The sequence below is a fragment of the Thermobia domestica genome, chromosome 10, assembly GCF_964235325.1.
Source record: "Thermobia domestica chromosome 10, izTheDome1.hap1.1, whole genome shotgun sequence".
Lineage (NCBI taxonomy): Eukaryota > Metazoa > Arthropoda > Insecta > Zygentoma > Lepismatidae > Thermobia > Thermobia domestica.
In genome coordinates, this window is record NC_137463.1 from 162109925 (window position 1) to 162182013 (window position 72089).

The 72089-nt window shown below is 35.6% G+C and overlaps 1 protein-coding gene across 1 annotated transcript; it reads right to left on the reverse strand.

Annotated features, from left to right (window-relative positions):
- Positions 1 to 20648: 20648 nt before the first annotated feature.
- On the reverse strand, positions 20649 to 49484 carry LOC145662806 (nanos homolog 2-like). Its single transcript, XM_081728696.1, has 2 exons — positions 48988 to 49484; positions 20649 to 21764 (listed from the first exon to the last, which is right to left on the reverse strand). Exons 1-2 carry the CDS (start codon positions 49157 to 49159, stop codon positions 21376 to 21378), a joined length of 561 nt encoding a protein of 186 aa, XP_081584822.1. The 5' UTR covers positions 49160 to 49484; the 3' UTR covers positions 20649 to 21375.
- Positions 49485 to 72089: the final 22605 nt, after the last annotated feature.

The following is a 72089-nucleotide window of genomic DNA, read 5'->3' on the forward strand; positions in this document are numbered from 1 at the left end:
CTGTATTACCGTCACTTATGATAAAAGCGGTTTAGATGTGTCAAATTGGCAGACTACTGCTACTACCACCACTTGTAATATCTACGCTTTAGCCTCTTTATATGGCGTAATAGTGGTAAAAAAGTTGTGTACGATATGAAGTGATGTCTAGTAGGAAACAATCCGCGTATTATATGGGAATCTTAATCCACGTTACTAGTCCTGGATCCATTTACATATGAAATAGATATATATCTTAGATCTGTAATCTGTATACGAATGCCCATAATATGTGATGTAAGAGGTGAGTGAAACGGAAGCCCTGCTTATAGAAAATGGGGATCGATATTCAGCTATGTCTGTACAAATGGGAAGTTATCCTAAATATACGTTTAATTTTTTTAAGAAAAAATAAAGAAGGATATTGTATTATTTAATTAGTGAACCCAATTGTTCATAACAAGATTTGCTTAATTCTCAAAAATAAAATTTTTGTTCACTGATGTCCGTGTTAGAATAACATTTCAATAAAATTATTTAAAATATTATATATATATATATATATATATATATATATATATATATATATATATATATATATATATATATATATATATATATTTGTTAAACGCAATATTAGTGATTTAAACGTAAATATATTCAACATTTTCGAATTACCATCCGTAATATTCCTCTTTGATTGCCGTGCTTAAGAAATACATTACATAAATTTCTCCATTACGAGAAAATAATAAACTCCAAACTTTCACCTTGAAACTTATAATGAAATCGCTTTAGATTCACAAGTCTATACACAATGTTTCATTGACTTATATTCATATTAAATGTCTCGTTTCTTGTGTGCGTTATAGTTTTTTTTTTTGTCATTAAATATTAATATGTGCCTAAAGTATTAGAGAAAAATAACAAGTTGTTGTTAATCAAATTATACAACTCATTCTCGTTTCAAATTGAAAAATAATTTTAATATGCCAAACACATATGTACTACGACTACTTGCGTAACTGCCTCGCATCTGGTTTTACGAATTTAATAAAAATCGGTTGCTTTATGTTGAATGATACAAAGTCCAGTGATGCCAACCTGTGAGAAAAATCCCATTTTGTGGGATTTTTAACATTAACTTCTCGGATAGGAATAAAGGAAATTTCCATTGTAATTGGGAGCAAATACAGGATTCTTTTTTATCGACAGCAACAAAATTCTCAATAGGCGAAAAGTATACCAATGACTCCTCAATAATCTTGAAATCATTGTTCACTGACAAATTTTGTTACCAAAAAATGTATGCTAGCGCAGAAGTAACTTGTGACGATCAAAAAGCAAGCGCCAATATATGTAAATTGTGCTCTGGCTATTTTAAATACGAAGCTTATAACGAAAAAAAAAAGTAAAATTCAAAATCAGAAACAACCAACTTCGAAAACGTTCTACAAAAATTACTGCAGAACAAAGTTCTTCTATATGATAATATTTCTTCGCGATAATTTGATTAGTAAAGTGAAATTTTGTGTTTCTTACACAATTTCCTTTTCTTGTATGACTAGATAATTAAAAAAAAACTTGTTGTGATGGAAATAAAAGATACATTTTCAGCGGGTATCAATCTGAGGACCTCATGATCTTGAGCCCACGGTGTTACCGTTTACGCTATCAAGACCTGCTTACAAGGAAAGTAATACATTGAGCGATTTGTCGAAAGAGTCAAAGCACTTTACAACGCATTGTATTTTTCCTTGTTTCGTTTTTATTGCGCTCACTCTTTGTGTTTTTTGTACTCTGAATGAAAATATAAATACAATTTTCACTACGATGTCCAGGAATACTGTTTTAACTGATCAGCAAATAGGACGCTGCTGTCGAAATGATATTAGGTAATGTGCAATATTTTTTCATAGCAGCAAGGAGCAAGATACTATCCCACAGAAAACAAGCATATAATTGTTTGACACACAGTACATATATCAAAATGAACGAACGGACAGACGGACATTCTTAAAAGCAATTTTTCGGTATGTAGGGACCTTGAAGCGTGTAAATCTCTTAAAATCTCGATCGCCATAGATTTCTCTCTCCTATTGTTCCTCGAAAGTAATGCGTAATTTATTTCTTGCAAAAAGAAATGTAATTTAATCCAGAAGACGCTAAAAGCTTCAAATTTAATATGGAAACAAAGAAAAGAGGAAATGTAAAATATCTTGTCCTACTTCTTACATTGTGTTATTACGTGGAGAAATTTTAAGAAAAAAATTGATATTTTAAAATACCGAGATGATCTTTATATTTTAAAAAATGATCAATTCCACCAACTAAACAAATAGCACTTGGAATAGATGCACTTTCCTTCGCCTCGAGCTATTTCTAGCACTAACCTCCCTAACCTGCATCATTTGTTTAATGACAAAATATTTAGATCAAAAAACAGGAAACTTCCAAAGGGACGATTACATTAGTTTGTGAAAATAATAATATCCGCTGTTGAGCATGAAATTGAGCGTGTGAATATTTCGAGTTAAACTCAACGCTCACATTTCCAAAACGAGTTAGCTCATGATAAAGCTCACGAAAAACGACCGCGCTCACGTAAGCTAGCTCAATTGAGCACGCTCATTTAAAACCCTGATTCCATTGGTATGTTTCTGGGCTTTTATTCACAATTGTAATTGTATTTGTAATGACTTATAGAGTTATAATTTGAGAAAAAACATGTCTGAAACAAACAATTCGTTATACTTATTTTTCTCGTTTTTTTTTTTTTTCCTGATGAGGATTATGTATGTTCATCATACTCCCTACATGTAACGTTTACATATGTAGTAATCTTCTATTTGTATATTTCAGGATTTATTGCTTCGTTCCCATTTTCGTAAAAAAAAAAAAAAGAAAAAAAAAAAGTTGTCATGACTTTTGTGGTGAACCTCGTTTATCTGTTCGTAGATCTGTACATTCATTAATGATCAAAACGAATATATGGAAGAAGAATGAGAGAGAGAGAGATCTATTACTTGTTGAAACTAGATACCATGAATAGATATCCTGTTTCCACTTGAGTTGGTATAATCAGATTCAAAAGAATACCCCTTCCAACAGGCTTGAATCCGAGACCACTGCCAAAAACTGGGGCGTACTACCTTATATCAATAGACTGACAACTGAATTCAGTAGATTTTTACTCAGTATGGTTATCGCGCAATACTAAAACCTCCTGAAATTTTGGAAAAGAATATTACTCAATTTAAGAACGTTTGGTCTCCACATATTGATCCTGAAAATGAGAACAATATATGTTTTTCGCTATGCAGATAATTAGTTATAGCGTAGAAGAGTGATGACTAACTTCACTTTCTTTTGAACAAATTAGAACATACTAATTCAGAAACAAAATTCACGCACAAATTAATAAAAAACATTACCATTAACCCTTTAGATGTTACTTTCTATAGAAGCTTTAATAAGTTCAAATCAAAGGTCTACAGAAAACCATCAGTTAGTGATTACTTTGTTCACAAAACATCTGGACATACAGGACTTGTTAAAGCTAACATATGGATAAATATGTATATTAGAGCGTATAGAGGGGGCTGGGGTGACTCAGTGGTAGATTGTTCACTTCTAGTTCATGCGATGCCTGGTTCGATCCCAGCTCGTGTCAACTGGCCTTTGAGGTTGACAAACATATGGGTTTCCTCGAGAATCTTTCATTTCCTTCTACTTTTTTCTCATCAAAGTCTCCTTTAGTCTACACAGAGTATGTAAGGAAGTATTTCCTCTCCTTCAAAATTCATTGAAGAACTTAGGCATATTACCAACTTAGATCTCGCTAAAAGTTATAGTTTAGAGACTCAGGAAATGTGGAAACATCATGCCCTTAATATTTTTAGAAGTTTAAATAATGGAGATTAAAAAACAAAAAGCACCTGAAAAAACAAAAAGTTAAGATCGTCCAGTACGTTTCCTTCCCGTTTTTTCCAAATTTGTCATTCGGCCTCTGAAATACAGTATATATATATATATATATATATATATATATATATATATAAGCTTGAAATATCAAAAGACATTAAGCCAAGACAAGAATTATTTTTTGACAAAATATATTTAACGACATTTACGAGATTTCTTAAATTTACATGTGAAGCTTAGTACATAGAAATTACTAAAAGAAATATTAGCACTAGGATCAAACAACACAAAGGAGTCCAGAGAAGACAAAGAAGCTATCTTATGTTAAGAGTTTCATTAAACTCGATGCAGGGTATGCAGGGTATGAGTTCTTCACAGTGATACTATAGGCCTAAATATTGAAAAAAGTGTATTTGAAGCATAGTACATTAGGGAAAAATCTAAAACTGAATACCGATAAAGGAAGTCTAGCTAGATACAGATTGGGACAGCATAATTTCCAATAACAACAAAAATAAATATTAGTTCAAAAACTTTATTACATACTTTATATTATATATATATATATATATATATATATATATATATATATATATATATATAGGATGTTCCAAAACAACACCGACAGCGTTTGGGAGGTGATTCCTGACATCAAGAAAAGACAAAACGTCTAGACCAACCTGGGTACACTAGTGCTTCCTTTCGGCTGCCGGAAACATGAAAATATGAACTTTAAAATTCCATAAGTCCAAAACTATGGTACCTACGGTAGTCGGGTCAAAACTTCACTTAGGAACTAATGTGCCCTATCAAAATATACATGTTTCAGAATCTTAAGGTACTGACGCAACAATTTTTGTAGAGGAAGTTTGGCTACGGGCATATAATTTGAAGTACTCACCAACTACCTCTATAAAAATTGTTGTGGAAGTACCGCAGGCAGGTTTGGCTTTAGATGTTTACCAATTCAACTTTCTACCTCATAAAAATACACACTGAATAGAGTTGTCTAGTTTCCACTTTACATTGTATTGAATTGATGCAATTGTAATCTCGGAGTTTGGTGGGAAACTCTCTGTAATGCAACCAAAGCAAGGACTGATGTCACGTGTATAAATTCTGATGTTTTACATGTTCAGAAAGCAGGTTAATATGCACAGTAACTCAGGAAGCAGTGTGTTGAACAATCTCTAAGGTGTACCATAGAGACCACACAATTGCTAGTCAGTTTCTTTACGAGTTCAAATTGGAATTCTGCACCTCTAGTATGGGGGTGAACGGTGAATGAACACACTATACGCCATTGGCTTGTGAAATTTAGTTCAACACTGATAAATGAGCTTCGTGGTCACCGACCAACACACTGTTGTAATGAGCTTCTCTAAAACAAGACCTTTGGAAGCAGACCTTTGGAAAATTGTTGTTGCAGCCATTGACGAGTTAGATATATATTATACCATTGTCATTGTCCTGCTTAGCGTAATCGCTAAAGCTCTCGCCCTTGGTGCGAGTGGTCCCAGGTTCGATTCCCGCTGGAGTACACTTAGTCGAAAAGGTATAAAAGCTTTTTCAGGCCAGATATCCAGATTAAGATTTTTGAGTTCTTCCCATTTACTGTGGGTAAGTGCAAGGATATTATTGACATGATTGCCTCAGACGTTTCCTTTCTTCTTCCTTCCTCACTTCCCCTGGTAATGTGATTGCCGAGGGTCGACATCCCTTACACGTGACGGGCTTAGATAGGGTATACATTCCAATAATGCCCAAAAGATAACTACTAATTCCTAACCATACCACTGTTGTTGAGCGACTCTGTGCAATCGATAAAGTAAAACAGACTCATGGTCACCACATGAGTTACACCAGTCACGTCGTTCGGAGATACGCGGTTTTCTGCGTATACGCAATAACCAGAATTCCCGCATCGTACTATCATTTCTGAGGAAAAAATGACTAGATTACGACAATCGTAACTGATTAGGGTAATGACTGATAGTGATTAATGAGCACGACGTTTTCCAGAACCATATTTCTAATCGAAAATGATGATGATGCTGGTGCAGAAGTTTATACTACTTAACTCCATGAAATGAACCTCAAAATGTTCGCAATTATCCATCATCGATCTGCAACAATGGTTCTTTTGAAGAAAATATAACAAATTTCCTCCTGTTTGAGGTTAATCCTTGCGCCTTAACTATTCTACATCCACTGATTAACTAGTAAAAAATAGGGATGAATATAATTGCTCATCTTTTTCACTCGTGCTTGATCCGACACTTCGATCTCGAACTATGGTCCTTTTAAGCATCGTTTCCCCGAATTTTCGGCACGCTACAGCTATGAATTGATTCATTTCAGTACCCACGATTCTCTACTATTTTATTATTATCACTACTAATAACAATATTATTTCATATTATTCATTATTATTATTATTATTTCTGAACAATCTCTCCTGTTTGTGCGGTCTAGTAAATGTGGAGACTCTTTTGCATTCAGCACTTGGGCCTCATGTGGTCAATCTTGGATGTAGGTACCAAATTTCTCAAAAGTAAATCCCCACGTTAAGCGGGTTTGCATATCCAGGCTCCTAACTATGAAAACATTTACGATCACTCTAACCCCAATCATTTCACAGATTTAACCTGTTGTATATAAGTTATTAGGACGCAAAATTGAATATAATTTATACGAAAAAGACTTTTATGCATTACAAGACCTGTAACTGCCAAATATTCACCACAAACTTATAGTCGTATCGACATAAACAAAAAGAAGTGTGGAGCAGGAAACTACTTTACCCAAAAGTCAAAAGAGACTCACTGAAGACACAAGAACTGGTCGAGCGGTTTGGATCACTAGTCTATCAATTAGAAGTGTATGTGTTCAAACCCTGAAGGGAGTATTCGTTTTTTTTTTTTTAAAGTGTGTTCCTATTTTCATCAGAGGACTGAGAACATTTCTTTAAATAAATCTTTGGCAACTACTTTTCTCTCAAATTCCATTAGAAGAGAACATTATATGAATTGCAAATCTAAAATCCACAGCTGAGAACAAAATATTATGCTCAATATTTCATTATTATCCTTTGATTTGTAATGAAAAACTAATTATAAGCATTGACGATTTCAGAAGATTCTCCCCCCGGTAATGGTCAATATATGAATGAGAGAAAACTGATAAAACATTATTAGTCCACTTTGAGCATGATCGAAGATAACTTATGGCCACGAAGGGGGAAATTTATGTCGACAGAGTCTCAAATTCTCCCACAGGTCATGCCCTGAAATCATCAGTTTGAAAGGTTTCCTTAACAAATAGAATATTACATTTATTTCTCGTTCTACGTTTTGAAATGGAAAAATCATAATTTTAAAGTGAATTATAATACAATAAGCATAAAGATTTATAGAACTAATGAAGTAAATATTCTTGTGTAAGTTATCGATTTCTAATCAGATTAAAACTTGAATATTCGTTTGCATCGCACTTTAAAGTAAATCCTCTCTCTATACAATTCTTACTGGAAAGTATGTTTAACTCCAATTACTTAATCAATATTTTTAATAATATATTTTTATTGTAATACTTTTACTATTCAATGTTGTATACACTTCATTTCCCAAAGCAAAACCTCGCAAATGTATAGTGGACTATTGAATATTATCAAATAAATTATCATTTTTTTACGTAAATACTCCATCGCCTCATTTGAAACTTCGTACTCTAAATAATAATAATAATAATAATAAAATCATAGCCATACCTTTATCAGAATTTCAGGCTTAGTCAATAAATAAATTCAACGTGGTCTCTATTCGAAGTTATATTTAATCGAATCCGATAGAAATACAAAGAGAAACTTCGAGAACAAGTAAAAGAAAAATGTTACTTTGGTGGGATTGGAAGTAACTTTTAGGAGTTCTTTACAATTTACAAACAAATGCCTTAGACAGTTTTTTTCTTTTCTTTAAGTTAACTTATTCACCGAACGTATCTGAGTAACTTGTCTCTATTTTCTACTCGGTTATATACGTTTTACAATCATTTCCGTTAATCTTGAACGACAGGAACACGAATACAAAAACATCTAAGAGAATTAAAATTCCAAACTCCCCCACCGGAAATCGAACCCGGGACCCAATACACCTTAGGCACACGTGCTAGCCACTAGACCAGCGGGGAAAGCAAGTGAAATGCATTTTGTAGTATCTGAAGTTTACACCTATTTCATCCTGCTGTAATAATGTTTACCGTATTCGTTACTTTGAGGAATGATATATGTTATTCATATAGATTCTATTACATATTCGTTCATAAATATTATATAAATTATCAGAATTATTCATGATCTTCCATGGAAATTCACTGGCGCATGCACAGTAGACAGACAGTGTAATAGAAAGGTGAGTTCAACAGATATTATATATTTCGCCGACATTATTTAATAGCTATGTAGAAGAGATAGCAAAAATGAGTTTTCATAATGAAGATGGAATTTCGGTAGGAGATAGAATGATGAGGTGTATACGGTTTGGGGTTGATATGATTGTTGTTGCAGAATCTAAAAAGAAAATTAATAAGATGTAGAAAACTTGAGAAAGGCTTCTGAAGAATATGGGGTGAAAATAAATGTTAGAAAGACAAAATCCATGGTGATTGAAACGAAGCGATCGGTGTCAAATATAGAAGTAGGAGCGGAAAAAAACACAGGTGACTAGTTTTTGATGTCTGAGTAGTATTATTAGTGATATGATATGGAACGTGAAATAAAAGCAAGGATAGAAATGGCGAAAGAAGCCTTTAGGATGAAGAAAATACTATTTTGTGGGGCCTTAGAGTTGAAAAAAAAAAGACTCATAAAATTCTTTGTGTACTGTATTTTACTGTATTTATAGGACAGAAACATGGACATTACGCAGAAATGATTAGAAACAATTGGAGGCTTTCGAAATATGTGCGTGGAGAAGAATAAAGAGAAATAGCTGGGTCGAGAGGAAAACAAATGAGAGGGTTGGAAATAGGAGAAAAATATTATTAAGAAAAGGAAGAAAAACTGGTTGGAATATTGGTTACGAAGGAACTGTATCATGAGGGATGTGCTAGAGGGTATGGTGGCAGGAAAGAGAGGGAGGGGACGACTATATAGAAACATAATTAGGCTATTGGCGATATCAAAACAGACAAATCGTATGTGAAGATGGAGAGGTTAACAGAAGATTGTGGAGCATGGCAGCTTCTCAGCTGCGGTAAGTGACCCGCTGGTAATGGCGGAATACTTCTGATATAATGATGCTGATGATTCACAGTAGAAACAGAAAGATCCACTTTACTATCACTGCTAATACGAATCACAATGCAAATTTCTACAAGTTGTCAAAATGCCTAGCTCTAAAGGTTGTAGAGAACTATCTGTTAGTCTGCGAGGAGAAATTATAGTCGAATAAAAGTGGAACAAACTCTCATTCAGATCGCTTGGGTTTGGGGCTGTGACGAGAAAGCAGTGAAGAAATTGATTTAGCGGTATGAAAAATAATAATAATAATAATAATAATTTATTTCACAACTAATTTCTGCCAGTAGCTTTCGCCCCCTTACTCCCACTTCATGCTTACTCAGGGGGAAGCTGCGCGTCCCCAGGTTGGGAACCACTACTTTCCATTAAGGCATTCTGATAGCCTGTTAGAAATTAGCATTCTGACTAATATCAGTAAACTGCATTCTTCTGTTTCTACTGCGCATGCACCAGTGAATTTCCATGGAAGATCATGAATAATTCTGATAATTTATATAATATTTATGAACGAATATGTAATAGAATCTATATGAATAACATATATCATTCCTCAAAGTAACGAATACGGTAAACATTATTACAGCAGGATGAAATAGGTGTAAACTTCAGATACTACAAAATGCATTTCACTTGCTTTCCCCGCTGGTCTAGTGGCTAGCACGTGTGCCTAAGGTGTATTGGGTCCCGGGTTCGATTTCCGGTGGGGGAGTTTGGAATTTTAATTCTCTTAGATGTTTTTGTATTCGTGTTCCTGTCGTTCAAGATTAACGGAAATGATTGTAAAACGTATATAACCGAGTAGAAAATAGAGACAAGTTACTTAGATACGTTCGGTGAATAAGGTAACTTAAAGAAAAGAAAAAAAACTGTCTAAGGCAATTGTTTGTAAATTGTAAAGAACTCCTAAAAGTTACTTCCAATCCCACCAAAGTAACATTTTTTCTTTTACTTGTTCTCGAAGTTTCTCTTTGTATTTCTATCGGATTCGATTAAATATAACTTCGAATAGAGACCACATTGAATTTATTTATTGACTAAGCCTGAAATTCTGATAAAGGTATGGCTGAGATTTTATTATTATTATTATTATTATTATTATTATTATTATTATTATTATTATTTAGAGTACGAAGTTTCAAATGAGGCGATGGAGTATTTACGTAAACAAAATGATAATTTGTTTGATAATATTTACTAGTCCACTATACATTTGCGAGGTTTTGCTTTGGGAAATGAAGTGTATACAACATTGAATAGTAAAAGTATTACAATAAAAATATATTATTAAAAATATTAAGTAATTGGAGTTAAACATACTTTCCAGTAAGAATTATATACCGGTATAGAGAGGATTTACATTAAAGTGCGATGCAAACGAATATTCGAGTTTTAATCTGATTAGAAATCGATAACTTACACAAGAATATTTACTTCATTAGTTCTATAAATCTTTATGCTTATTGTATTATAATTCACTTTAAAATTATGATTTTTCCGTTTCAAAACGTAGAACGAGAAATAAATGTAATATTCTATTTGTTAAGGAAACCTTTCAAACTGATGATTTCAGGGCATGACCTGTGGGAGAATTTGAGACTCTGTCGACATAAATTTCCCCCTTCGTGGCCATAAGTTATCTTCGATCATGCTCAAAGTGGACTAATAATGTTTTATCAGTTTTCTCTCATTCATATATTGACCATTACCGGGGGAGAATCTTCTGAAATCGTCAATGCTTATAATTAGTTTTTCATTACAAATCAAAGGATAATAATGAAATATTGAGCATAATATTTTGTTCTCAGCTGTGGATTTTAGATTTGCAATTCATATAATGTTTCCTTCTAATGGAAATTGAGAGAAAATTAGTTGCCAAAGATTTATTTAAAGAAATGTTCTCAGTCCTCTGATGAAAATAGGAACACACTTTAAAAAAAAAAAACGAATACTCCCTTCAGGGTTTGAACACATACACTTCTAATTGATAGACTAGTGATCCAAACCGCTCGACCAGTTCTTGTGTCTTCAGTGAGTCTCTTTTGACTTTTGGGTAAAGTAGTTTCCTGCTCCACACTTCTTTTTGTTTATGTCGATACGACTATAAGTTTGTGGTGAATATTTGGCAGTTACAGGTCTTGTAATGCATAAAAGTCTTTTTCGTATAAATTATATTCAATTTTACGTCCTAATAACTTATATACAACAGGTTGAATCTGTGAAATGATTGGGGTTGGAGTAATCGTAAATGTTTTTATAGTTAGGAGCCTGGATATGCAAACCCGCTTAACGTGGGGATTTACTTTTGAGAAATTTGTGTACGTGCTCTTTGCTTTTTTCGTTTACTTTTGGTAGAATAACCAAGGTTTTTTTTTGTTTTTTTTAGGTATCCTTTCGCCGCCCTTACCCTACATCGAATTGTGTATTAATGGTAAAAGTAATGAATGTTCACAACTAAAAGTAATGAATGTTCCCTCTTTTCTGACTTTAATCAGAAAAAAAAATCAATAATAAACTAATAATAACTAGCTGAACCTGCGCTCTTTACACAGCGCATCATTCACATACGAGGATGAATCTCTGTCATTCCACACAACATCTGTACATGACCCTTTAGAGACACAAGTGACAAACGTCTTGATAAAAATTGGCAAGGGATATAAAGGGGAGATTTTTCGATTATCTTTTCAATATCTCGCATCGTTTGCAAGATTTGAGCCTACTTCCGGTTGGAGTTTGTAATTCATGTATGATCAGTGTTTTCTTTCTTACATGCAGTACGTAATAAGCAAATGCATTACACACACAATCAACTATAAAGTCAATGATATATGGTGTTCATTGGGCAAAACACTCCAAACAATAAAGATTCATCTTACAGGTGTTAGACTGGAACAATGGTTATCCTTCGTTTTTTATTATCGTTTGGCCATGAAACAAATGCCTGGTTGATATACAACCCTTGTATGCAAATATGTTGTGTTGGAATGTATAACTCGTAGGATATGTTGCTTTACTTTTTTAAAAAAACTGAACACTTCCAGAGTACCCGTAAAAAATGTAATAAATAACAAACACATATTTTTTAAAATATTCAATTAGAAGTTAACGATCTACACAAAATTTGTAATAGATCAGTGAAAACTGAATCTTTCCAGAGCCTATAGTCCCCGAGAACTCTCTGTTGAAAGGTTTGGCCACAAATATATAAACGTTCAGAAACATACAAACTTTTCTAGCATTTTAATATATAGATGGTTCTTAAACCACCACTATTGATACAAAAATTATTTAAAGATCTTATTGTGAAAAAGGGCTTGAGTCATTATATATTCCTGAAGAAGAGTGAATGTAACACTCGAAATATAGGAAGACAAATTGACTGATTAACATTAGTAGATGCATAATCAGTTATAATATATAGTCTCTCCACTTTCTTTCTTTTATCTAATCTATTTAAAGAAATCGATAAATCTAGAAATTATGTAAAGAATTTCATAACGAATATCTGGTTTCAAATTCGTATGGACGTGTACCAAATGTAGATCATCCTGTTAATTACAAGTGTTTAATGGGTAATACATTTTTCATTTTTAACTTTTTAATTAATTACTTCTCGGTATCCAATTAGTCTACTTGTAAACTCTGAAACAGTATTTGCAGTAGAAAACTTGAGAAAGTGGTATGTTTCAGCGCAAATCAGATTAAACATACCCCCTTGTTATCACGGAAATTTTCATATCTAATGACGAACGCGAAAATAAAAACAAAGGATATACTGATCATTATTCTCTTAAAGTATTGGTATACTATGCCCTCGCATTCTGCTTCCCCCCCCCCCCACACACACCCCAAGCGCTGCACAGTGGTTCAGAAACCCCGAAAACCTGGCCAAATTCAGACAAGCTACATGGACTGCATGTGTGGTTTGAAATCGTTAGAAATACTGAAAAGGAGATAAAAAAAGTGCCTGAAAGAATATTAGGACCGTATACATAGAAGTGACGTATAATATGTATGTAAGAAAAATACAGTATAACCTCAGTTTGAGTCATCTTCATTGGCATCTGTGACATGGATCATGAATGGCTGTGGAGCATCCAGCAAGCATAATGCTTCACATGATAGTGGCTTTTTTGTCTGGGTATCACTTTATGCCGCAAGGTCGAAATGATAGGATCAGAGGTAACGAGAAGGCGCTGCATCACATCTTTCATGGTAAGATCCCTTGAGCTGTTCCTATCGTGATGCTCCCGAAATTACTTCAGATGTTTGTAGTGAGCTTCCTGCACTACTTCTAACATCTGTTCAACAGGCAAATGGGGTAAGAGATGACGGCCGCATCTTGAACAAGTACCTTGTGCACAGACAAAGGCATGAAGTATCAAGGGTATTGCCATGTGTAGAGTTGCCCTGTCTCTAATACGTATGTTTGAAACTTCTGTATGTTGATGGTGTAACCACTTGACATGGCTTGTAAGATGCACGTGTTTCTCTTGATGAGATCTACACACAGGTCGGTTATGTTTGCAACCTGATCAGGGTGGTCAATGAATCGTCTCGCCGTTTCCGTTATTTGTTGTCCCCGAACTTCTGGGCTATGGCTGATCCACGATGAGACCGAGTGCTTCCTTTAGTTGGCATTGAACTTGTTTCTTCCGTTGTTCCACCATAGATTTATTCTTTTCTCCTCTGACCTGCCGTGATTGTATATCGAGACGATATGATACATGCAGAAGCCATTCCATAATTCGAATACAAGCGTGGACGTGGAGAGTCCAAATTTATAGGTATCAAGATTTGCCTCTGTCTTAATGTTCTAGTCATTCATATCTTTTTTGAGTAGCACCACATACAAAACACTTTTGACTCGATGTGTTAGTGAATGCATTACAAATCTTCCCATTTACTATAGTTAGTTCAAGCTGATAGTGGACATCTGTAACCTGATCAGCTATTGTAATTGTTGCTGGCTTGAGCCGCATTTGTTATTGTTGTATATATATTCAACCTCATCTGTGGCAACGTGTTTCGTTTCCTTCTTCAGCTGTATTCATACTGGTCGACAAAATCAGGTAGATGATGCACATGGATTGTGCCAAATAATGACTTTTGGTTGATCTTACATGATCGCGAGCAACGGAAGTCGAGCGATGGGTGTAAGGAACATATCAGAGCTGGATAAAGTTTATCGGTTAAAACTTGTTTGTATTGAGAATGCACGCTGCTACCGTCAGAACCACACTTTGTTAAAAATGCATATTTTTTCTTGAATTTCCGAATGAGGATCTCTTCCTAAACGATAGCCAAGCGTTGAGTCGTGTGTTCCAAGAGTTCCTGAAGCGGAATCTCTGCAACTGGTTCAGACACTTGTAGTCCGTGTGGATAACATTGCTTTTTTGACTCTAATAGTTTTATAGGCTGAGTAAATATCATGCTGTAAATTCTTTCCGCCAGACCGAATAGGCTGATACTGATGTTTAGTCATTTCACCCTCCAGGAAGAGTGTTCGTTCTGCATCAACGTGCATATTTGAGTTCCCGATTCCGAAACCTCATGTTGTTTAGAGTCCATGCTACTCTTATTTTCTTTGCCCTACTCGGAGAACTCAGACCTTTTTTTTTTCCAGTTTGTTCCACATTTCCTTCTCTTAATTTCATAGTGGTAGCTTCTGCCAGAATACAGCTTATGTGGGACTTCCTTAGATTCTCTGTCTTTCTTCTACGTGATCGTTCACTGCCGTCCCCAAAAGAAACACTTGGTATCCCCTTAGGTGGTAACGCACGTTCCTCCTCCTCCACGAGAATAACAACGTTTTCGTCCAGCCATGTTTCATATTTTTGCAAGAAGCGGTGCGTCATGCAATGTACCTTGTCCAATCGTCGAAATGCATGAGAAAAAATATAGTAATGCCGTGCTGAATAGTTTGTCTTTGTTTGCCTTTACTTCTTCCAGAGCGTGGTTTACAAGCTGGCTCCTTGCTCTCCCCGTCCTCGCCTCATGGACTGCAGCAACAAGAATAGATCTCTCCTTTTGAGTCGAAACACCATTTTGGACCTGAAATGACAGAATAACAATGTTCGTCATGATACTTTTTGTTGCAATTACATTTGTTTCCAAACATTCTACTAATGCAGCTTTTACTATTTTTCGCTTTATAGTACACCTATTCATATATAACCTTACTTTTCTCGGAAAGGGGCAAAAACGGTCAAGTTCTTTCTTTCTTCCCATTTCAAGGGAATATTCTCTAGATTCGGAACAAGAAATGAGCGTGTAACGAGGTATAACAAATTTTGCACATTAAACCACAGTTTTCAGTTTATAATGAATTTCTAACGGACGCAGTGGTACAATTACCTACCATCTATCACGTGGTACATGCATATAACCAAAAAATACCTTTGTTATTCAAAAGATGAATGTCTATGTAAATATTAGAAATAAAAATATCATGTCCCTATTCAGTGCATGCAGATACACAAATTCCGAAACAATGCCACCTTTTCCTCAATGCAAAATGCAACAAATCACTAGCATATATTGGTACAATTTAGATGGTTCTGGATGTCTATGGGAGGGTGCAAGATGTCCATGGCAGGTATTTTGTACTCCCCCGAGATTTGACTTCTCAAAACTATATAGCACACATTCCGACTATGTGTTTTAAAAAAAAAATCATTTTTGGCCTGGTGTGTCGGGTTCCTGGACCACTGTGCGCTATATTGAAACAAAACAAGAATAGGTTTTTCATTCAATAGTTTTGAATTTTTTGTTTTGAAACGAAACAAAGCATAATACTATCAGCTAATTTCATATACATTTTCAGGTTGTTTCTTCGGATATTTAAAAATATATTTTCTATTCTTCTTCATTTTTCATTGATAGCTTGTCACTTCTTACTGGCGTACATCATACAAAATCTGTCTTTACAAAATGGCCTGTGTAGGTAGTTTTAGTAAACTGTATATCAAGTAGACTCGCGTGAAATATTTTTCATTTAAGATAACTTGTAAGTTTATATCACAGTTAAATACCAAGTAAAAAAGAAATAAAAAACAGGAAAAGAAAAAGGAGGTTAATACTCAACATATATAACCATAATGACTTACTTACAAATGATCGTAGTTTTTACCGAAAATACAAGCAGTGGCTATACCTACTACAATGACCAACTGGTAAAATCTGCGGCCTTCATGCAAACATCGCTTCATATGCATACACATAGTTCGTTTAAATTTTTCAGTCCTAATTTCATTTTTAGCCATAGGTCACAAATACAGTATAGGATACAAAATTCAAATTAAAATGAAAAAAATGCGACCTGCCTTTACCAAAATATGTAAACTATACAGATTTGTAGATTGCTGAGTATTCGGAGCACATATTAATAATTACAACACTGGTAGCACATTTATATGACCAAGTTAGTAGATAGACAAAGAAGTGAACGTAGTGCAACTTCACATTTTCCTCCTTTACTGGATTTTCCCATGTGAATTAGATATTCCAGCTGTCAAACATAAAAGCAGTTCATCTTAATTATTTATTGGCGATTAGTTTGCTTCGACTTAATGCTGTTTTCTAGCTAAAAACATACGACACATCGACCTACCTCCCAAGATGTAAACCAAGTTGCTTTGGTCCCATAGGTGACTGAATCTCAATTCTTACCAAGGAAGTTAGACACTTGTAATTTGAAAATTTTCTGTGAAAGCAAATTTAAGTAACTAATGTAAGAATTAAAATAATTTGTTTATTAACTTTAGAGTTCTAGTCTAACGATTATGCCACGGAACCATACAGCTTAGGGGTAAAGAAAGATAAGAATCACATGAAAATGAATCACATGAAAATCACAAGTCGAAAATTAAATAAACTTCTCTTTCTTGAGGAAGAAATCAAACTTGTGCGAAAAGTGACTAAAAATTTCCAGTCACTTTACGACAGTAGTTTATAAATTTTTTCTTTTCTTTTGTGTGGGCTTTGCTTGCACAGTATAATTCATAGGGCCAGAAAATTGGGACTTCTTACAGTCACAAAGACAATACAAAATCACTGAAGCCACTGTACTTTACCTAACCGTACAATTACGCAAGTATCCGTTAATTCCTAGCTAATGGAATAATCATCATTTTCCCAATTATCCATTCGCATCGAAGAATGAACGGTGAAGCAATAGCTTCCTAGCTACAACCGGAAATACCGTTGAAGGTTTTGCATTTCAAATGTTGTTATATTCATATGAACTAAAACCACACTCGTCAAGCAGGGTAAAAAAAAAATTCACGAGTTCGACTTCTGCCTAGGACATAGATGTTTATTTCTGACATTTTCACCGTCCTTCAGCTTAAATAATATTATTGTAGAACGTAAGATTATAAAGTAATAATAATAATAATTTTAGTAGAACATCCATGTAAACGATGCTTATTGTGAATATTTCATAATTTGTGACAACACCACATGAAATTGTTGCATAACTCCAGCTTAGAGGAAACTACCGTTATATTTTTCCGTTTTAGAACGCTTAATTCCATACCACAACACGCTTTTCCTAGTTTCCTTGAATTTCAGTAATTGTCTGCTGCGGGAAGGGGGGCACGGTGGCTCAGTAGTAAAGCACTTACTTCTGATGCGTGGTTGTCTTGTTCGATCTCCGGTCAAATAAGTTTGCGGTGGACAACATCGTGTCCGTGGGTTTTCTCGGGATACTCCCGCTTTCTCATTACAGCAATTCTTCCATCATCATTCACTGCCTTAATCATAGTCTCCCTTAGCCTAAAGAGCATAATCGTGGGACGTTAAACTGAAATATTTCATTTCATTTCATTTATGGTATTTTGATGGATTGAATGATTTCTATTTACACTCTGTCTTGTATAGTCTTGATACTAACAAGATTTACAGTTAAAAGCGAAATATGAAATTCTCTAGTGTGTTTGATGCTCTCCCACTACGAATCGAAACCAGAGTTTTGTGTTCCAAACAGTAGCGGTTTCTGACGTAGGGCTACCGGGCTACAGCACGCTTTCTATGTTTGTGTATTTGTGTTAGACTAATTTTAGTTCAAAAATTTTTCATCTATTCATTTGTTTAAACTGTTCATCAATTAACAAAATACAGAACTTTCCCATGACGATCTTCTTTTTCGAGCGTGGAGCGCGATTATCAGCGCCTTCAGCAGTGTGGAAGTTGTACTAACGAACCGAGCAGGCTGTAATGAACGGAGCCCGCTTGAACTATACAAGCCTACTCAACAAATATATCTATAGCATGGAGCAAAGATCTCAATATGCCTTGTCCACTTGCCTTTTTTTTTCTTCTTTTTTTTACACACCCAGAATAGCTTCCACCGTGCTGTGTTAGGTTGAGCCCGAAGACATTCTGCGCAAGCGCCAAGTATTCCTCTTTCTCGCTTTCTTCTGCTTACTGGCGGCGCTCGCCGCTCGGTTCTGTCTTTTCTCCTCTTTTTTATTTTCTAAAGGTCCGGGAGCCCAGAATTGTCGGGAGTGTATATTAAATGAATTGAACATTTTTGACACAGTTTCAGATCGTAGCAAAATTATAGCGTACACATTTAATGGGGCATCGGTAATAAGGGATCAATTAATGGCGTACAATCTAAAATTAAAGAACACTTTCCTTTGGCACACTACGTCCATTGTTAACAAATTAAATTTGATAATGGAAAGAACTGCATCTCAAAATCAATCGACAAGGGCTTTTTTCCTGTAGTCTTTCAGGATTTTCTACATTTTTCCTCCTGCTCCCCACAGCGTGTATCTGTTTTGGAAAAAGTGACTGTACGACGTATTCCGAATGGGTCAGCTACTCGATGGAATTTCAAGTCACGAACCGTCAATTCCATCTATGAAAATTAAAATGTTTCGAAAGAGTGTTTTTCAGAACTAGAGAAATCCAACACAGGGAATTCATATTTTGGTTAGAATTCTTTCACAAAATAATGCCGCATGTGAATATTTTCTATAATCAAATTCAGTGCAGGCCTACCATTAAAGTACAAACAGCACTTAAATATTTCATTGAAGCCATTGAGAAAATTCGGAATGACACAGACAATATTAGGACAAGTGATATGTTTCTTCCAACAGTTGGTAAAACAAGTATGGGCGGATTATATCTTGCAGAGTACCCAATGCTAAAGAAGTATATGATCGCATTTCTGCGGATGCGCGAAATCGATTTGAGAAAACAAGCCATTTGGATGCCGCCAAACTTCTGGATTCTGCAAATTTTAGTGATTTTTTCGGAACATTTCTGGACACTGCGGTTGAAAGCTACCCAATGTTAGGTAAGCAGTGACTTCGCCCTGAGCTTTTGGTTCTGCCAGCTTATCTTTAAAAACAATTTACAGGACAATTTTAGCGAAATAACAACCCTTTTGCAAATAATAGTGACCATACCAATGTCCACAGCAGAGCCTGAGAGATGCTTTTCGTCTCTAAAGAGACTTAAGACATTCGTAAGGAATTTCCGTAGGTCAGGAAGGTTAACTGCCCTTGCCATGCTCTCGATAGAAAAAAGTTTGATCAACAACATGCTAGATTTCAACTCCAGGGTGATAGAAAAGTTTGCCAGCATTAAGAATCGAAGGATGGATATCAACTTCCGCCTTCAGTGGGTAAATTCACGTTATATATATATATAGTGTGTAGCACGCTTTGTTAATGACAGTACGAGCCGCCACTGGTTCCAAAGCACGCGTTCTAGCCACTAGGCTACGTAGAGAAGCTTCTGTAGAATACAAAAGATTCTCGGGAATTCGTTACATAAGAAATGTCTTGAAAAATAAATAAAATAGAAATATATAAATAAATAAAACTATCAATTTAGAATCGAATTATTTATTACGTTCGTTTTCAGCTCATAAAATGAAACATAAAAGCCTGCACTGAAAGTGATTATTTACGTCAGTAATGCGGTGAATAACTATTCTGGAGTTTTTCACAAAATAACATGACAATGTGAAAAAGTTCTGGTAAAATAAAATAATAAGTCATATTATATTAAATAATATGGTAGAGAAATGTTATATTTAACTTATTCTGAGCTTAACTGCTAATTGATTTCTTCATACGCATGAAACACATAAGGAAGCAGTTTTCAATTATAAATCAACCGAAATGTTTACGAATCTTGTAGTGATAAATCTTGAGAATGTACCTGTCCAGCGTAAGCAAAAAACAATTTAAGGAGTTTTTAATATAACATAAACTACGTAATCTTCACTTATAGAAAATGTAATTCAATTTGGCGTTTTCGCTCCAAAGTTATAATGAAAGTACATATATGTGATGGAATATTCAATTGCCATGGGCAGTAAGATTCTACTCTAACATTACATTTAGGACACAATTCAGGTTTTCAAAGCACATCCTGTAGTATTTGGAGAGGATAATGTTGCAAGCAAGTACAGAAATCAGAATCGGAACATAAAATACGTTTTATTAACATAAAAAAAACATGTACAGACGTTACCATCTTAACTCATGTAATTACTACTTTAAGTGTGTACTTGTTTATTGCAAACAAAAATAATTCAACAAACTAAATATTATAATCGTCCTTGAAATGCAGTTTCTGAATTAACAGAAATAGGCTGAAGTTTTTATTAATACTTAACAACCTAGTTTTGTTTCTCTTCTTTGTGAATACTAAAATAGAGTTAAACGCTTCTTAATTCCAACTTGCCTCAAACTTCCATATTCGATAATGAATTTATTCTTCCACATAATTACGTTGTATTGTTTGAAAATTTAATAAAATATATATATTACAATTTAATTACTAGTACTACTAGCAAATCAACCTATATTAATATTCACGTTACTGAATACCTAAAACAAAGGAGATTTAATATAAAAGTAACATGACTTTTACTATTTTAATTATTTGTACAAAAATACTATTAAAATAATCTATAAAAAATTGTAAACTAAATAACAAATTTCTAAGTGTATAAATCTTTACGTAGCACGATTCCTTCATCAAATCTTTGCGGTTATTAGATTCATATAAAAAGCAAATAAAAGTTCTCATATCAAGTTCAAATTATTTCTACCACTTGGTATACATCAAAAAGTCTACCGAAATAAAGAAAAACATTGAAAAATAAATTTTCTCTCTGTTTTGCGGGGAATTTATTAGAATTATTATAGATTCTTGGAACGTTTTTTGCCTGCAGCGTTTCTTAGTTGTTTATGATGATTTACGTTAGTATCTACGCCTCTGTTAATGTTCAGAGGACAATATCTTCGTGTATGTGCATAGTCACCTGTAGCGTTACAAATAGGACAAACATATGCTCTAAGAACTGGACATTCAACCAGTCCCAGCACATCCTTTAACATGTGACTGCGGTAGAATGACTCCTGTTCTCCGTTGTTCTTGCAAAAGCTACACTGAAACAATGGCACTTTCTTTCCTTTAAAATGTTTCTTTGGTTGGGCAGCATGGAATTCCATCTGCAGCGGAGGTGCCATATCTGGTTCTTGGTAATCTACGTCTTTTCCGTTTCTCCGAAAGTCTTCCCATATTTCATCTAAAAAGAAAATCAAAGTTCGCAGTTATTATAATTTTATACAATAAGACTCTTAAAATGAAAATACTTTTAGAAAACTTGTCAGTTGATGCTGCATCAATATTAAGCAGGAATAGTTCAAAAAACAAATTAATGATGCACACACAAAAATTCCTCAGCGGAGTAGATGACAGCTTTACCGCAGAAATGTTTTCTTAGCTCTATTGGAGATTCTCAAATGTTGATCAATTATATTCGTCTTCAAACTATACTATATTGTCATCTGAAATTCAATACCGTCAATTATATCTCCAATTTTGGCGAATTTGAGTTTTTAATACATTAGAATCAGAATAGGAAGGCGCATAATCTGGTTAAGTAGTACACGTATATCACGACAAATGACTCTCTTATTCCCTCATATTGAGGCTGAAGCTAGTTTTTAAATAGGTCTCTCCTGTAGAATTGGTGAAATCTTACTTACGCGGTACTGAGTCTCAAATGACGATATGTTTTTTAAAAAAAAATAATTATTCAGTAATAAAAAACAGGAAGCCGAAAACTTGCCCTAATTTATAAATATGAAGTAGTTCATTCATTATCAATTTATTATTGTCTTCATTAGCCTACAGCTCTTAATCTTGAAATGTTACATTCAAAGTTACAGTTTTTCAATCTATATACTGTATTTCCATCCCGTAATAATGCTAGTTTATTGAATATTAACCAGCACACTAAATGATTTAATAATAGTTCATGGAGAAAACAAATAATAATAATAATAATAATAATAATAATTTCTCTCCTTTTGTCTTTATGTCTGCACTCACAGCCTAGTACTCCATTGTCATAAAACATGTCAAAATTTCGTAAAAATTATGTGTTCTCACAGTTAAAATAGAGATAAGATGTGGTAACATTGTTTTCTATTTTCGCCCTACAGTATTCGCTGGTGACTCATAGTATAATAATAATAATAATAATAATAATAATAATAATAATAATAATAATAATAATAATAATAATAATAATAATAATGAGTTTCATTATCTTAAGCTCAAGGAAAAGCCACACTTATAATATAAATTAAAGGAAACTATAATTTTATTCGTATATTTAAGTAGTAATTTACTTCTTCAATAAAAATAAATTTAATAGGACCCATAAGCATAAAACATGATACAATTAAGAAATAAATAATAGTAATAATCTTACTCCGATCTGTAATACTGTATGTCAGACAATCAGTTGATTATTTCGTCTGTGGTTGAATATTTATGACCAATATACCTTGAACTAGAGACTGTTTAGATAGATTGTGCTGAAAAATACCAGATTTTTTGTCGTGCTACTAATCGTGAGAAATTTTTTCGAGCTTTTGGTCGTCATCCTGGAACTGTGAGCAAGTAGTTGGATTGTTATGCGAATAAGGCAGACAGAGAACGGATTAAATTAAATGCGAAAGAATCTATGAAACAAAGGAAATTATCATGGAAGATTCGAAGTACAGACGTTACCATAAAGACATCATTGACAACGGATTTAGACCAAAGCGATCGTGGTCTAATGGTTAAGGCAGCCGATTATGAATTTGAGGGATCCTATTAACAAAAAAATGGCTACTTCCCAAAGAATCCTCTCTTGGAAAGCCTGAACACTTTTTAGACGTTTCGGAACTTACAGCTGGTTCCTTCCTCAGTGGCAGGTGAAAGGGATTAAAACGGATAGGAGATAAAAAGTGTAAAACAAGGAATACATACCACTAAATACCTATAAATAAATCTAGTGTAAAGAGTAGATCCTGAGATGAACAAGCAGAGCGAAGAGCAAAAGGAGTGGATTGAATCAACGAAAGCGCGGTCTCTATGTTACATCACTACTGCCAAATTCAAAGAAGGCATCAAAGGTAGGTACCCACGTTCTGTCAATGTTGCCAGTATCAAGATTAAATGCAGGTTTGTATTTATGAATAAAGAATGATTTTTTAATCTCCCGTTTTTTTTTCTTCTTTTTTTTCTGAACTTATTACCTTAACCTGTTTTATATTATGTGTATGTTGTTTTAAATGAAGCGCCAAGCCCGACATGCATTCTTCTTGTGACTTTTTTGATTGTATAACATGTTCCTTAATTCGAGTGTTAATATTGCGTTTCGTTTGGCCTATATATAAGGGGTCACATTCGCATTGAACGCGGTAAATGCCTGATTTATTTAATGGATCAACAAAATAACTTTTAAATCCGGTGAGATGTTTTTGTAGACTTTTTGGGGGAATACTTTAAGCAGATATGTTATGCTTTGCAAAAATACGTTGAAATTTTGTCGATAATTGTGGAAAGTAAGGAATTCCTATCCAAGTTTTTGTTTCTTTGGAAGTGACTGTTTTGGGGGCTTGCAACGATCTACGTGTTTGATTAAACCACTTTTGTAAAATACACAACTTATAACCGTTTACTTGTCCTATTTTGTATAAAAACTGTATTTCGTCATTAATATCTTTATGACGATCACAAATTAATAATGCCCTGCGAAACAAATTCTTGCAAATACTGACCTTGTACAGTGACGGATGAGCTGACTGTTAATGTATGTAAACAGTGTCTGCATTAGGTTTTCGATATACTCTTGTTATAAATTTGTTATGTGATCGGGTAGTCAGTAAGTCTAAATATGGAAGACAGTTATCAGATTCACGTTCGACGGTGAATTTCAGCCTAGGTATGTTGATTGTTGAATTGTTCAAATATTTGTACAAGTGTATTTTCGTCACGTATAAGTAATAAAATGTCATCAGTATAACGGTAATATCTAATATATATAAATGTAGCCTGCTGTGAAATAGAAGTTTAAATCAGATTTAAAACATTATTGGACAATATTGGGTATAACGTATTGCCTGTGGCTAAGCTATCATTCTGAGAGAAGTAATGATTTTCAAATTGGAATACATTGGTTGTTAAACAGACCTCAAGTAATTGTAATAAAAAAATTGTTTCACAGATACGCCATTTTGTAATAACCAGGATCGTGTACTATTGATAGTGAGTTCCTGTGGTATGGACGGATATATATCAAAAACGTCTATGGATGCAAGTAAAATCGCATTGGCATTTACAAAAATGATAATTGTTATTTAACGTCCAGACTACTTTTCACAACATATTTGATGCCACTATTGTAACTATTAAGTCTTCTATATAACCATTTGGATAGTAAATAAGCTGGATGATTGAAACCTGATATGATCGGGCGAAGGCGAATGTGGGCTTGTGCACCTTCGGAAGGCCATAAATAACGGGAAGACTAGGTGCATGTATTTTTATCATATCTTTTTCGAAGTCAGGTAGAAGTGGAGAAGAATCAATTGTCGACTGTACCGTCTTAATAACCTGTGGTAACGGATTACGGGGATGTGAAACAAATTTACATTTTTCTGCTATTTTTAAAATAGCGGAAGCATATCTCTGTTTTGACATAATGACATATTGATTCCCTTTATCAGCCTTTAAACACCAGATTTCATGTTTATAAAGAATTTTTCTAAATTGTGTAATAAGCCCTTGTACATATCTAGATTTTAAATGTGGACCTACCTTTTTGTACGAATATAAAACGTATTGATATTGGCCAAACATTAATTTCTAATAGATTGCGCGGAATTTATATCAGGTTCAAGGTCAATAGCTTTTTCAACAGAACAAATTATCTCATCTAATGGGATGGAAAGCGGAAGGTAACTAAATTTTAAACGTAACCTAAAAATCTGATAGAATATTTTAGGTATGTCAATATCGGTAAGATTAACAAATAATTCTACAGGTGAATCAAAATCTAGTTTTGTTGGTTCACGTTCACTGATAACGAGGGTACCACCCAGATGAAAGATTTTTCTTTCTAGTTATGCAAGTTTAATTTTGTATTCCATTCGTAATCTAGAATGCAATCTGTTCTGTAAAATATGTTCGTACAAATACGAAAAGTTAAAGACAGCCACATCTGATAGCAGTCATTATTAAGCCTATTTATTAAAAAGTATTTTACTCTAATAATCTGATTTAGTGCTCTACTCTCTGCATGGTCAACAATGTTGGGTAAAGATGGATTAAAGTCTAATACTTTTATTTTAAAAAATTTGGAGATATAGAGTGAATCTTTCATGACTAGGTCAAGAACTGCATCTTGAAATTTAATCCTTGCAGTTTCAAACGAGCGCCAATCCGCCATTTCTGGTGGAAAAACATTATGATTATATGGGCGCATCAGAAAATGGTTCAAATAAAAAAATTGGCTGCTTACTAAAGAATCCTCTCTTGGAAAGCCTAAACACTTTTTACACGTTTCGGAACTCACTCAGTTCTTTGATTCAGTCCTCTCCTTTTGCACTTCGCTCTGGCTAGTTCATCTCAGGATCTACTCTTTACGCTACATTTATTTATTTAGTGGTATGTATTCCTTGTGTTACACCTTTTATCTCCTATTCGTTTAATCCCCTTCACCTTGCTACTGAAGAAGGAACCAGCTCTGAGTTCCGAAACATCTAAAAACTGTTTAGGCTTTTCAAGAGAGTATTCTTTGGTAAACAGCCAATTTTTTGTTAATTTGGATCATCCTCTCATGCGCCCATGTAATCATAAATGAAGGATCATAGTTCTAACCCATTCGAAGCATTATTTCATTATTTTTTAGTTTTATAAGTCTTCATAAGCCAAACGTGTTAACATTTTACTTTAAGCAAGGTAAAAATGCCATTATTGGTCAGCCTGACGATAGAATTTGGACGATGAAAACTAAGTTTGTACGAGGACTGTCAGAAAGTAACAGACGTTTTAAAATAAAGTAACAGAATGAACAAACAAAATTGTATTATATATATTTGAAAGGTACACTCTTAAGCTATTTTTCCACATAATAGCCATGCATATTAAGACACTTATCATACCGTGACACAAGTTTTTCACTACCGACGGGGTAGACATCTGCCGCCTGCGATTTCAACTACTGGCTTACACCGGCATGTAGTTCGGCATCAGTATCAAAGCTTGGTTGATTTTAACGTCCCTTTCAGTAGCGAGACTATATGAGAAGGGACCCACTGATTAACGTGGAATCCGAACTACATGAGCTCCCACCGGGAATCGAACCCGTCTTTCATGCCAAAGCGCGTACGCTAACCGCTTAGCTACGGATGAGTTCATCAGTATCAAAGCGTTGTGTAGCGAGCCATGAAATTTGAGGAAAATGTTCAGCAAATCCCGTGATCGTGAAATGATGATTTGCACGAATTTTGTCGTCGATTTGCCTCATCAGTTCATCAGACACGAAGTTGTATTACTGTGGTCCTCATAGTGAACATTGGAACGGCCATTTTTAAAATCAATGGACCATTGCCTCACTGAACCTTCACTCATTATTCCATATCCATCACCTCACACAGTTGGCAATGGATTTCAATTGGCTTACGGTTTTCTGCCAGCAAAAACCTAATCACAGAACGCACCTCACAAGACTCGGGGTTTTCTGTTGCAGCACACATTGTAACACGTCACAAAAAGCACAGTAAGAGCATCATAGTTTTCCTGCTACTACAGCTTGATGCGTACTGAGTCTAAAAACGTTTTGACACCACGATGGCGACTCTAGACCCTCCACTGCCGACATAGGCCAAAAGGTCTGGTACTTTCTGCACACCCCTCATATGATGATAGAAATAGAAATATTTAGTTAGGGATAAAAACCAGGTCAATTACATAATAATTGCCGAGAAACGTACAAAAACATCATGCATATTGTTTACAGCATATTGTCCATTCTGACAATCAAAGCCATATAGCATGTCTCGTTCTTGTGGTCTTCAAGATCTGTCAGTAGCTCAGCGTAGTGAAATATTGGGGTTGTGTGTCACAAGGGCAGAATGTATTTCAAATTGTAAGAGCATTTATTTCTGATCCATAATTGGAGAATTTAATGAAAAATTTAACGGAGTAAAATTAAAAATTAAAGCTCTGAAAAAATAATTGATTAAATAAAAAAAAATTATGTGGGAAGAAAACAATGGTTAAAATTAATTTCAAATTTCACTGATTAAAATTAAAAATGGCAATTTTTAGTCCTATGAAACAAGAATTGTTTCGAACTGTGAAAGTTAATGTAAAATATAATGAGTGAAATTGTGAACACAGGAAAATTTAATAGGTAAAATGGTGAACATGGAAAACAGAATAGAATTATTATTATTATTATTATTATTATTATTTCATTTCACGATCAATTACTGCCTTTCATTTTTCAGTTACATGATTTTACAGCAATAATGCTGGAAGTATAAACAAGAAGTTCTTCCGCTGTTGAAAGCGTTATTTCATGTTCATAATTATTATGCTTAGTAACACGGGTGTCATTCAGCCGATTTTTTCGAACCGACTGTTAACAGTTTTCAAGTTCCCAAAACCTGTTGTTAAAATTGTTTCTTCACCTCTAGATTCAATACTTAAAAAATAAAAAATAAAAAAAATAAAATAAAAATTTCTAGTACTATTTTTGAGGATCCACGTAGAGTATTATATATATATTGTTTTCGGCTTTTAGAGAGCTAACTACAATAAACTGAAGTTGAGACACGAGATTTTAAAAAATGGTTTTCGAAGTTTTGTGGATAATTATAATAAAGATTTTCTTAAGGCAGTAACTATTCGAACCATCAAACGGTCAAGAAAATAATCAAAGTAGTTGTTATGAGTTTGGCAGAGGCAGAAAGGGCATTCATTTTAAGTCACACACATGTAGTTACAAACAAACATATTGCAACATACAAAAGGAATTGCGTCTATGTTGAATATATATATATATCATGGCAGCAAGTTTTATAAGGGAGTCTTTTGGAAGAATGTGATATAACTTTATTTATGAAATTGTTCTCACGCTAAGGAAATCCTACAGCTGCTAACTTTGAGATTAATGAGGAAGCAGCTCCCGAGTATTCTAAATATCAATTAGCCCTGTAGTCTCTTTAGTTCTAGCCCTACCTCATCAGTTGGTCAGTTTTACCAACGAAGTGTCGATATAAGGATGATGCATGACCTAATCCTAGTCACTGTTATTAGTATTATTGGAATAAAATAAATATACAAATACATAATAATATAATCATATAGTAATAGTATTAACACTAAGTATACTTATTATACTAATCCAAGAACCGCTTGTTAAATGACTAGAATGACACCACCGCATATTATATGTATCAAATTTATAATTGGTATGTACAGAACAGGCATAAGGAATAGCATTAAAAGAAGGTAGAACTTAAAAGCTTCCGTACGGTCCAACCATTTAGAGGATGTATTATAATCAAATAAGAAAGCGAACGCAACTGGTGTTGTAGACAGCGTGTCAGATTTATACGCTCAGTTTAATAATGGGCTCAAAATTCACTATAAAATAAATAAATACATAACTAACTAAATAAATAAATAAATAAATAGAAAATAAACCTGGTTTTTCTTCACAAAGAAAACTCATCAATGACCGTAAGAAAATTATGGAACAGGACGCAGCTTTTGACATAGTAAATTAAAGCATATACGGATGTTGCTTAAACATGTCTTTTCTTCTCTTAGGTGGTTATGAAGCTTGAGAGCTTGCTTTCTCATAACTGACTGTGAAGTGTATCTAATCAAGATGTTTTTTCTTCAATTATTTAAAAGTTACAGTACCCCCACACGATAGCTTATTCGAAACTAAAATTTTCAGACCAAGTTTAATCTCTGTGAAAGTTATTTTCTTGGAAAAAAATAAAAAAGAGAACATTTATAATTTATTTTATCGCATATAATCCGTTGGTATACTAACTTCAAGATTGAAGATTGGATTCAGTTGTAAGGTTACTTTTCTTTCTTTTTCCCTAGTTTACTCAAACCTTGTTTCTATTTTCTACTTTATTCTACTAATAGATGTGCTCGAGAAGTTTTCAAATAACCCTTTATAGTAACTTCACTCAGTAACGGGGTATTCAGTTAAACTTTGATATTGTGTTGCCTCACCTAGAATTACAGATAAAAGAGCACTGACAAACTAGATCGTTTCTTAGTTTTGAATCGAAATTGTAACTGTTTTGTTTTCATTCTCGGATAAGAAAAGAAAAACTCATGAGGAGATGAACTGACTGGAAATTTAGTTTAGAGTGATTTACTGTGCGGAAGTATTGCAACTTCTCAAGTATTTAAATATATGACGACTTATATAGGAGAACTATGCAATCAGTTATGCAGTTACAAGAGAACAAACACCTAAGTTGAATCAGCTATAATAGGGCCCATACACGACCCACGGTTTGTGCAAACAAGGTTGTTTGTGCAAACAGTTTGACCATGTATGGTACTGTATGAACTGTTTGCGCAAACGTTTGTGCAAACATTTTTCACATCGAACTCGTTCGAAAATTGTTTACACAAACGTTATCTTTGCGCAATCACGTGGACCGTGTATGGGCATGTTTGTGCAAACACGAGTTTTATTTCCGAGTAGGAGACCTAGTGTACAAATGCTTATTTCTCGCGCTGTGGCGTCAATGAATAGGATTCAATAATTCTGACGAGAATTTATTGAATTTTATCGAAATTTCCTGAACTGTGGAAGGTAAACAGTGAAGATTACAAAAACAGGAATCTGAAAAATGCGGCCTCACATGTTTCTATAATAATTTGTCCAAGAGTCTGGGGTACAATGGCTGTTTCAAATTTAAATCCTCGTACACTCATGTCCAAAATGATTGTCGCATATCTATAAATGTCTTCTTGTAAGAATACAGCAATATACTAATTTTGCAGGGAATTTTTAATACTGCTACTATGTGCATAATCGGGAAATATATATTTGTGATAAATTTCATAGGAAAAGAATTATAAATAAGAAAATTAGAATGAGTTAAACAAAATGTTGCTAAATGGACGAGAAAGTATTATTTTCGTTGTATTGTTCTTATTTACTGCTCTTTTCACATGAAATTTACCGCATACATGTCTTTGCTGATTATACATATATTAACATTATAAGAAATACCGGGCGAATTCGTTATCAAATTATATTCCTACAACAACATACTTATAGATATGCGACAATAATTTTGGACATGAGTGTACGTGTTTCCACACACAACATAACATAAAATAGAACCAACCTATGCTCGGGGGATATCGCATTTCTCATATTTGTATCTTGTTTTCGAATAAGAGGTGTAACCATTTCCAATATTTCACCACATAGAGTTGAATCCATTCTTAAATAAATCCAAAGTCGAACTTATCTCTAATTCGGCTATTACATTTTGATGACTAAACTAGACCGTTTCTTGATCCACCCTTTCATCCACAGCCTGTTCTTCCTTTTTGGTTTCGCGTGTCTTTCCCCTTCCAAAGCACAAGCAATTACTATCGCTAAAGCTGCTGCTTCAGTGGATATGTTTACGCGATCAAACTCAAAATTGAACTGAAGTTTGTGCAAACAGTTGAACCGTGTATGGCCGAGTGTTTGCGTAAACACAGTGTTTGCTCAAACATGATGTTTGCACAAACCGTGGATCGTCTATGGACCCCTAATATACATGAAACAGATACTTTTGTGTCAGCCGAACGTTTACAAAGATAGCAACGTCTTAGATGTGTGAGATTCCGCTCTACATTTTCTTCTTAACTTTTTACTAAAATAACACTCATAAGCATTGTATTACGTGTATCGGTTAAAACATATACATGAAAACTAGAAATCTCTAACCGAGTGAAACAGCGGACAATGGATACTACGGTAATCTACCGTTTATTTGCCTCGAGTCTGCAGGTAATTTGAAATTCACTTTCAACCAGCTGTATTTTACCTTGTGAAATATGATGCCTACTCGATGTTTATGAAAATTTTGAAATGGAAGGAATTATCACAACTTCTGATCGATTTTCAAGCTGTGTAAAACACACGTCGATCCGTAAAGTAGTTTGTACAAATTGATCCCTTATATCGGGTGTTGCAAAATAAGTGTTACAACGCTTGCGAGGTGACTCCTGCCACTGAGGCAAGAAAAAAAAGTTCTCTTGAACTTTTGGCTATCGGACATAGTTTCGGACCTACAAGGTGCCGAAAGCGTGGGAAAATGACTTTCGGACTCCAATAGTTCGGAAACTATCCAACGTAAAGAGGGCGGGTAAAAAATTCACTGAAGAAGTCATACCTGCTGTATTGAATTTTGCATGTTTTACAATCCTACCATGCACGCGCAAGGGATTCCCCAAAGGAACGTAGGGAGTCCCGGATAATCTGCCAAATGAAAATTGGTCTAAATGGATATGAATTCATAGAGTTTCTACCAGGTAACAATAATTCATTTGTATTAAATCCATATCTGGAACAAATACAAAATGGCGGACACCTTCATGCCCATTGTGTGTGGTTGCATAATCGCCAGGTACGGATGCTGGCCAACAGTGACGTTCTGAGTATTAAGTGTGGCGAATTTGTACTCAAATGCTCTAGAAAGACATCTGGAGTGCCGGTAGAGAACAACAGATGAAGCAGGGTGATTCACATGTGTGGAAACACGTAACGAAAAATGTCAAGAAATTCACCCATACTAAGTAAACTTGAGTTTAAAGCGTCAGAAATGTAAGGAATAGCATCAAGAACATGAAAGCCATTGCCAATTCACCAATAATATTCGCTCAAACCAATGCAATATGATGTGCACGGTTGCATACCAATAAGGATGCAACAACTGAGGCCAAGTTGAAATTGTGCAAGGGGACTCACAAATAAACTGGGTAAACTAAATGAATGCCACTAGTGGGATCGCATGATCGATATTGAAATATGGCCAATGTGTGTGTTGATATCGACATGTAGCTAATGGACAAATGTCAACATGTCTCACTACTGCTGGGATACCGTCCCACGTGCAAAAAATAGTAAAATAACTACTCGACTCTTGAATCGGAGGCCGTGAGCTCCCAGTAGGATTGGAAATTGCGACCACGCTAGCGAAAGCGAGAGCTCTAGCCCTGAGGCTTCGAGGGAGCCTCACTTTCTCTGTATTCATTTCTTTGAGGAGTACCCACTTTGTTTGGCAAGAGCTCTTGTACAGCGGGGGACACTTCTAAATGGTACAGCCATATGGAGATTTACGGCTAAGGTGTACCATTTAGAAGTGTCTCCCGCTGTACAACCTCCCGACATGGTTGTGTGTTTCATTTTATTACTCCTACTGCACAGTTGTAAACAATCACAATTTTAAGACATTTCTTCCTATTTCTCATGTCGTTTTATTTTCCATATGTATGGTGCTTCAGCAGTAGTATTACATGTGCCAAATTGGTTCATTTTCGTCTTTGTCTTGTCATGTGCACTGTGTGTAAGATGCGAATTTCTGGAGATATTTTCCTATATTTCGAGTACTTCATATGTCCCAGAAGACGTGGGACATGATACAAGTTTGTTATTTTCACGCTCTATCAGAATTTGAACCATGGATTAAGAGATTTCTTTTCATATATGTCGACTGTGGGACGATGTCCCAAACAAAGAGGGACATTGTTACAATCGTGTTTAAGTTAAGCTCTACCAAAAAGTGCACCAGATGTAATACCAGAATGTACAACGTTATTTCCTAGTTCTCGCACGTGGGACAGTGTCCCAACAGTAGTGGGACATGTTGACATTTGTCAATTAGCTACATGTTGATATCAACACACACATTGACCATATTTCAATAATGATCATGCGATCCCACTAGTGACATTCATTTAGTTTACCAAGTTTCTTTGTGAGTCCCCTTGCACAATTATTGTTAACTTTTAGAAACTCTTATCAATTCATATCGAGACCAATTTTCATTTGGCAGATAATCCGGGACTCCCTACGTTCCTTTGGGGAATCCCTTGCGCGTGCATGGTAGGATTGTAAAACATGCAAAATTCAATACAGCAGGTACGACTTCTTCAGTGAATTTTTTACCCGCCCTTTTTACGTTGGATAGTTTCCGAACTATTGGAGTCCGAAAGTCATTTTCCCACGCTTTCGGCACCTTGTAGATCCGAAACTATGTCCGATAGCCAAAAGTTCAAGAGAACTTTTTTTTCTTGTCTCAGTGGCAGGAGTCACCTCGCAAGCGTTGTAACACTTATTTTGCAACACCCGATGCTTGAATGATTATATTATATTATATTGGGAGTTTTAGGCTGCCAAAAATATGAAAAAATAACTTTAAAGATCAATAGCTCCCAAACTATTTGACCTACCGTAGTCGGGTCAAGACTTCACTTAGGAACTAATGTGTGTCCTATCCAAATATCCAAGTTTGAGAATCCTAAGGTACTCACGCAACAATTTTTATAGAGGAAGTTTTTCTACTGGCATATAACCTGAAGTACTCATCAACTATCTCTATAAAAATTATTGCAGAAGTACCGAAGGATTCTGAAACTTCGATATTTGGATAGGACACATACTAGTTAGTTCCTAAGTAAATTCTTGACCCGACTACGGTAGGTCCCACAGTTTTGGAACTAATGACCTTTGAAGTTTATTTCTTCATGTTTTCGGCACCCTATAACTCTGAAAGGAAGCATTTGTGCACCCAAGTTGGTCTATACTTTTTGTATTATCTTGATGTAAGGAATCACCTCCCAAACTTTGTAGGTGTTGTTTTGAAACACCCTGTATATATGCCAAGAATTGGACGCATCGATCCGAAATATTTTGATAGTTCCACATGACAAGAAACTAAAATAAACATTACCATATTTATGATCATACAAACTCAAGTTTCATCATCGTAATTCTATCGTCTAGAATAATAGCATGTCTGTCTTACTTCAGCCTAAAAGATTAAAACGTTTGGCATCACCCATCAAATATTACAAAAAACTATAAATTAAAAAAGGTTCTTCTGTGGGTACAAACTGCTGCCCCTTAGATTGGTATTCCCTACTTGTCCTTAAATCATTGTCATTGACATCTATACATGAATTTCCAAATTATGTCCATACTTTTAGTCTTCTACGTTATTTTCCTTTGTATCATAGATTATTTCGTACATATTCTCTACACCAGTCTCATATTCTCTACACCAGTTCAGTCAGTGACGGGATGCCAGACTCACGACAGATAGTACAAACACTAGCTGTAAGTAACATGTTATAAAATTGCAGATTTTATCACAGACTGAAAAACATCATCATAATGTATTGCTGGTACCTCATAACTAAGTTTTTAACTTAATTGCAATGAAGAAATCGTTGTTTGACGCCGATTGTTTGATTTGTCGTCTGTTCACTTTTCCGTTCCGGAAATTGAGGTTTTGTTCTTTGAGATTCCTCCAATAGGCGGGGGGTGGCTCACAATATTAAATTACACAAGCACTCAGAACGTATTAAGTATTTCTAAACAATACACAAGTTCTATGCTATTTTTGTTTTACTTTTTTTCTTCTTCGTCGTCTTCTACCACGAGGGGAGGTGGCGACAGGGGGCAGTATTTTATTTATTTATTTTTGAACTGGTGGATGAGGGAGAATCGAGAAAAAGTGTGTTTAGTTTGTAGGATACAAGGGGTGTAGCCACGGGGGCCCATCGGGGCCAGACCCCCAAATGAGTTCTTCCCCCCCCCCCCCCAAATGACCAGCTTATAAAACATCATCGTAAGATTATCTCGCTTGTCATTTAAAAATAATAATAAAAAAAAAAAGAAATGAAATTTTAATTTTAACGTCCCACGGTTATGCCGGTTAGGCTAAAGGAGACGGTAATAATGAGAAATGAGTGAAATGGTGGAATGAAGAAAGTAGGAGGAAACGGGAGAACCCCGAGAAAACCCACGAGCACGGTGTTTGTCCACCACAAAGTCCACACGGCGCGAGCTGGGATCGAACCATAAAAATAAAGTTTACATATAATTAATAATTTACGGTAAAATAATATGGAAAATACTATTTTACCATACCGATCGAAAAATAGTGTGGTATCCACGGGAGTCGTTAAGGGGGGTAAGGGTGGAGCTTCCCCCCCCCCAAAGTTCTCAATTTCTTAACAAGTTGGCAAATTAAAATTCCTAGTTGGCAAATTGAAGAATGTCGCTTTGTTCGTGCTGCAGATCATTATCAGTTCCTTTATAGACTTGACATAAACTTTGTGTTGTTTCCTATCTTGAAATAAATTGATATATTCGTTGAAAGTTTCTTTACTTGTTGCAAGTGATGATCACACTTCACTTTTGTTCATTTGATATTCCTAAACATTTTGAAGAATCTTTAATGAAAAATCGGGAAATTGTACCACTGACAAAAGCTGAATAGAGGTGGCGTGCAAAATTAAAACAAAGACAGACAGAAGAAGCGTTTCGATTGCAGGTAGAGCATTGGGCGCAAAAGCATTTGATACACTGGAGTCAAGTAATTTCGTCGCTTCCGCTGTGAACCTAAGTGCAAGATTCCAAAAGTCACATTTTGGGGTTCAAAACAATACGTCTGCTGGGTGAAAGCATAGACCGGTGTGTTTCACTTCTTTTTCATACAAATGTGTTGCCTTTCCTACCTTATTTTTAATCCCGTAATTGCTTTTTTCGAAAGTTAAACAAAAATTGCAATTCTTCCTTTCTTTATGGCATTTGTAAGTCAAAGCATTACATATACCGCTGTATGTTACTTATGTAGCTCACAGGGCCGCAACTATGGGGAAGAAAGCGAGACACGTGCCCCGGGCGCGTGGTTGGAGGGGCGCCTAAAACGGAGGTTATATATTAGTATTTTTCCTGCCGGTATTTAATATATTTCATCAGAGTGCGAAATCATGAAATCGAAGTGGTAGTAGACGAGGACTGAAGAGAAAAAAAAAAACTTTGCGCACTTTTATTCTTCAAAGTTTCGATATAGAAAGTTCACGTGTTTGGGCATCCAGAAGTAGTAAACTATACAAAGTTAGGTATTACGAGTATACCGCTGATCACTAGTTCATCTAATAATTAAATATGAAATACATGTTGATTACATATGAATTACGGTAATTACTTTGGAAACTTCTGAAATTATTTCAGTGTATTATCCCCCAGCAAGGATTTAGTGAGGGAATTTTGTCCAAAAATATTCAGTGGGGGAATTCCCCTGTTCCCCAAGAATTTAGCACCCTGTTTTTCACAATAAATTTCACTATTTCAATTCGATAATAAATAATGAAATTAATATAGAATCAAATCTCATATTATAATATGTATTATAGTGCATTTTTCTCTTCTCTAACTACATACATTATTTATTTTGGTAGAAAATCATTCTACAAAGACATTCTCTCAGGCTTTCTCCCACTTCTCTGCCAGAGCCATTTTCCGCACCCTATCCCACAAGACCCGGCGTTTAATCAAACGTCCTTAAAATATGAAGTAGATGAACTAAGAAGGTATTTGTGTGCAGGTTAGCCTGGTCTCTCACTGAGCCCCTCAATTGAATGTTTATGTAAATTATATGTCCCTATTTCACAAGCAGTAAATATAGCCTACCTTATTCTACGTTTTTTTAATGCATATCTACAACAAATTATAGCTTTAGAGGTTCTCGTGAGGATTGGGTGACGCGGATTATCTAACTTAGCCATAAGTTGTCAAATTAGAAGTTGTGCATCGTGCACGGTGATAATGATCCTGAGTTGAGGTGTAAAATTGCACTCGGAAGCGGAACAAGGGCTGGTCGTATTCGTATCTCAGACGAGGCATGAAATGGGACGAATATGAAAATAAGGTTGCTGTAATAGATTTCCACAGGGTTGGTAAAAGTGAGACTAAGGTTTTCGAAACACTTTTCATTTTTTAAATAAGACTTGGCAATGTCAAGTCCCCCCCCCCCCAAATCTTGTAATGCTCGGTACGCCGCTGATGGTATCTCTTCCTTATACCGATCGGAAAGTAGCATGGTATACTTTTTTTTTTTTTTTTTTTTTTTTTTGTGACAGCAAATTACACAATTTACTGCGATTTATATTTGACAGTTTTATGACAAACGTTTTAACAAGGCACTATAAATACTACCATAAAACACTGGCACTAAATTAATTTGTAAGTAAGTTATATGCTTATATGCTGTATCTTGTGTTTAATAAAACATATTTTTTATCATACGAAAAATTTGGTGAAACACAAAGTTTTTATTCAATTTTTCAGTTTGGATTTCATTTGCCTTTTTAAATGCTACTTGGTGTAAAACAGGAAGTAAGATATAGCTGTTAATAAAATAATTATGTTTGTTTAGTCACGAATAATAAATAAATATTTTTGTTAGGAAATCTTAAAGAAATTAAGTGCAATTTCAAGGAAAATCAATCTTATGTAGATAGGTTCTGTGTACAAAGGCTTAAACTGAAATAGTTACACACAAAGGTATAACATTTGGTCCGGGACAGTAGTTCTGGGTTAAATATAATAAAAACTATCTGAAATATAATTTATGGAGAAAAAGTAAAATAATAATAATAATAATAATAATAATAAGCTGAAAAGCAGTGGTTTTAGTTTTCCGGAAGGAAACCAAAATTTTCCGGTTCTTTTCAGGCCTCAAAAAGACTAGCTGCAACACATTTTTTGTTTTGGCTTGCAGCCCCTTCAAAAACGACGGGCCCTTCCTACATTAACCTGCTGGCTACACTCCTGTAGTGATACTTTTCTGAACTTTTTTTTCTATGCATATCGTATTAGGGGAAAGGAGCCTTATTTGGGGAGGGTTCCTAATTTGGGGAGGTGGCGTATCTCAGTCGAGGAGATCCTGACACCTAGTATGGCGCGCTGAAAGCATTGTATTAATACAAAGGCTTTGTGGAAGATTCCAGAGCTCAGGAGCCGCATGGCTGTTATAGTGGAAGCAGTAGTGTGAAGTGTGTGTTTTTGGACTGTGCGAAAGTTTTGGACTAAGGCGTGAAGGACCCTGAGAAATAAAGTATGTAGAATTGTTATATATCACTCTATTGTAAGGAATTGTGCTTTCAAGGACTACAAATATATGACGAAAGTGAAAATAGGAGGGAGCCTTATTTGGGGAGGTCGTGCGGTCCTAATTTGGGGAGCCCCAATTTGGAAACCATTCGCAACAGAGAGTACGTATTACATGACGGTTTTCCGTTTTCCAGATGGCTCCGAGATGCGGCCTCGAAGCAGTCAGAAAGGAAGAAATGGGAAAGCAGCATGAGTGTTTGGGGTGCCACAGACTACGTTTGAGCGATATGTAGCTATGAAGAAAATACCTGTCAATAGGAAGAAGACCGGTATTCCCTATAGAACTGGTAAAGGACTTAGCACATTATTGCAAGATAATGGAAGAGTGTTATTATGGACTCACCAGACGGGATGTCAGACGTCTGTCCTATCAACTAGCGAAGAGTAATGACATTCCTAATTCGCTTGCACAGAAAGACGGAGCAGCGGGGAAAAAATGGCTGAAAAATTCATCGCTCGAAATCCAACACTTTCGTTTCGAAAACGTGAAGATTGTATTTCACTAGCTGTGGCACAAGAATCGGGTGAAGTAAACAGAGAATGATACAGTACAATTGTGTTTGATTTTGCCTGTCCTAAAAGTTTATGTTCAATTTTTAGCTTCCTCCCCAAATTAGGAACCTCAAAATCTACTAACAAAAACTCCTAATCTGCTATCATTCAACATTTTTCACAAAAACTTGCAGCGTTGTCACTGATTGGCACTTTGTATTTGTTAGTTAATTTAACTGCGTACACCATTCATATTTTGCTAGAACGCTGTTACAAATAGGGAACGTTTTATAGCTTCCTGAAAAAAAAAAAACCTCCCCAAATAAGGCTACTTTCCTATGTATAGATCACATCGTGAAGAAATACTGATTACTATTATATATTCAGTTCTACTGAAATTGCAACAGGAGGAAAGTTACAGTAAAATAAAGAAAAACCAGTTGCAGTTTGCTATTGTTCCGACTTACGGATAGACAACACACAAAGTAGGCCTCAGGGTGCTTGGCTTTTTGCGAAGAGGCTAGCTACAGCAGTGGCAGTGAACTGTTGGTGTAATGAAAGGATAGGCAACACAAAGTGATGTGAGTTTGTGTTGGTGCCCAGAAAAATAACAATGTTATGTTATAGTTCTGTTTCGTCTCGGAGACAACATAATGTAGATTGATCTGAGAGTTATTTTACGGCATGTTTACAATACTACAGAAGTGTGTACACTGGCGGATCCACGTGGGAGCGGACGGGGCGACTGCCCGCCCCCCCAAAGGTCTTCTACTTCCAGCATGTATCGTTCAGAAATACAAATATTGTCTTTTCCCGGCCGATCCAATCTGTGTAACAAGCCTAGTAGAGTCTAAGCAAAATGTGATGTACTTAATGGTACTTAATACAGACATATTTGAATTGTGAATACTTCTGTCCCTAGTTCCTTGGGACGGTTACGATAATCCGCAAACGAGAGAGAATGATTCATACGTTGAACGAACAGCTGTAGGAAGAAGGAAAGACGGCTCCATCTGTGAACTAAAAAATATTTTAAAATTGTGTCCTAGGGAAAAAAAAAAAAAAAAAAGATGTAGGAATGGAATTCAAAATCTGAAACTTCAATTAGGCCTGCGCTTGAAAGAAGCAATAATAATACCTCAACATCTGCTACTTACAAGTAAGTATATTCTAATGGACTTCTGTTACATTTCTATTGTTGTCAATTGATTTTATTATTTTATACAAACGGTGAAACACGTGTCCGATATAGAATCATGTATTATAAAAATTGAAAATAATGATTTGGCTTGTTTTGAGCTTAACGTCCCTCTAGTATGCCGTAGAGGCTAAAAGAGACGTGGACCAACTGATTATAGGGCATTACTGCTGTATCGCAGAACCGAACGAAAATTGAAAAAAAGATCATTATTTAGTTACTCTTACAAAATACTAGGTTGTCACCATGGCCAAGTACGTAGCCAGGATTTCGTGAAGGGGGGAGGTCCGTGATATGAAATACTGTGATCATCACACCAGGGGCTCGATCGTTCTAAACTATTTTACTGGAACAGATATTGTTTCGTTTAGCCAGGATTTCGTAACGCGGAGGGGGTCGTGATATGAAATTCTGAAGGCTCAGGAGCATGATCAATGTTAACTACTTTACTATATTGGTTTGTTAGGACAATAAAATGAGGATATGTTGGTAAGTATTTTAATACCAAACTATGAAGAAATCTCGAGTAATAAAGTTTTTTTTTTTTTTTTTTTACGTTCCTTTTTTTGTTCATTCAAATATAACAATTTTCCTTTCATTATGATCTCAACTATTATGAAAAGTACATATTCACTATTATAAAAAGTACATATACTCAATAATGTCTTGTAAAATATTTTACATCTGCGTTCCTTTTTCTGTTGAATCAAATGCTAATAGAACTCCTTTTCCATATAAATTTTTTTTTTATTATTCCGTCAACTACTGTCTGTTCCAAATGACAGGTTAAAGGAGCGGTATAAAATTGTTTTTGAAATAACATGTTTGATGCTGCAAGGATGCGATGACGAAAAATTATGATAAAAAATGTCCACGCTGTTGCTCAACGGCACTATGCTTTCGGAAGCTTGAAATCTCCCTGACTAGTAGCAGAAATTCGGAGAATTCTGTAACTTTTCTAGAAATTTCAAATTCCCTGACTCTTTCAGGATATCTCGCTCACCTCGCCACCATGTATTGCAAGTAATACAAATCTCCTCATAAGAAAGAGTAACCAAAAGCTTCTTGTAGCTTTTTTTTAATTATTAACGCTGATCTTTCTTTTTCTCATTTCATTTTGTTTCATACTTCCTTATTTTTTTCATTTCTGGTATCGAAGGGTGGGGGTCCGGACCCCCCTTGGCTACGTGCCTGCCCTGGCTCATTTGGTTATTATTATTGTTCGATGTACATTGTGGACGTATGGCATAAAAACTAGTGCAAAAATCACGTAGCAACTTGTGCTAGGTGGCCACAGAAAACACGAATATTATCGAACTGAGTCAGTGCAGGAACGAAACAGGGGCCCCGAGAGGTAACGACAAGGTGCGTCCGTAGAGAGCAGGAACGTCAGCGGTGGTGGGTATACGCATAAACCGTGGATAGGATAGTGGAAGAAAACTTCATGTCATAAAATGGCGGCTAGGGTAAAGTAAACGTATATGATTAGAATAAATTAACTTGCTGAAAGAAATAGTGGGAGGAAACGGATGAACCCCAACAAAACCCACGCGCACGGTGTTTGTTCACAACAAGGTATACTTGGTTTGAGCTGGGATCGAGCCAGGCATCTCACGCACCAGATGTGAACGCGCTGCCAATGAGCCACCGCAGTATAGTATTTAAGGATGTGTTTCTTAATAATCCACTAAAATAGTTTCTAATGAGCAAGATAACTACGATGATAAAAATATTTCAATCCTTATTCTGATTTTGATTCTATTTTATGTCAGACATGTTGTGTTATTGCAATATTTTTATTCATTTTCCCTTCCTTTTTTTCTTATGAATCTTATCTTCTCTTCAGGTCGAAGAATGGACAAGAAACCTACAATAGTAGTTCAGGAAGGGCTTCTCAGGGTAAGACTCCGTCCCGCAATATTATCAAGACTACAAATGGGCCAACACGGCATAACATCAGGAATGTGGATACAGTTCAATCTGCTTTCGAACTTTTTGTAAGACCCAATATTCTTGAAATTATTTTGAAATGGACAAGTAAAGAAGGCTCAATTACATATGGTGATAAATTGACGTACCGTATTTTGATAGATGAACTTCAGTGTTTCATAGGCCTTCTTATATTGGCTAGAGTATACAAAGCACACAACAAAGGCATTACACATTTGTGAAATAAAGATGGGCGACCTATTTTCAACAAATCAATGTCGAGGAATAGATTTACAGAGATTTCTCGATGCCTCCGGTTTGATAACGCTGAACAACGACGCAAAAACCGTAGTCCTGACAAATTATCTCCAATCAGATACGTTTTTGATGCATGGGTAAGTACGTTACAGTATGCATATTAGCGGGTGGTAACATTACTATTGATGAACAATTAGTGTCACTTCGAGGACGCTCCCCTTTCGTCAGTATCTTCCATCTAAACTGGGAAAGTATGGGATTAAATTTTGGGTAGCGTAAGAGAGTGAATCATCCTATGCTCTGAATCTTCAAGTATACAAATGAAGGGAGCCTAATCAGCAATAACAAACAAACCAAGGTGATCCGGTAGTATAATCAAAGGACTTGAGGGGAGTGGGAGGAATGTTATATTTTCTTTTTTTACAAGTTTGCATCTTGCCAGAAAACTTGAAAAAGAAAAATTAACTTTACTGGGAACAATCGGAAACAATCGTAATGAATTACCGCATGAATTCACAGTCTAACGGGAGAGATGTGCATCCTTGTTCGGATTTCAGGATTCAATCACGATAGTTTCTTATTGCCCAGGAAGGGTGAAGTTGTGACTCCTCTAAGCAGCATGCACTTCTCCAATGATGATGAAAGAAAAGAAGCCATACTGTAAATTATATTAGATTACAATGCGACAAAATCAGGTGTGGATACAATGGATAAACTAGTGAGAACATATGCCACAAAAAGAATGACTAGAAGCTGGAAGATTGTTATCTTTTACAATATTCTAGACATCAGTGCGCTCAATGCTTTCATCTTTGGCTTTTACTCAATCCTGAATGGTACAGCAGAAGTAATTACACAAGAAGAATATTTCTCCTTGAACTAGGGAAGTCTCTAACTGCACAAAACCGACTTCGGCGTACAGAGATACCGCGTATATCTTCAGAAGCAAATAAAGGACGAAAGCGTGGTCGTTGTCATCTTTGTGAGCGATCTGTTGACAGGAAGAATCAGGACATATGCAAAAATTGTAACACTTATCTGTAAGCAACACTCAGCTATTGTTTGTGTCAAATGTGATAATTACTAAGAATTGCAAATGTAATTTTGTGCAAGTTCTTTAGTGAGTATTTGTTTACGTTTTTTGGAGATCAAAATTTAATGAAAAAAAAAACACACACGTAAACAAATGGTTTTAGAACTGTTTTATAATCTAATAGTATGTTTAAAATACAGTATTTGACTGGAAAATTCAGCTATGCTACTAATTTATCATCGAAATTATATTTTTCTTATGTCCACAACTATCCTTAATTTATATAATTGCATGTATATTATCAATTTGTAAACACATTATGTGACCAGAAAAAATGAAATGAAATCTTCGAATTTTACGTCCCTCGGTTATGCCGGTTAGGCTAAAGGAGACGGTGCTGATGAGTAATGAATGAAATAGTGGAATGAAGAAAGTGGGAGGAAACGGGAGAACTCCGAGAAAACCCACGCACGCGGTGTTTGTCCACCACACTTGGCGGGGGCTGGGATCGAACCCGGGATCCCAAGCACTGAGCCACCGCGGCCCCATGCGACCAGAAAAAGCTAAATTTATAACATAATATATAAACAAACACATTAGAGTATAGAAGTTAGCACCATTAAATGTTCTTTAAAAACAGGTCTAAGTTTCGTAAATAAATGAATTGGGCTTATCAGTGACCCCAATGGTATTCAATGAAGTGAAAAAATTCCGGTAGAAGCAGGGTTAAATTGAATTCATTGTAATTTGGTCCATGACATACCATTTTATGTTGTAAAGGTCAGATCCACCGGTATTGTGACACAGCGGTGCTTGAGCGATTGACCCTAAAATTTCAAATTCCGATTAGTTACAATTTCACAGCCTTCTTTTATTACAAGTAGGCTATAAACTTTCGTCAGTGGAGAGGAGCGTGTGGATCATGGGTCAGAGTTGATGACGATGTTCTTTACAGTGGGCAGAGTGGTTAATAGGTCCGAGTGGGCACGGTGGGTGATGGGTCATGCTAGGTCGTGGGTTACGATGAATGGTGGGTCAGTGGGTTGTGGGTAAAGTTTTCATTCATCCACGCTATCTCTTACTTTTGACACAAAACTAACTTTTATAGAATATAAACACAATAACTAAAGAGCCCTTGCGCATTCTAGCACTTCTGTACAGATTAACAGTAATTTGGAAGCTGTCTTAGCAAGGTTTTAAAGGACAACAATTTTCCTAAAACTGAATGTTGTTTACTGTACCTATCTAAACAATAGCAACCCCTACAAACGTATCCCGATTAAATTAGCTTCCTTGTAATCATGGGCGGCGATTAGGGGGGGCAAAGGGGGGCAGTTGCCCCCCCACTTTTCTCAAGTGACCCATTGATGTATATAGTTTCATTTGGAAATGTAAAGTTATTGTATATATATTACTGGCTCATCGAAAAAAATGATGCCATATATTTGCCGTTGCGTGAGTACGGTTATTTCTCTTCCCGTTGTGTTACGAAAACTACAGGAATTGCGTTTCAATAGCCACGGAAAATAGTCCAAAATTTAACGTATTGGAGCGCAATAATTCCAGCGTACTTTCATTTCTTCTTACAATGTTAGTCAGCCGCTTTGAAACTAATTGTGATAACACTTAAAAAAAAAAAAAAAAAAAACTTCACAAATTATTCTTTAATTGCATAAAAATTGACTAAAATGTATTTTCTTTTTTCTAATAGTAAGGAATATTGATTAAAAAGAGAGTAATAGGAAAGAACTACCTTTGCAGTGTAATATACGAGTGAAGTGGTGTGTTTAGGGGTGTACGAGTGTGTATACAATTAAATTTACTAAATTCAACATAATTTTAGGTTTCAGAATTATTTTGTATAACTGGAGTGTGGATTGATTGTAAGTATTGTTGAGTTTAGATGTATTCCAAGAAAGTGAAAACTGCACCTAATGGAAACGACATGTTTCGGGAAGCTTACTGTCTTTCTAGAGTAATAACATACATTTAATACCTTGTGTAGAATTAAAAATATAAGTTGTTCATTAATCCCTAATTCATTAAAGTTTACATTAACTTTTGCAAAACAAGCCTCATTATTCATTACTATGAGTAATACAGGGTTAGCCTAAAAGAAATAGACAACTTTTGTGGTCCCCCAAATGAAGAGTTTTAATGACATGGTAACATAACTTACGTGAGTTGTAGGGTACATCTGGAAGTGTTTGTGGTACAACTACAGATGTTCTATGTATGATCCTTTGGTTACACGGGAAACATCTAGTCTGTAGTCCAATTCTTCCCAAACAGGCATCAAAGTCTGACTGTCCACCAATGCAACAGCATCTCTGGTTCGTTCAGTTGCGTCAGACTGAGGGAGGGGGATAACATACACATTATCTTTTCTGAAAAACCACAGAAAGTAATCACACGGTATGAGGTCTGGACTTCGTGGTGGCCATTGAGTCAGCCATGTTCTCATCAGTTGAACGGCCAATTCACCGCCTAGGAAGAACTTCGTCAAGGTAACCCTTTACATCGGAATCGAAGTGGGGTTCCATCCTGCACAAATATGAAATTGTCACTATCTTCTTCAAGTTGTGGCATGAACCAAAGTTGCAACATGTGCAGGTACGTTCTTTCAGTAACAGTTTCTTCTTGAGCCATACACCTTTTTGAGCGATACAGCACAAAACACAACCTTTGGGGAGTCCCTAATCTGCTCTGTTTACGACATCACTAATGTGAAAGGTTGATTCGTCTCCACATGTAAGCAGTTGAATGAGGTCATCTTTTTCTTCACAAAGATTTTGCATGAACACGCAAAACTCTAAACGCTGCTGTTTGTCACTTTCACTGAGACTTTGCAGTAATTGCAGTCGATATGGATAGAACTTGAGACGTTTGCATAGAATGTTTCAGACAGTCTTTTGAGGGATGTCAAGTTCTTTTTCTGCACGTGTCGTTGATTTCCTTGGGCTGCGAGCGTAGATCGCACGAACGCGTTCAACTATTTCATTTGACACTGGAGGTCTTCCCGTGGATTTCTTCTTACACAGACAACCTGTTTCTTCACATTTATGCACCCAGTCATAAATGAACTGTCGTGTGGGTGGTTCTTTCTCATACTTTGTCCTAAAATGACGTTGCACTACAGTAACTGAATTTGTCTTGGCATACCCCAGAACACAGCTTTCTCAACTTGACTCGCCATATTCCTCCTCCTAGCCACGTCAATGTCAAGTTCGAGGGCAGGGCCGCTTACGTCACACACCCATCATTGAAACAAAGGAAAAACTGTCAGCCGCAAAACTTCAAGTATGTATGCATGTACCACAGGTAAAATCTTCTTGCTCAAAAAAACATTTTATACATAGTACAACTTGTCTATTTCTTTTAGGTTGACCCTGTATTACCCTTTCTATTTATTTGTTTTGCAAGTCTGTTATTAAATAATCTGATAGCACAATTTTCCAGACAGAATTTTAAGATGTTCATGAGCAAATAATCAAATCTTTTCTTACACTTTCGTTGTTTAAGAATACAAGGAGCTAATATCTACTTCCGTTGCTCTTGTCAATTTACTTAATAAAATATAATATACTGTATTTTAACTGAAAAAGGTAGTATCCTATTAGTTATGCAACCTTTCGTCAAACAAAGTGTTAGTATCAACAAGGTAAACTAACATTGATATACAAATATTCAAATTATGTCTTGCCCCCCCACTTTTAACGTCCAATCGCCGCCACTGCTTGTAATATTACGTTTCAGATTACTTTGCACAGTGGGATGACAAAACACGAACTGTTTACAAATATATTCAACTACCTGATATCCACAACAAAATCAGTGTTCACAGCAGGCCGGTAGCCAGCCCAAAAATGTTGGAGGGGCCCAGTAGAAGTTAGGTGGGGGGCGATCCAACCATATTATAGTTCATTTGCAAGCCTACCGTGAAAATTTTAGGGGTGCAGTAAAAATTTCGGGGAAAAGGCCCCCGTTGGATATGGGCCTGGGTCATAGTCATTTGTATAAACTCTCACATTTCCAACTCAAATCTGAAACGCTTCTCTTGGAATTGTATTTCGGAGTTCCATTCAGACAAACACGTAACACATCAGGTTCGCGTCCCACATAGCCTCGGTGGTGAACGGGATGCTAAATTTTAAAAAAAATGAAATCTTTTAAGTTTTACGTCCCACGTTATGCCGGTTAGGCTAAAGGAGACGGTGATGACGAGAAATGAGTGAAAATGGTGCAAACGGGAGAACACCGAGAAAAACCTCGAATACGGTGTTTGTCCTCCACAAAGTCCACGCGGCGCGAGCTGGAATCGAAAAAGGGACCCCAAGCACCGGAGGTGAACGCTCTGCGACTGAGCCACCGACGCTAAATTCAAATCCGAATCTGCTACATAGTACGACCAACACCTTCAATATTCCCACGTTCTCTGTTCCACAGGATTCCTAAGTTATGCAACAAAATGATTTTATTTAATTCTAAAGTTGCAGATAACTACGATTTCATTTTAGTGGCTAAATTTTAGTCCGCTTTTGTTAGTTTATTATTATTATTATTATTATTATTATTATTATTATTATTATTATTATTATTATTATTGCACTATGTTACTGTCCAGAGATTGTTAGATATTCCAGAGTAAACTGGTGTTCAGTTGTAACTAGAATTATGTTAGAAAATAAATAACCATTCTTTCATATGATCTTATAAATATCCTTCATTTGCTGTAAGTAGTCAGTAAATTTAATAAACAGACGAATTCTTAGAAGAAGGGAATCGTTTTGGAGGCCGACCACTTATTTATATCCCCGTGGCTACACTTCTGTTCTACCCTAATTAGAACATAGATAACCAGGTAACGCTTAATTTATTTTATTTTCCACAAGGAGAAAATGGCTGCAGTACGTACTGACTCATTCAATAGCTATGATACCTATTAATTTCCCAAGCTACCAATTTTATTTATTTAAAAAAAAATCTTGCTAATTCTATTATTCACTAGAATTAATTAGCCTTATGTCACCTACTGGCTACAAACATAGATCTAATGCTAGTTGTACTAAAGACTAACCTTTCACTTAAATCTGCTCCTTTATTTTATTTATTTATTTATTTTTTGACAAAAAATACTAAATATTTTCTTTAAAAGTATTTTTACTTCTAACATGATACCCTATATTAAATACAACTTAAAGGTCCCGTTTTCTTTTTATGGAAAGATTCGTGAACCAGTTGAAAAAACAGAAATTTCCTGGTTAAACTGTCTGTATTGGTAAATAAACAAATAAATAAACAAACAAGAATGATGTAGTCCTACTTACCATAGGTTGTGAAGTCGGTGAATAGACGCTGAAGTTCATCCTGTAATGACTGATTTAACGGGAAAAGGCAAAAGCTATCCATTGTAGCAGCATTAAAAAAAAAAAAAAAGGGACACAACAGACCACACACACTTTTAACACCCTCAAGAAGTTTCAAAAAGGTGCACAACATTCAACCACCTAAGACTGACTGATAAGGTTGACACGAGTGGTTGGTGGTTCGGTTATCGTTGATGGCTCCCGATAGACAACGCGAAAGAAAGTAATCGAAACACAATAGGTTGTTATTGTCTGAATATGTAGCTACTTCGTTTCTACAAGTAAAAAGAAACTCATTCTGCAGGACTCAAAGAAAACAATAGTGAGAGATTACATGTAGTGACAACTAAATCAAGGCCCCATTTGCTCATTTTATTTCAAGCATTTCAAACTATACTTTAATTTGGTAAATTGGAGCTTATCGTCTCTGAACTCCACATGAGACAAACTCTATTGCCTATAGTCGGATCCGAACAATCACGATGCCAGCATTAATATCTTTTTGTTTTGGTGGGCGGGGGAGGAGAGATAAGTTGAGGGGAAAGTATTCTGGGGGGAGGTACATTTTTTTATGCATTCAGAAGGTAATAGTTTCATATTACTCAAACTACCTTACTATATACAGGTAACAGAGTTGGCTGGCTTAAACCAGCTGTTTTTTTTTTTTTTTTTTAATCTGGTTTAAACCAAACAAAAAGAGAACGAAAAATGCTTTAAATCGTGTGAACTTCATGGTGGCGTCTCCACATATGAAACAATCTGAATTACCTTTATGTACTTTTCACCTTTTAATCAAGAGGTCCCGTGTTCAATTCTCGGTGGAACCACAACTCATCTTTCAAGTCAGTGGTAGAGCGTTCACCTCTGGTGCTTGGGGTCCCGGGTTCGATCCCAGCCCCCGCCAAGTGAACTTTGTGGTGGACAAACACCGTGCTCGTGGGTTTTCTCGGGGTTCTCCCGTTTCCTCCCACTTTCTTCATTTCACTCATCTCTCATCATCACCGTCTCCTTTAGCCTAACCGGCATAACCGTGGGACGTAAAACTTAAAGATTTCATTTCATTTTTTCCAACATCAGCTTGATTTGACTTTGTTTTAATTTTATTCAGTGATATCTACATACCAAATTGTAATTTAATACCTCAATTTTAGTGTGGTGATTATGATACGTTGACCTTAAAATTTTATATACAAATACATTTAAAGTAATAACAGGATTTTCCCAATGACTAAAGCGGGAGTTTCCCGATTTATATATAATTGTATAATGTTTTTACTTGTGTAACTGTATCTCTTTGTCCTTCTGAAATGACTCTTGACAATTATATTAACAACTAGGCCTATGTAAAGATCAGTACAACAGGAGTCCTTCGTGAGTGAGTCGGTAATCGCATTTGTAACCAATTAGTCCCGGTTTCGTGTCGAAATGGACAATTTTTCTTTGATGAAGCCGAGAAGCAGTTTGAATTCCGCTTTAAGCTTATGTGACCCCTTCCAGCATAACCTTGTTGTTGCATAATAACATCAAGGCGAAACAAACTAATTTCTGTCCATAACTAATATAAATACATAGAGTAAATTATTTAAACCATAAAAATCCGGTTTAAACAAAAAAAAAAAAAACGGGTTTAAACAAAAAACTGTCTTTTTGTTTTTTTCAATAAAAACCATGGTTTTTGCCAACCCTGCTACTACAAGATGTCTCTGAGGCGTAAATGATGTCACCAGGGGCTGCTCACCCCTTGTCCTGCCTCTGGAGTCGTCACTGGATCAGAACCACTACTCAGGTTTGTTTTCAAGGCAAGCATGTCTACTAGGAATCGAATCTGACACCCAGTGGCGTACGATTTTGTTTCGGGGGGCTTTGCTAACTTTCGGGGGGATTTGCCTGGAAACGTGAAAATTCTGTAAGATATTTCATTTAGGCTACTTTACTATAGTAAGTAAGATTTCGGGGGGGGGGCTTAAGCCCGGAAGCCCCCCTTAAATACGCCATTGCTGACACCACACGCATATATAAGGTATGCTTCTTAAGTGACGACAACACAGGGGACAAGGGGTCGAGCGCCCCCCTTCCCCGGTGACTACTGCACGTAAATTTCTGTTTTCTAATTTGGTGCCTTTCCCGGTATCCTATATTGTTCTTTCTTATGATATTTAATGTTCAGCAGTGAGAAGAGACAACATCGTTTATTGTTTCTCGGAGAATTGGCAACGTTGTAGGTCCGATTCAACTGAAAACAGAGCTTTCATTGTGCCTGGCGAACAACAATAGCCGAGTTGGTCGACTTGTTTTCTTTGCATTGTATCAACTTCGATTAGAAATAAAAGAAAGGTAAAACTAAATTATACTAAACACATTAAAAAGCTATTGTGTAATTATCAACTTTGAAGTTTTCAGTTCACATTTTGTTTTAGTTAAAGAGTCTATACTTTTTTCTGAAACAATATTGTGGGTATAGACTTATAACAGCTTAATTTGCGTGTACGCTACCAGATCTTAATTTTTGGAGGAGATAAAAAAGTGCGCTTAGGGGAGAATGGGGGAATGGCGGTCACCTAAGCAAAACTCGTTATAATCTAGCTCTTAAAGCACGAAACGTTTCAGCGATAAGTCGATCCTATAGGTAATTCTGTCTAGTTTATTATGACCAATTTCAAAATACATCTCTTATTTCATTGCGAAGCTAAAAACGAAAATATGAGCATAGGCTACTCGTTTGACCGTTATTTCCCACACGGTTGGGTAATGGCAGTCAGGGATTTTCCCATGCTTTACATGTGAAAAAGAAACTTCAACACCATTAAGATTTCAAATTTATTTATTAACTTTAGGATAGTTGGGTATCTACAGGGACAGATAATAAACCACAATTTCGTATAAAGATTAAAAAAAAAAAAAAAACTACTTATAAATTGAAGTTACATATATTTTTCGTCAACACCTTAGTATATTTGAAATATAAATCTATTGGTATTGGCAAAAAATCATCAAGTGAATATATACGTCTGGATCCAGTCAGGGCCGTGCTGAGATACTAATGAGGGCGGTGGACAAGAGAGAGAGAGAGAGAGACTTTGAAAGGATCTTGCATCGTTTGGCCTAATCCTCGTTTCGCCTAAAATGGTGGACTATAAAAAAATCTTGGAGATGAAACTGGAGGGAAATTTTTCGAAAAAAATATTCCCTACTATGTGAAGAACTGAGAAATACAGATGCAAAACCAGTTAAATCCCTCTTCCATATTCAGTTTCATAAACTGTTTAATCCCAAACCTACAAATAACCTAATGAGAAAAGCAGAATCAAACCCGGTTAATTTCATATTTAAAACAATTTGAGGTTTCGTACTGTATAGGATTAGTTTAGTAATCTAAATATTTATTGCAACTCTTCGTAAATCATCCGAAATTTTATTTGGCAGAATTTGGAGTGTGTGCTTTCATTTCTTTTTATTTTTGGACTGAAAATTGAAAAAAAAAGAATATGTTTAGTTTTACGTCCCTCGGTTATGCCGGTTAGGCTAAAGGAGACGGTGATGATGAGAAATGAATGAAATGGTATAATGAAGAAAGTGGGAGGAAACGGGACAACCCCGAGAAAACCCACGTGCACGGTGTTTGTCCACCACAAAGTACACATGGCGCGAGCTGGGATCGAACCAGGGACCCCAAGCACCGGAGGTGAACGCTCTACTACTGAGCCACCGCGCACCCTGGACTGAAAATGGAGACAGTATACGTCTTAACCTAACTGTTCGTGAAACTTTTCTGTGCTTATTAGCTTTTCTTTAATAATTACTAGACAAATGCACGCAAAATCGAAAGAAAACGATACTCTAAGCAGCGATGATCATAATTTTGTTATCAGACAACACCAAAATTGTCTAGAAAACGTATAAGACACATGAAAAACTGGAAACGAAATTTAGCCAAAAAGACAAGGTGAGTGGACTATCAATGGTTAAAAGTAGTTTGTTTTGTATTTCAGGGTAACTCTTTACTTTGAACAGAACATTGTTGGATTAGGTTCTTCTCTAAACGGTCTCTTCAGCTTCAGCAGAACCTCTTTCTTAAAATGTCTCATGTCAATTATCATTCAAAATCGTAACATGCTTCTGGTACAGCATGTTAAAAAAATTTTGCCACTTATTTACCATTTCTGATTCTCTTTCTGCTACTGTTTTGCTCAAACTCAACATTTGCATATTTTGTTTTGCTATATTTGAAATTCATATAGTGGGATAATTGGCAAATTAATATTCACCCTATGTTAGTCCATAAAAGGTTACAAAATATAGTCATTCAGTTTAGAAATGTATACGGATAGGTATAATTAACTCCGCTTGTAGTTACGAAGGGTTTGACGATTGAAAGCAGCTCAAAGCTCACGTTTTACAAAGAGGTTTTTGAGGAATAGAAAACCGAGAAAATGGTGATGCACCAGAGGACGACGACGATATGGATTTCCATTTAGTAGATGATGATGGAGAGGAGGTTACATAATTCAATTTTTTGCACATTTGGATCCATTGTTTTCAATTTAGAACAAAATTAATGTAGCATTTATGTATCCATATTCATTTGTGCCAATCTTGTGCAATGTATAGTTGATAATACATAGTTGATAATATTTTAGTAGGCATAATACTGATTTCTGACTCTGACTCCCTTTCTTTTTGATAGGTTTTGTATATTGAGCTTCAACAAAAATGGCCGCTCGTCCAAATGGAAACGGTGTTATTTCCATTTCCATACGCAAAACCTGTTAAATCCAAGCTATTTTCTTCAATAACGCAATTCACAGACTAGTGTGATTATACAGCTTTCGACAGACCAACACTCACATTATTCTTAATTTTTTAATGTTCTCTAGTTTCTAATGTTATTTTACAATTATGACGTGTTGAAACAGTTTTTCTCGATTTGTCACAAATTTTAAAATGTGAATTTAACGGGTTTTGCTATTCACCTACTCATATATATTCGTATATATCCATGGTCCTAGTAAATACATAAAGGAGTTTTGGTAATCCTAACTCCTCGAAAATAGTTAATATAATATTAATATATATATATTGCATTTCTTAATTCTTTATATACTAGGGAATTTTCTCTTATATAATTTCCCTCTAGTTGAATTTCCACGATTTTTTCTTATTGTCCGCCATTTTAGGCGTAACGAGGATTAGGCCAAACGAGGATCCTTTTTTCGCCTAAAATGGCGGACACAAATCTTATCACTTATCTGTTATAAAAGTGGCAGATAATTGGTTAGGCGAAACGAGGATTAGGCCAAACGTGGCGACACGCTTTGAAAGAAAGTACGGGTGCCATTTTAATCTCGAATCAAAATCCTCTTTACTACAGAAAAACTTTTTAATTCCTGTAATAACATTTCTGTCAAAAAGAAGCTAAATGTATCAACAACTTAATATAGCACGCCTATGGATGCAGGAGGCTCATTGCCGCGTTTAAAAAAGCTCTCCATTGATTTCTGTCCTTAGAAAACTGAACCCAGTTTCTACTTTATATTTCAATCTCTGCGAGAACCATTTTAATATTGTCCTCCCATCTGCGCCTCGGTCTTCCTAACGGTCATTTTCCTATTTGGATTTCCAGTTACAACTTCGAAAGTGTTTCTAATTTCTTCCATTCTGGCTACATAACCTGATCATTTGAGCCTCCTAGACTTGATGACCCTAACAATGTTTGGTAAACGGTATAAAATTATGCAGTTCCTCCTTATGAAGTTTCCGCCTTTCCCCATTCCCGTTTCTTTTGGAGTTCGAATATTGGTTTAAGAATCTTGTTCTCAAATACTTTCAGTCAGCGATTTTCCCTCAAAGTCAGTGACCATGTTTCGCAACCATACAGCACAACAGACATGATTATGGTTTTATATTTTGAGCTACAAATTCCTCAACAGAATTAGTGACAACAAAATATTTTTAACTGAATAATAGCACGAAATCCCTGCTTTCAGTTGACATCAAATGTTTTAGTGAGTATGGTTTTTGTCTGTTAATAATGATCTAGATATTTGAAAGTATCCACTTCGTCGAAAGAAAATATTATTTGGAATTTTAACGCATCCATAAAATGTAGTATTACGATCCCGACAAACTTCCATTTATTTAGTTTTCTCTGCATTTACTTTTAAGCCTATATCCCTGCAAGCGTTAATTAAGATTTCTGCATTCCTTTCTATTATTCTGTCATTATCTATTAAATTTACATCATCAGCATACGCCATAACCTGGCAAATACAATTCAGCTCTAGGACCTGATTGCTGTCTTTGATTTTCCTTATCGTGTTCTCCAGAACAAAGTAAATAATAATGACGACAACGCATCTCCTTGTTTCAGGTCATTCTCAACGTTAAAGTTCGTGAACAAGAATTTCTCTACTCGAACCTTACTTTGGGATTCATTTAAACATATCTTAATTAATCTACCTTTTTCGGTATTGCAAATTCTGTAAGCATGTTGTACAATGTTTCCCTCCTACCAGAGTCTAAAGTCAATTAATTAATATACCAGGATGTTGTATTCTCTTATTTCTTTTCAAGTATTAGTCGAATAATAAATATCTGGTCGATAGTTGATCGATTTTACCTAAATCCGTTCTGATAATCTCCAATAATTTCATCTGCGTATGGAGTCAATCATGCTAATACAATGTTTAAGAGGATTTATTGAATGTTGAAAGAAGAGAAATGCCTCGATAATTATTAAATCTGTTTTGTTGCTTATCTTCTGAACTGGAACAATGATTGATTCTCTTCACTCTTGTGGTAATTCCTCCTTGTTCCAGATAATGAGAATGAGTTTGGGTATCTTGCTCTACAATTTTTCCCCTCCAGCTAAAATTAAGTCAACCAGAATTTCGTCTACATCCGGAGATGTGTGTTTAATTTTTTAAATAGCGATTTCTATTTCTGTCTGGTTAGGTTCTGGAATATACGGTTATGCTACATGCATTTCACTTTCTCCACACGCATTAGTTTTTGGCTATGTGTTAAGCAAATCGTCAAAGAAATCTTTCCATCTATTTAAGATGCTATCTGTATCAGTGAGAACTGTTCCTTTAGGTTTCTTTAATATATAAGCACGAAGTTGACAGCCTTTCTTAAGTTCGTTGATGCATTTATACATGTCCCGAATGTTTTTGTTTTCACTATTATCTTCAAGTTAATTAATTTTAACTTTCAAAAGTCGCGTTCCTTTGTTCTAAAAGTTTTAGAAGTTTTCTGCCAGATGACAATGAAATTTTATGTACTTATTTCGTTCGGATTTTGTAGCCAACGCAGTTTCTTCTGTTTTCTCTTCTCTGCTACTTTAGTACATTCCTGGTTGAACCATGGTTTGTTCCTACGTATTTCTGCGTGCTCCAATATTTCTTCTGTTGAAATTTTAATGTTATCTCTAATTTCAACCAAGTATCTTGAACACTAGTGCATTTCGAACCTTCTAAAACCAAGAATCTGGCTCCCCTCTCGCTTGGCTCTCCTCTTAAAAAAACTGCTCCGTTTTCAGATATTGAATATTTCCTTTATTCAACGATAGTCTCTCTCTTACTATCACAATCAACTCCTCTGAACGACCGAACATCAGTTGTGCTAGATTGTTCTTTTCTGTCTACTAAAACATGATCAGTTTGAATATGTGTTTTTCCATCTGATGAAGTCCAAGTATATTTATGAATGGATATTCCACAGTTCACGAATCTAACGCCGTTGTCACAACCTTCCTTATGCAAACATTTATTCCCTATAATCGGTTTGAAAATACTCTCTAGTCCTACCTTTGCATTGAAACCGCCTAACAGAATTTTCATATGGTATTGCAGAAGATGATCAAATACCCGTTCTATTCTTTCATAACTGTATTTTTTTAATCGCCATCCTTATTTTCTGTTGGGGCATGTACATTTAAAACAATAATATTACACAATCGACCCTTAAGAGAAGTAAAAGAAAATCTATCATTTACAAATTCAACCCATGTAATTGCTGATATTACGTATTCGTTTGTAAACGGAAAGCCCTGTTTCTAGTTAGTAATTTTTAATTTGTTCCCCGTAAAAGAACGTAAAATTTCTCGACTTGACTCCTCCATTTCTTTCTCATCTAACTTCCTGATATCTCAATAGTTTCAACCTCTATTTCTAAACTCATTTTTTGCAAATTTTAACGCGCCTGCCCTATAGAGACTTCTTACATTTCATGTTCCAAATCTCATGTCGATTTTACTTTGCGAAGTTCGTGACAAATTATCAGTTCTGATCCGAGGATTCTGGGAACTTATCTAAACTTTTTTTTTTTTTAATTTACAGGATGAGGTTGTTAGCCTCATACCAAATTCTCAAGCTGGATTATCACCCCTTGTCTGTCCGCGACTGCTTACTCAGTATATTCACAGCTACCCTCTATATCCCAGAGGCCTTCCCCTCGATCCACAACCTGAGGACGCTCCGTGCCGTGGTGACAGGAAGATCACATTTTACGGAAATTAATACAGCTATATTTCAGAAATACAACAGGTACTGATTATCCGAACACTGCTTTAAAACACACAGGAACAATGAATATGTTCGGATATATGGATGCATATTAAGACTGTGAAAGCTTCGATGCCGTAAAAATCGTAAATTAGAGACTAGTGTCAGTGTCAGTGTAGTATTACATAAATGCATCGTACGCGAACTATTCTTGATGTATCAAATTGTTTCGTTCTATAGCTATATAACTTTATAATATTTTTGTAAGTGATTATACTGTTTACCTGTTCTCTGCCAATAGCAACTGTATGAATTTATAATACAAAACTGAAATACAGAAGAATGAAATAAAATAAAAAGTGATATTTCGCAGGGCATCTTATGTAAAGGGCGCCTTGTATTCTACACAGGTTCTGTACTACCTGTCAGTATTTGAATTTATTAAACAAAGCTGGTATACAGGATAACTAAAACCACTTATCTATAATGTGATGTTTCGTAGGGCGCCTTATGTAAAGGGCGCACTGTGCCTTTCACGGGTTCTTCGCCAACAGTAACTGTGTGTATTTATTGTACAGAACTGTGCTATACAGAAGAGTAAATAAAATTGTTCATCTTTGATGTGGTCTCGGAAGGGCGCCTAATGTAAAGGGCGCACTGCACCTTTCACGGGTTCTTTACCAATAAAACTGTAATAATTTATTACTAAAAACTTGTACCTTTATTTATACTGTAATATTTCGGAGGGCGCACCGGGACACGTCCCGGTGGGCCAGCACGCGCCTGGATCCAGTGGAAGTTCCTTGTTCAACTTCATCATCTCTGGCCTCTGAGTTAGATTACAATTGAAGAGCATTGTTAAGGGCTTGACTGTCAAGACTTATTTATTATCGTTTATTTTAATGTCGGGGAGCCCCGGTCACTGACTGCCATTACCCCATCCGTTTGATCGCGTCTACACAAAATGCATGTTTCGAGTAAAACACGGTCAACACCAACATACAAACTAATGAACGCATTAATTTATAGATTGCTTTAGAACTATGTAAGCATAATGTCTACCCAAAAAGTCACTTAATAAAAATATCAAAAATGGAATAGTACTTACACTGTCGAATATCTTGCCTAATATTACATCAAACCCAGCCCAAAATACAACACGCCTTCATTTAATACCTAACACTCCTATAATGGCGTCGCTCTCAAAATTGCTTTATCTGACAGCTGCCAATAAGGCGCCATCATCTGCTTCTATTTACAAGTTTTTCACTCTATATCGAACTGACCGGGGCTACTCCTCCCTCCCCTACTGCAAATAATAATAGGGACAAACGTATGGAATTAAATTGATTAGCTAGCTTCCAACAAAACGTATTGTCAGCCTGCTGATCTTTAGTTAGTAATTGGTATGTACTACTGCTACGTTAAATATTTTGCTTCAAAGCACTGACATGACATCTACCATACAGCAGACCCGCAACCAGAGGGGGCTAGAGAGGGCCTGGCCCACCACAAATTTTCCGTGGCCCCTCTAGACCTCAATACAAATTGCTATTATTAATGCAAAAATCATATTTAGATATTTGTAAGAGAATTTTTAAGGACTTGGCCCCTCCTAACATATTCATTGACCTCTCAAACCTCTGTGACTTGTTTCGAGCCTGCCATACAATGTTTGTAGTTTGTAGGTAACTAACTAAACTAACTTTATGGCCTATGGAACCCGGAGGTTCAATGCCGCGTTCACAAAAGCTCTCCACTGATTTCTATCCTTAGCTAACTGCATCCAGTTTCTACTTTGTATTCCAATCTCTGCGAGATCTATCTTAATATTGTCCTCCCATCTGCGCCTAGGTCTTCCTAATGGTCGCTTTCCGATTGGTTTTCCAGTCAAGACTTTGAAAGCGTTTCTACTTCTTCCATTCTAGCTACATGACCCGCCCACCTAAGCCTCCTAGACTTGACGACCCTAACAATATTGGGTAAACCATATAAATTATGTAGTTCCTCGTTAGGAAGTTTCCGCCATTCCCCATTCCCATTCCTCTTGGGTCCGAATATTCGTCTTAGGATCTTGTTCTCAAATACTTTCGGTCTATGTTCTTCCCTCAGGGTAAGTGACCATGTTTCGCAAACATACAGAACAACAGGCATGATTATCGTTTTGTATATTTTAAGCTTCAAATTCCTCGACAGAATTCGTGACGACAAGAGATTTTGAACCGAATAGTAACACGGTAAGTAAGTGTAGCAAAAAGAAAAAAGGGATTTTTTTTTTGATAAAACGTGAAAATCCAGCTAAATTCTCGCGCTGACTGATTGATCAATTTAAACCCTTAAATATTTCTTTGTTCTTCAGAAATAAACCAATAAAATAGCAATAGTGTTTGTGTGTTCGAAGTAGCATAATTTGCACCCACTGTTGTCTGGGTGTATTTATTTGTATATATATATATATATATATATATATATATATATATATATATATATATATATATATATATATATATATATATATATATATATATATATGTAAAAGAGTGAAGAAAAAATTAAAAATAGAATCAAAAAGCACATGAAAAAGTAAATGTGGTTGGAACTTCCTTTAATATAGCTAAATTAATCTTATCACGTAACTCTGCCATAAGAATTGGGCATTCAACAAATCAGAGAAAATTTAATAAGGAAAAATTGTGCCAGTCGAGAGAAGTTTTCTGAAGGAAACCTACGAACACTGCTACCTGTTGAATAGAAATATACGATGAACTGTTGAAAAATTCGTATCCCAACCCAGAAGGAGTGCAAGTGGAGTGATGAAATTTTAGTTATTCTAGATAGCCTACTCTTCACGGGATTCAATACACATCCTTGTATGGTGCTCCGGTTTTTGCAGACCAGTTAAGGAAATCTGGAGACTTCCTCTCGCACCTCTCTTCGCATTACTTCTATCAGATCTAAAATGGCATCCTTTGAAGTGTTACTTGAGTCGGAAATAAGTAATAGTCGGACGGAGCTAAGTCTGGAGAATAAGGAAGATGATCTAGACATTGAAACCCTACATCATGCAATGTCAGTTGTGCTTTCAGTTCTTGATCGACAGGTGTATTCTCCTGAATGAACATAATTCCTTTTCTTTCATTTTTAGCGGCGTTGCACTTTCAATTTTTCTTTCACTTTTGTGAGTACTGCAGACATTCTGTATTAAATGTCTGATCCTTGGGCAAGTACAGAACAACATGACTCCATCCTCTCCCAGAAGAATGTTGCAAACACTTTCGCAGCCTACCTCTGTCTCTTGAACTTCTTGGTTCGAGGGGAAAATGTGCTAGCATTCCATTGACTGTTGTTTCGTTTTAGGATCGTAGTGGAACAATCATATTTCATCCATGGTTATTATTCGTGACAGAAATTGATCGACATTGCAATCAAAAGGGTTGAAGACTTCCGTTGCAGAGATGGAGTGGGTCAGTGGGTCAAGTAGGTCAAGTTTTTGAGTGGGTCAGTGGGTCGTGGGTCAACGGCATGTGACCCACTGCGACCCACCACCCACCATGACCCACTGTGACCCACCACCCACCGTGACCCACTGCGACCCACCACCCACCATGACCCACTGTGACCCACCACCCACCGTGACCCACTGCGACACACCACCCACCATGACCCACTGCGACCCACCACCCACCATGACCCACTGCGACCCACCGACTCAGTATGATCTACCGACTCTCTTTGCTCACTGCATGGTAGACAGTATCTTCTGAAGACTGGTAAATTTGTCTCTGTTTTACTTTCAAGACCTTCATTTTTCTTCCTTTTCCACTTGTTTCTGTCTACTTACCTGAGGTGAGTATATCTAACCAAGTGAAAAAAGAACTTCAGGCACTTTTGGATATTGATATTTTTAATTGTAATAATAACAATAAGACTTATATACTACTTGGCCTTCGAGATATGTGAGTTTTTAGAGGAGCTAACTACTGGAAAAAATACATTTTTGGATCACTGTAATATATAAATTATTATATAAAAATTTGAATGTAACTATGTGTTCCTGATCATCACGGCCAGATTGCAAAGTCAAATGAAATTACTTCTGGTATGTAGTTAGGCCTTAATCCAAATTGGGATGTTGTATTGCTTTCATTATAATAGCTACATATCCTAAGGAGGGTGAGGATCCGAATTTTTGCGAAAAAAAAATTTAGTATCTCGCAAACCGTTATACTTACTGAGCTGAAATTCAGTGTATTAACTCTTTATTGAAAATAAACAGAATGTGTCCTAGCATATTTTTAAATTCTCCTTTATGGAGGGGGGGGGCACTTTCTATATGGAAAATTGGTAGTGAGTTGGTTTGTAAAAATGATCGAAAACGATCGATGTTATTTAAGAAAAAAAATCAGAAACAAAAAATTACAGTGCTTGGCTTCATATATCCATTGCTTTCTACTATAATAATTGCTGAAGCTTATATTTATTATATGGAGCGCTTACAGCACAGGGCAATCAAAACAAAAAATTGTGACTAAAATAGGCATAAAATTTGTACTGTAAGCTTAATTACAATGAAATTTTAAGTTTGGATTGTACGCATAATTATATGGAAAATTTTATACTTTTTTCCCTTTACGTTGGTCTACTTAACTTGATTTGGAACTTTCAAATTTCATCCTTTTTTCCACTGAAAAGTATTGATAATTCAACAAGGAAATAATTATACTATGATAATTTAATTTAAATTCCTCGTAATTTGACACATGGCAAACATCAGTGTGGTAATTGAAGGGGAAGAAGGAGAGAAATTCCCATTCACCTATGAACACTTTCCAGGAACCACGTTCTCTTTCACTTCTAGACGGGAGAGGGAACTTCGTAATGGCATCAAACCTTCATGTGTAATTACAAAAATTAAATTTATAAACAAATAAGAAATCATCAGTTTATCAGGCTTTAATTGATAATTTATTCACAAGATTCCCTATCGAAGGCGTGGTAGATGAAGTTTCTGTTCTCCATGAGTCGACATTGCCAACTGACATGGTCGATATGGAAAATATGTTGTATGGTGATAGAGTTATTATACTTCTTGCTGAATATTTAAAAACTGACTAAGAAAAATCGTTATCAGACTTAAGTCTAACAAGCAGATTGTCGATGAGGAGTTGCAGAAATCGGGTAGAAGTATTATCAATTTCCACGACAGAGTGCGAACGGGGATTTCCCCTTATGAATTTACAGATGACTCGTATTAGAAATAGACTAAGTGCTCAAATATTGTCTAATTTGTTGTTCATCAATGTTAATGGCCCACCGCTAGACAAGCTCAAAGTAGACGAGCTATTTATTTCTTGGCTGAAGGATGGACATCATTCCGCTGCGGATGATTTACCACGAAAAATTTACCAACAGGAAATAAACCCGATTTCAGGTTTGTTTTAAAGTGGAAAATTACAAGCTATAGAAAATGTATAGGCCTACTTGTATTACTAATGGCTTATTTGTGTTATTCAACTTTGTACCTATTTTTTAGTAAGTCTCTTCTTTTCTTTAGGTAAACTACTTTGAATAAATATTAATAATAATTGTAATTATGCATATTTGTAACTTAAATTTAACGTGGTGTTTAGTGATTACACAAATTACAATTATGAGCATACTTTATGGACATGCTCTCACATAGGGTACCCGAGCACCTTTATACACTATGAAAAACTGATTTTTCAAGTCTTTTGTGAGAAAAATACTGTGAACTGAGAAACCATAACCCTTTCCATATTGTACAGAGGTATTTTCCTGTGAATAGAAGTTTCTTTTGGAATGCGTTGAGAAATTAACACTTGCAAGAATACTCTCTTAGTACAAGTATATTTTACGCACACACTAATTTCCCCCCACCTCGAACTGTTTCAATTTCCTCACTGACAAAAACACTTTACCATATTATATCGTAAGGGTCAGATCCACCGTTATTGTAACAGAGTGGTGCTTGAGTGATTGACCGTAGAAATTCAAACTCCGATTAGTGACAATTTCACAGTCTTGTTTTATTACAAGTGTAAACTCTTTACTCAGTACAAAAGAGGCCGTGGATCGTGTTCAGAGTTGATGACGATGGATTTTGGTGAGTTAGAGTAGGTCACAGTGGATGAGAGTGGTTCATGGGGGGTGGTGGGTCACGGCGGGTGGTGGGTCAGAGTGGGTCACGGTGGGTGGTGGGTCGTGGGTCAAGTTTTTATTGACCCACGAGAAATCTGTTCCGTTGATGCCTTTACTCTTTCACTCTTTTCACCTGACAGATTTCTTGGAACCCATTATGCCGAGAGCTTGTGCATGATCAAGTCATTATGAATTATGCTACTGAACCCGGATAATCCTAGCAGACATCTGCTAGCATTTTCTCCGATCTCAAGAGGTTCGTCCAATACATGGCTGAAGTAGCACTCTTATTGGCCACACACGGATGATGTCCTAAAGATTCAAGTTCAACTTGCTACTATGCTTGTTGCTTTCGTTTCTCTGTTTTGTGTGTGCGTGTGTGTGTTTAAAAACAGATAGGCTAGAGGAGATTATCAATATTATTACTTGTTAAATACACTGCATTATAATTCTTGATTTATATTCACTTCTCACGCGGTACAAACAAATTATCCTTAAATAAGTCTTCGTCCAAATATCAGTTTTAAAAAACGCACTTCACATGAATGTTATTATTTTCAACAATTTTAACATTTTCATTAGATCACAGAGACAACATTAGCTGATCGTACTCACAATGAATACACTGGCTTTTGCAGAAATCGTGCACTTTGTAATGCAACATCTTTTGATTTCAAATTTAGAATATATAGGCCTACAGAACTTGAGTTTCACTCAATTGATTATGTAAAATTGAAAACGTCTTGGTCTTGTTACTTTTCAATGTACAAAAATGTTTCTCAGATTAACTTTACATTACACGCTCTAGTTCGTCTACATTTGCATCCAAAAGTAGATCTGGTTTAGAAGTATTTTGCGGCAAATAACGTTGTAGTGTCGCTATTGATAAGCCATGCTCAGTTCAATTGCACTAGGAATGCCCACAAACTTGAGCTAGATGGCCATTATTAGCTAGCATTCTTTATGAAACACATAAGGATACCAAATTGAACATACAATATAAATTGCATTATATTTTGTTGGAGTTTAGCATCACTTTCAACACCAAGGTTATAATGAGACATAGACCTACTGCTTCAAGACATAGATCAACTTTACATCGCATTAAACTTTAAACCGGTGGTTCCCAAGGGGCAGCCTCCTGAAGGGAACTTGAAGAACAAGCGAAGGATCACAAGCTGACTACAGAAATAAACTATAAAATTGTCAATAAACTTAACAGATGTTACGTGTTTGATACTTTGTCTTTCTTATACTCCCATTCGAAACTTTTAAGTAATTAAACATTTAATAAATGTAAACAAATGAAAACAAGGGGAATGGTTTGAGGTTTAGAGTCCTGTTCAGCAGCAAAGCTATATGAGACGTGAAGCTACAGCTTAACGTAAAATCCTAACTACATAAGTTCTCGCCGGAAAACAAACTCAGGTCTCCCGCGACGAAGACGTCTATGCTAATCATATAGCCACGAGAGAACTAAAGATGAAAATATGGTTATTATTGTATTATCGTTATTATTATTATTATTGAAGACTTGAGATTTCAATGCTGAATCTGAAATCAGACAAAAAGGCACATATGGTCAATGAGTGGGAGGGAGGTTAGCGAGATGTATACAGGTTTTAAGAAGGAGACTCCAGATAAACGATTGGGAACCACTGCTTTAAACATTGTCACTTACACTTTTTCAGGGTCGGATTCCCAGAAGAGAAAACTTTCTTATTTTATATATAAATAAAATCCATCCCAGAGTTTGGAATTCTTAAATGTAGCTCTAAGTAGCAGTATTACAACCCACCGCCCCTAGAATCCCCTCCTGGATCCGCCCCTGCACTTTATAACCTCGAGCTTGTGCTTCTGCTTCACCCTGGCCTTCTTCGGATTTGATGTAAAACTAACTTGGTGCTCCACTCAGCACAGATTGACCTGTATTTTACGCACTTGATGATATAATTGCAACAAGAAACCATTATCAATAAAGAAACGACAATAACATCTGTTACAAAATGTTTCTCCACGTCCAATTCACGTACGGACTGCAGGACTTCATTTTTTAAATTATCTCTATACGAAACTCGTAATGTTTAAATATGTCTATTCCATCAGCGGTTTTCCATTCTGCTATGAATGCTTTCAAGATAGCACTTGCTTTATAATCCACTGGGAAGTGTAGGGGATCTACGAAAACAGACACCTGAATGGCACATGGAGTGAGGTTAAGAGCAAGGATAACAGATCTGAAAACTCTAGCCTTAAAACACCGCAGACAATTGTATGTTGCATTTACTGCAGATTTTGAAACCACATTCCAAAACCTGGCAATTTACAGATAAGATGTAGTAATTTAGACTTGATTCTCAATTTGAATTTAGCGTTCCTTTCAGCAGGCCTCATCAGCTTCTTCCGGGAGTCGAACACGGACCTCCTGCGCCAAAGGTGCGTACCGTATTCACCTACCCATTAGGAAGCTATATGCAGTAATTTAGAAACGAAGAGCATTTCTCACCTGTATATACACTGAACCATGTAAGTGTAGTGTTACAAGCTTATAAACAACAACACTAGACGTCTTCGTCGCGGGAGACCTGAGTTTGTTTTCCGGCGAGAACTTATGTAGTTAGGATTTTACGTTAAGCTGTAGCTTCACGTCTCATATAGCTTTGCTGCTGAACAGGACTCTAAACCTCAAACCATTCCCCTTGTTTTCATTTGTTTATATTTATTAAATGTTTAATTACTTAAAAGTTTCGAATGGGAGTATAAGAAAGACAAAGTATCAAACACGTAACATCTGTTAAGTTTATTGACAATTTTATAGTTTATTTCTGTAGTCAGCTTGTGATCCCTCGCTTGTTCTTCAAGTTCCCTTCAGGAGGCTGCCCCTTGGGAACCACTGGTTTAAAGTTTAATGCGATGTAAAGTTGACCCAGGTATATTCATTCTAAAGAAAAGCAGGGTTTGTCTGGAACTATCTCGTGGCTATATCGTTAACGTGCGTGTCTTTGGCCCAGGAGATCCGGATTCGATTCCCGGCGTAATCCCATGTGGTTCGAATATCGGATTCCACGTGAAGCAGTAGGTCTATGTCTCATTATAACCTTGGTGTTGAAAGTGATGCTAAACTCCAACAAAATATAATGCAATTTATATTGTATGTTCAATTTGGTATCCTTATGTGTTTCATAAAGAATGCTAGCTAATAATGGCCATCTAGCTCAAGTTTGTGGGCATTCCTAGTGCAATTGAACTGAGCATGGCTTATCAATAGCGACACTACAACGTTATTTGCCGCAAAATACTTCTAAACCAGATCTACTTCTGAATGCAAATGTAGACGAACTAGAGCGTGTAATGTAAAGTTAATCTGAGAAACATTTTTGTACATTGAAAAGTAACAAGACCAAGACGTTTTCAATTTTACATAATCAATTGAGTGAAACTCAAGTTCTGTAGGCCTATATATTTTAAATTTGAAATCAAAAGATGTTGCATTACAAAGTGCACGATTTCTGCAAAAGCCAGTGTATTCATTGTGAGTACGATCAGCTAATGTTGTCTCTGTGATCTAATGGAAATGTTAAAATTGTTGAAAATAATAACATTCATGTGAAGTGCGTTTTTTAAAACTGATATTTGGACGAAGACTTATTTAAGGATAATTTGTTTGTACCGCGTAAGAAGTGAATATAAATCAAGAATTATAATGCAGTGTATTTAACAAGTAATAATATTGATAATCTCCTCTAGCCTATCTGTTTTTAAACACACACACATACAAAACAGAGAAATGAAAGCAACAACCATAGTAGGAAGTTAAACTTGAATCTTTGTGACGTCATCCGTATGTGGCCAATAAGAGTGCTACTTCAGCCATGTATTGGACGAACCTCTTGGGATCGGCGAAAATGCCATCTGCTACGATAAATAGAATTTATAAACAGGGTTGCCAGCAACATCTAAAATTAAATACCATATAGTGGTGTATTCAATGTTCGACAACACAAAACAAATAAAAATAAGAAGCCACATCTCAAAATTTATAAACGTACCTACAAAATGACATAAGAATTATCCAATTACAAAATTATTACTAGACACCACTATGAAAAAGTAATTTCAAAACAGAAGAAAGAAATCGCAAGTGATATAAGTTAAATCAGTGGCGGCTAATGTTAGTGTTGCTGCGTTGCGCAACGACCTAAGTATTTCAAGAAAAAAACATTATTATCAATAGTAGTAAAGAACAGAAAAAGTACTTTTTAATAATTGCATATATACACTTTAAATAACATATTTTTTACTTCTGTAACTGTCCGTTCCGTTAATCCGTTTTAAAAAAGTGAAAAATAATCCGTCATAGAGTCTCTAATTTGTATTGTGTTGCAGCGAGCATACAACGACCAGATTCCTTCAGCGCGGCAATTGGAGCAAATGTTAAGTCTCCTTTCCCCTATCTCAGAAGTTAAAGGGACTGGTCATTGCAGCGCTTCTGCAACACAGCACGGTTGGCAGTGAACGAGAAGATTTTTCACGCTAAATAAGATTCCTGAATTTTCTTTCACTAGCAATTAACAAATGGAATTTGTTTTTATGCATTCATATTTTTAAATTACGGGACCATACTAAAGCAAATCAATATAATGACAATTAAAAAAAAAATGATTGCAGAATTACAAAATAAGAAAGAAAGTATATAGTAGAGGAGAAAACAAGTGAAAGTAGACCCGCATTTACAAGTTAATTCTTAGCTTACATTGATAATGAAGGCTTCTTCTAGAGTAATTTGTGAATCGAATATTAATAAGTCAGTATGTAGAATCGCCTCCCCCCTCTGTGGATAGTATTTTAGTATAAACATATTTCTTTTATAAAATAAGTATATTTTATACTCTTGATAATTTCCACATAAAACTGTATGATGGGGAACGCCACATTGAATTTGGGACTAGTTAGCAATGCTCAGGGGCGTAGCCATGAGGGAGGTTTACCGAGTCCGGACCTCCCAAAAATTTCGAAACTTGACTAACATTTGTAGACTTTCTTAACGAACTACACTTGTTTAAGAGAGAAATGATTGATGTAGGCTAAGTATTTTATTTTACGCCTCACCATATACTCTTCTTTTCTTATAAAAATAATCGTTATATCGTTGTTTTTTTTTTCCTAAAACGATAGATGACAGTAAGTAAGAACTACTTATCGTCTTTACGGGTGCAGTATAAGACAGGTTCCATATTATGTAGATGTATTGGACTTCCCTCAAATACTTTGGACCCCTCCCAGTTAACATTTCTGGGTGTAGAACTGGCAGTGCTGTTTGTTTTGATGTTCTTTGATTTTTGGCTTCTGTTACATGCTGATCCTTCATCTGGCGGGTTTCGAGGCTTCCTTTCCAGAACATATCACATTGGTAAGCATTGTTTCGCCTGATGTGGAAGTATATTGTGTTCATCGTGCATTGCGTAACAAGCAAGACGGATGATTTGGAATGTAGTTTTTTTTTCTTTTACACACATGTGTGTGTGTTGATGTATGAATGTGTGACATTCGGAATTCATATACCAGTACCTATTTTGTATCAGCTGTTTTGGTTTTTAATTATTAGGTTTAATTTTATTGTGTGTGCTTTATTTCTGTAAATAACCTACAAATTCTGAATGAATTGTATACCATGACTTCTGTAAATAACTTACGAAAAACATTGACCAGCTTTGAACTGAGGAAAAATTTGCAATTAAGGCATAGACAGAACAAGCAAAGGTAATTCAGGAGAGTGTTCGAAAAAAAAAAAATCCAGTACCCTTCCGTGTACTGCAACCACATATGAGGCAATAGTTATAGGTAACTAAAATTAGTTGTAAAAACCTCAATGAAATCTTCCGAGTAACCGTTCATGTACAGTGATTTTATTGAAGGTCTACTCTTGGTTCTGAGAACACTAACTCGCTCAGCCTTCTCGTCGAAAAAGACATATTTTTGTGAACCAATTTAGAACACTTTTTCTATTCGTACTTGAAACGGTTAAATTTACAGGATATCTTATGGCAGTAGTGTTGTTTGCACCAGATACATTTCTTCAATTTATTGTAAATTTTCCTGGATAAACTGAATAAAGTATGTTCAATGTCAGGGACGCAGACAGAGTTCTGAGTTTGCGGGGGTCATATTTGCAAATGAAATAATATATATATATATATATATATATATATATATATATATATATATATATATATATATATATATATATATATATATAATGTGTGTGTGTGTATTATATTGTGTACTCACGATAATTCGCTGAATCGGGTGGCGCGGCAACCGCGGATAATCAACACGAAACCATCGTATAAAGAACTCACCAATAAGTTGTTTTAAATTAAACTTTAACTACTCTTGCGGGGGTTAGAAGAGAAAAGTGAACCTCTCCTACGAAATGCGATAATGAAACAATAATTTAAAAACTATGTATTAATAGTGTTGTTTACTCATGCAAGGACATCCAACTAGAACATTAAGAAACGCAATACTTCATATAAATACTTTTTGATACATTTATACAGGGTGTTTCAAAACAGCACCGACAACGTTTGGTAGGTGGTTCCTGACACCAAAATAAGACAAAATGTATAGACAAACCTGGGTGCATAAATGCTTTTTTTCGGAGTTATAGGCTGCCGAAAACATGAAAAAAATGAACTTTGAAGGTCCGTAGGTCCAATACTATGGGAGCTACCGTAGTCGGGTCAAGACTTTACTCAGGAACTACTATATGCCCAAGTTTCAGAATCCTGTGGTACTTCCACAATAATTTTTATAGATGTAGTTCGTGAGTACTTCAGATTATATGCACGTAGCCAAACTCCCTATATAAAAATTGTTGTGGAAGTATCGCAGGATTCTGAAACTTGGATATTTGGTTAGGGCACATACTAGTTCCTAAGTGAAGTCTTGAACCGACTACTGTAGGTCGCATAGTTTTTGATCTATGAACCTTCAAAATTTATTTTCGGCAGCCTATAACTCGGAACTCCAAATGGAAGCATTTGTGCACCCAGGTTGGTCTATACTTTTTGTCTTATCTTGGTGTCAGGAATCACCTCCCAAACGTTGTCGGTGTTGTTTTGAAACACCCTGTATATACTGTACATTTTTGCCTTGTACCTTTATATACTTTGTAGCTTGAGAAATAGTTACAAATAATATAGTAAGTAATAGGTAACGTAATACATTAACTACCCTAAAAACGAGACATTACTTCCATGAAGTTACCTAAACTGAACACACAAGTTCTCAAGACTTACGAATATTTTTGCGTTAAAATGTAATATTCTAAATAGTTAAAGAAACATTATAGCCTATACTAGACTAATAACCTTCAATATAATTTCAACTGACTATCGTGTAAATTTAATAAGCATTAACAAACTTTAGCATTTATTAAAGATCTTGAATTCCTTCATATACATTTTTATTGTTCACAAAATCGTTAACGTCTTCCGTGCATCTTAAACATATGAATATTAAAGAGGCCTACAATACCTGAACGTCCGTAAGCATAAAAAATCTAATCAACGAAGTACATATAAAATAATAATTTGTAAAATATTGGTCTAATATTATACCACCACTTTTTATGCTGTTCTTGCATCCATCTGACAAGATTCTGTCACATTGCATTTACAAATTCCTTTCTGGACACAAACTGTAGCGCATTTGCGACGACTTTCTGAATAGGCCTATGCCAATAATTTTATCTTATTCCAGCTTAGAGGCCATCTCTTGTTCTATTTCAAGTGCGGCTAATACTTATGTTCTGTCCTGACCAGACTTACAACGAAGATACGATTTGATCATTGGCGTATTTAGGGGGGCTCTGGGCTTAAGCCCTCCCCAGAAATTTTATTTACTATATTAAAGTAAATGACATATCTTGCAGAATTTTCGTTATTTCCAGGACTAAACTTAGCAAAGCCCCCGAAACAAAATCGTAAATACGCCACTGGATTTGAGAGTCTTATGCACGCTGAAAGAATACTCACAAGAAGCTGATAACACAGGTAGCGTCAAAACTATTTCCAGCAAATTCGTAATTTTGGGGAAAATTGCCTTGGGCAGAACAGCTCGCAGGTCCGAGATATTTGTAATTCGTTCTATGTAGATCATAGATAACTCATAGCATAACCGCAGTAATTTCTTTCTCCATAAAAGATTCTACGTAATTTTTACAATAACGAATTCATATTCAGGAAAATCTATTTCGAATTGCGTAGCAAACTCTTCCATTGCCTCCTTCATCAAGAACAGTTTTGTTTTAGGATGACATGCTTGAATGCTCCAATCACAGATATATTTTCCTTGCAGAATTTTCTGACAAACTCGTTCACAATGTTGTCATCATTCTCC

What these genes read in the sequence shown, in the direction of transcription:
- LOC145662806 (XM_081728696.1), bottom strand. Translation starts at nt 49,159, where the DNA reads ATGTTGTGCACCTTTTTGAAACTTCTTGAGGGTGTTAAAAGTGTGTGT. An exon ending in CACCGACTTCACAACCTATG is followed by an intron (nt 21,765 to 48,987) that starts GTAAGTAGGACT and finishes TTTTCTTTTTAG; the next exon opens with ATGAAATATGGGAAGACTTT.